We start from the raw sequence: 72089 nt of genomic DNA on the forward strand, positions 1-72089 counted from the left end.
CTCAGTCCCCAAACCGTGCGGTCACCCTTGACTTCTTTCTTTCACATCCCATATTTAATCCACCGTGAGGCCTGTTAGTTCCACCTTCAAAATGTGTTCCTCATCTGACCTCTTCTCATCACCCCCTCCTCAAACATCCTAAGTCTTGATGGAGACCAAGCCACACCCCCTTGCTCCTGGGCCATCACAATAGCCTCTGATCCTCTGCTTCCACTCTTGTCCTGCTACCTGCACTTCTCCATATAGCAGTCAGAGCGATCTTTGTAACTATCAGATCAGGCTTCCCCCTGCTTGAAACCACCCAGGGGCTTCCCTTACACATGGAGTGAAATGCAAACTCCACACAAAGGTCTAGCCCTTCACTGGCTCTGGACCCTGTTTATCCTTCTTTTTTTTTTTTTTAATTAATTAATTAATTTATTTTTGGCTGCATTGGGTCTTCGTTGCTGCGCGCGGACTTTCTTTAGTTGTGGCGAGCAGGGGCTACTCTTTGTTGCAGTGTGTGGGCTTCTCATTGCGTTGGCTTCTCTTGTTGTGGAGCATGGGTTCTAGGCGCACAGCCTTCAGTAGTTGTGGCATGCGGACCCAGTAGTTGTGGCTCGCGGGCTCCAGAGTGCAGGCTCAGTAGTTGTGGTGCACAGGCTTAGTTGCTCTGCGGCATGTGGGATCTTCCCGGACCAGGGCTCGAACCCCTGTCCCCTGCACTGGCAGGCGGATTCTTAACCACTGCGCCACCAGGGAAGTCCCCTGTTTATCCTTCTGACTTCAACTTCTATCTCAGCTCTATCCACACAGTCCTTCTTGGAATTCTTTGGACTCACAAGCTTGTTACTGCCTCACATTTGCCCTGCTGTCCTCTCTCTGGGATACTTTTCCTCCAGGCCTTTATGTGGCTTTGCTTTCTGGAGAGACTTAGAAGTCTTCTCTTGAGAGAAGCTGTGTTTGATCACTTAAATAAAATAGCCTCCATCATCGAAAACTCCTCACATGGATTTGTTTTTATCATTGTACTTGTAAATACCTATGTCAAGTATTACCTACCTTTAGATGAAAGCATGAGAAACCCTGGCTAGTTTAAGTACAAAAGGGATCTCTTAATAGACTTTGAGAGCTCAAGGAATAGTTGGGAAGGTTCAGTGACTCATAGCCACGAACAATGCATGAACCCCACCCACAGGTGAGAACTCTGCTGTCTCTGCTGCCACAGGTTACATCACCAAGGCTGCTAAGCTGGGCACTAGTTCTGCCTCACCCACCACCTCTGGTGTTCTGGAATCTCCATCTCACTGCAGATGCTGCCACCATCAGAGAGAATTTTCTGCAAGCCCCGTGTCCTTGAATCACCAACTCCTGACCCCAAGTATGACCCAGTGTGTCTGACTGCTCAAGCTTTGACCACAGGTCTTTGGCTTGTTCTACAACGGAGGCTGGTCAAACTGCTCTCTGGCATTTTTCATTTCTATGTAGTAGGCCATGGCCTCTGCATCCCCACAAGACTCCATCAGGTAGAGAGTCTCCAGACATAGGATGGAGGTTCAGGTTCTAGGCAGCTAAAAAGAATGAGAAATGTCCATTGCGCTAGTTGGCTCCTACTCTCTGTTTATTTGTCTATTGCTTATCTCCTCCTCTAGAATGGAAGCTCCACGAGGTCAGGGGCTTTGTCTTTTTCCGTCTGTTTCCCCAGAGCCCAGAATAGTGACTGCACAGAGATGCCCCCACCCCGTAACTATGTGTTGAGTGAGTATCAGATACCGTATTGACAGTGTTGCCAAACGTAGAGATTAAATAGTCTAGTTGGCGTTATCATTCTTCCTTTTGGTGGCTGATGCTCCTGGCCCCTCTTCAGGCCTTTCCCTCTCCCGCAGCTGCTAAAGCAAAAGCAAACCAGTCTAGCCAGATGAGGCCAGAAAGTGGACAGATGGTTCAAGGCCAGGTGCTCTGTACTGGGGACGGGAAGTCAGCAGCGACAAGAGCGGATCCCAGGGAATTTCAAGGAGGGAGGACAGGGTGAATCAGGGGTAAGGGCCAGAGCATAAGCAAGTGAGAGTTCTAGGATGATGAGAAAGCCCTATCCTGTCAGCAACTTCCTTGAAGAGAAGAGGGCAGAGTCCCAGAAATTAAGGCTCCTTTAGCTACCCTGTGCTTTCAGGCTCGAGGGAGCCTGAGGGAGGGTGGGGTGTGCCTGAGGGGGGCACAGTGAGTGCAGGGCCAGGAGCAGAAAGCCTGCTGGAAAAGTCCCCATTCCACCTCCGTGGGTTTCAGAAATGGCCCATTGTTTTCCAAGTCCAGGACCGCCGCTGGCATGTGACCTCGGGGATCTGAAGGGGTCTGAGTCTGTGTGTGCACGTGTGTGTGTGTGTGTGTGTGTGTGTGTGTGTGTGTGCGCCTGGTGGAGAAGAGTGAGGGGAAGGTACGAGGCATGTCAGGTGGGGTGGAGGGGAGGAGATGAGACTCCTGCACCGCCCAGGGGCAGCAAGGAGGTCTGCTTACCCTTCTGTGGGCTGTACTTCAATGCTCAGTGACTGCATCCTCCCTCTAAACCTTTGAACATTCTGAACCTGCATGTAATTGGGGGTGGGAACGGCTGGCTTGTTTGTCCTGCGGCAGCTCTGGGGGAGCTATGGGTGGAGCAGGTGTGTTGTAAGAGCACAGGGTCGCTTGCCTCGGCTGCAGTCTTACTGTCCTGGAGCAGGAGTCGGGATCATGGGGTTAATGTCCCATGGGACAATGGGACGTAGGCCTCCAGGGCATCAGGTTCCCTCTGTTTCCCACCCCCTTGCTCAGCCTCCTTCCTTCCTGCCTCTCCCTCCCCCTGCTAGAGTATGGGCATCGTGGTACCTCCCACCCCAACTAGCGCTTGGCCACCTGGACTTCTGGACTCCTGTAGGGCTGGGGGGCAGGACGGCTGGGCGGCTTTTAGGGAGTCTTTAAGAAGGAGGACGCATGGAACTCTGACCACTGGGTGGTGGGGGGAAGGTCAGATGCAAAATGTTTCTCTTCTAAAGAAAAAGAGCGAAAAATTGAGAGTGAAAAGCAGTGTCTGGGCTGGATTGCCTGCAGGAGAGGGCTGGGTGGAGGAAGGAGAGAGGAAGGGAGTGGAGAGTGGAGAAAGAGAAACAAGGGAGAGGACCTTTGTCGCCAAGAATTTGACTGAATATAATGTGGGGGAATGCTTATCGTATTCTATTTATAGATTCTAGAGAACATCTAAGAAGAGAGGCTGAGAGTTGGTTTAGCTGTGTTAAAAGATGACTAATTACAGTCATTTGGGGGAATGGTTGCTTAGCATTCTAGCTAATCACTTCACACGCTGTAAGATCCCTATCTTGAGTAACTGTCAGTGTATCTTTCGTTGTAAATTTTGTGCTATTGCGACACCTGCTTATGAAGATTCCCTCTGTTCTCATGCAGCAGAGCTGCCTACTCAGGACTAAAACAAAACAACCCAGAAGGAATGCTTTCTAAGAACAAAGGGGGAAAATGCTTATAAATATATCACATTATTGCCTTTTGTTATTCGGGGTGAAGTTTAATTGGTAGAAGAAGGTTGACAAAGCACTCAGAATTTTTTTTTGCAGTTTCCGATACTCCCATTCCTTATCCTCACCAGCACCTCTCTCTCTCTCTCTCTCTCACACACACACACACACACACACACACACACACACCCCACTCTGAACATGGGATCTATGATAGTTTCAGAAACACCATCCATTGTGGTGCTTTGCAGATGAACAGAAGTTTTTTCTCCCGTTTTACAAGAAAGAATACAAAACCCTAAGTGCCTGTTACTCATGATGCCTGGGTCACTCTGGAAATCTGCATCATATCAAGCCACATGGAGCTTGGATCAGAATGAAAGAAGGTCAGGTTAAATCCAAGCAGAAACATCTTGACGTTTAGCTTAGAAATGCACATAGTTCCCTGCATGAGATTCTGTTTTGCAAAATAACCTTCCAAAACGCAGTTTGTGGGTGTGTGTAAACGTGTAACCCTTGGAGCAGTTTGGGAACAAGCAGGTCAACATGGCCCCCACTCTCAGCCTCCATCATCTCTGCACGGTGGCGATAACCTGGGGCGGCTGACCAGGGCCTCTCCACCAAGGCTGGAATGCAGATGGGGAATTGCATACATAGAAAAAGGAAAACAGATCGAAATCGCTTATTTCCTATACAAATTCATCAACTTCTATCCAGTCAATGTTTGGCTTCGTCACCGGGGGATCAACCTTTCCAGGCCTGTTGTTCAGATGAAGACATTACCGAACACAAAAGGCACGTCAAGTCCTCCAGCACGGCAGCAGGCCCGAGATAAAAACCAGACTTTGGAGTCAGAGAGGGAACACGCTACACAGTTTTAAAATGTTACTTACTTCCTGGTAAAAAAAAAAAAAAAAGTTAGGAATCGGGAATCAGAAAATTAAATTTAAAGGCAAGATTTTAAAAATCAAGCATTTCTCTTTAAAAACGCTACTTCCACGTAAAATTGTGATTTGGCCCTTAATCCCCTCAATGACTGGGTTATTGGGTAAAAACAAAACGATGAATACTTAGAAGCCATTTAGTGCAATTCTCAGCTGCTATTTGAATTCTCTCTTTGTGCCCCAATATCTTGTCATCCTGCTTCTGCCTTAAAACTCTAAGTGGTAGCAAGCCCACCGCCTGTCGGGGCAGCGCATCTGTCTTGGAGCATGCTGATGAGAGGCCGAACATCCTGCTACTACATCACCCTGCTGTCCTAGCGTTGCCTTTGAAGACGCACAAGTCCAATCCCTCTTCCATGTGCAAGCTCTTCCTTTACCATCAGGAAACCTCAATCATGTGCCTTTTGCAACTGGCCTTATGTCCCAAGTCTACGGAATACTCCTGAGTCACGGCGTCAGGCTCCATCTCCATCCCTGCTGTCCTGGTTCCAGTTTGCAAATGCTCCTCTGCAGGGTGGTACTCGAAACAGAACCCAAGCCACGGTCTGGGGTTTGGCTGGGTTTAGTAGGTATCTGTCATATTTTCGACCACCTAGCAACTTTTTTTGAACACCCCCTCTTAGGAGCCTGCTTGTGCCCGAGGCAGGAGTCAGAACCTGCTCTCCAAGCCTCTCTTGCAGCTAAGGTTTGGGCATGTGACCCAGACTCCCCTGATCATATACAACCGTGATTTGAAAGCTTAGGGCATGAAGAAGGCCTGTGCTGAGGGCATCCTGATAAGGGTGGATGTGGTGACATCCAGCATTTCACAGACAGGGTGGTGAGGTCCTCTGGGGAAAAGACCTGAGCCCAGAATTGGAGGGAAAGCTTCTCTGGAAGGCAGAATAATGGTCTTCCAAAGACGTCCTTGTTCGAATCTTCAGAACCTGGGTATGAGTATGTGACCTCACGTGGCAGGTGTGATCACACTCAGGATCCTGAGCGGGAGGTTATCTTGGATTGTCTGCGTGGCTCTGATGTAATCCAGAGAGTCCTTATAAGAGGGAGGCAGGAGGGCCCGTGTCAGAGAAGGTGATGCGATGATGGAAGCTGAGGGAGAGAAACTGCCATGACAAAAGCAGAGAGATTCGACAATGTCACTCCACTGGCTTTGAGATGGAGGAAGGGGCCATGAACCAAGGAGTGAGGTGGCCTCCAGAGGTGGAAAAGGCCCCCCCAAAACCGACCCCCCCCCAGAGCTTCCAGAAGGGAATGCAGCCCTGATGGCACCTTGAGTTTAGCCCAGTAAGACCCATTATGGACTTCTGATTTTCAGAAGTGTAGGAAAATTGTGTTGTCTTAGACTATAAATGTGAGGTAGATTATTAGAGCAGCAATAGGAAACTAATACTTGGTACCTAAGTTCTTAAGCCCAGTGACGGCAGTAGCAAGGTCTCCACTAGAACAGTTTGATGCAATTCAGGCACTTCTCTTAGCTACAGTGCTTGTAAATCTGATTCTCAGCACACCCCACCTCCCTGCCCTGCCCCACCGCCTACCAAAAGACTCTGTAGCCTCTCTTATATCATTTAGCAAATTCATTTTCTTCTTAAACCAGATGGAATACATAGGTTCTGTGGCTTTCAGCAAAGAACCTGGTAACCTTGGCCACCCATCACTCTACATATATCCTTTCTATTTTATTTCTGAATTATCTTTCAACTCCATCTTTGCTGCTCTATCACTCCTGCCTTAGTTCAGGTCCTCACTATTCCTTACCGAGGCTATTTTCATGCCCTCTTAATTCGTTTCCCTGTCTCTGGTCTCGTCCCACTTCCACCCTTCCTCCACACTGCTATATTTTTATCTTTTTGAAACGTCATTGCCCTATTGAAAACACATTGATGGTGTCCTTTGGCCAGCAGAATATATGCCAAAGCCTTTACATGGCATGGAAAGACCCTCATCACCTTGCCTGAACCTGCTTACACAGTCATTAAGAGTAAAAGCTTTGGCATTAGGGACACCAGATGAGCCCTAGGACCTTGGGTAAGTCCCTTCACCATATAGAGTTTCATCTGTAAAGTAGCAATGATAACACCTTCCTCATTTATAAAATGGTGATTAAAAAATTCCAACCTCATAGCATTGTTAGGAAAATTAAATGAGATAATGAAAAAACATATACTTGGCCCAGTGCTTGCAATATAGTAGGTATCTGATTATGTATGTGTGTGCGTGTATGTTTCGTGAATTGCCAACTCCCCACCTTGTACCACCAAACACTCCTCATATCATCCCTGCCTTCTCGTGCTGATATTTTTTTTACCTCAAAGTCCTTCCCTCCTTCTCTTTTGCCTGACAAACTATTGCAAGATCAAGCTCAAATGTCACCTCCTTGTGGAAACTTCTCTCATTCCTTCAAGCAAGGTGGTCAGTACTGGTGCCTCTCTGGTGGTAATTATCTGACCTTATTACAATAATTTGCTTACAAAGTCACCTCCTCCATTGACGGTCTTTCTCACTTTGAGATTAACAAAGTCCATTGTGGTGTCCAGCATAAAGAAGCACCTCAGTAAATGTCAGCTGAAAGGATGAATGAAGTAATGGTGAAAAGGAGAAGGATGGAATGAACACCTACCCTTTCTGGGAAATAAAGTTTGGCTGAAAGCATGAAAGTCCAAACCTGAAACTTTACATGATTACGTAACAAACCTACATAGGTGTTCTAGGTAGGGTTTAAGGAAACTATTTTAAGAAAGTTCAAGGTTACATAATGGGTAAGTAAGAGTAATTATCAATATTTTACAAAGGATTTTTAGGCACACCAAAGAACTGTCTTACCTAAAAAAAAAAAACAAGGTTTTATTTAAATAGGAAGTTGTCCAGTTGCTATCAGCAACTATTTGCTTAATAATTCCAAGTGTGGGCAGGGCACAGCCTCAGAGATAGAGGTCACTGCCAAGTGGAGTTCTGTCTGAAATTAAGGCAAAGCCCCTCAGAGATAAGTGTCAGTGGGAGAGAGAACATTGGCTCTGCGTGCAACTCTTGACATTTTTGTGTAGAGTGAAGTGCATCTGCGTGACATTTGATTGTTTTTTCACAAAAGTCAGCAAGAAGTTTTAAATCATCTAATGCATCTGTATTTTCAATGTCAAATCACAAGTGGTAACTAAGATCTTTGAGAAAAGGGTTATTTTGTGAGTTACCTGGACTTCCAAACAAAATATACAAAAGCGGGGATAACCTATTACTCCTACGGGACCCTATGAATTGGCTATACAAATGTAATTTACAAGTCAGTGAGCCTGGAAGCCATGAGAGGCCATGTCTGCCTCCATAGACACATTTCCATAGGTGGAAATTGCAAATAGAAACATTGGTCAGCTCTCACCCTCACCCTCACCCTGCTGACATTAGCATCAGAACCACATTCAGAAGTGCAGAGACAACTTGAAACTTGGTTGGGGTCACTCAGACCAGGGAACATTTTTAAGAACAAAAGAACCAAAAGGTTATGACCTTGGTTGCATCTAAAGTAAAGACTTTGCTGTTTTAGATTATAAACTGGTTTGGATGAAAACCAGCTGATGTGTAGACAATCTGATGGGTTCAATAGGCTTTTCAACCCTTGTAATTATCTCTTCGCTAAAGTAAATGTTAGCATAACCATTGGCATTTGATAAGTCACTCTGTGCTACCCAAGAAAAAAGATAAACTTTTATCATTTTTTGAGTAGTTTATATACATTTCTTATCATAGAACACTATTCTATTTTGTTGATATGATGTATAGAAATATATTCATATGCATGTGCAGTTAAGTTCAAATAATTGCATGTGTATGCAAGTCTTTCTGGTTTTCAGTATGTACATAGTTTTTAAAACATGGCACTCCTTGGAGAACAAATGATGATTTCCCTTAAGAAGTCTGAAGGTCAGGCAGTGGGAATGGAGAGGGTGGGATGAAGAGGACCTACTGGGGAAAGAAACCAAATTAAAGATGAAGTGGTTCTGTAGGGACCACAGGCCTCTTGGGCTCTATTTTTGCTAAGACTGATTACACGTTGCCCTACCCCAGCATAATGCATAGTACCACTTCTCAGATTAATAAGAAGAATCTTTCTCAAAAGATAAGAAACATGCCATTTCTCAATAAGGAGACAACCTGTCAAAATTATGCATAAATACAACCATAACTAGAGAATCTCAGTCATTTACAGCCATTAATGTCTTCAGTCCTCTTTGAAAAAGCCCGAGGGAAGAGGCAAGTGGCAAGCAGTTCACACACAAAGACATGGGTGTACTAGGGACTCTGGCCAACTCTACAGGATCTAAAATAGTCATTTGACAACTCATCAAGGAATGGGTTCCAGGCCCTGAGGCAACCGTGCACATCAGAGGAATGGGTTCCCTCCCACCAGCTGGGGCCCCAGCTAATCCTGCGGTCTTCGAGCAGGCAGCTCTGCTTTGAGGGCAGCCAACTAATGCTTGACAAAAGCCAGCTGGAGGAGCAGCCCAGCCCAAGCCTATACGCACACATTGCTACTGAAAATGTCTTAAAGATTTTATAACATCTTATTTACTCTCCTTAGCAAGAGAAAATGTCAGTGCCCTCCTCCCCTTCAGAACAGGCAATCTCGACTTCCCTTTGGGGTTCTTCAAAGACCAATTAATAGAAATCCCCACTCCAGGTATTATTAACTTGTGTGTGAGTTGACCACTGAGACTGGTTTATTTCACACTCAACAAACATGAGTACTCACTGTGTGCGGCGGGGGGGGGCCCTGTGTTATGCCTGGGGGGGAAGTTCATAGAGGAGGAACAATGGTCATTAAAAAAAGAACAGCCCAAGAACTTCCCTGGTGGTGCAGTGGTTAAGAATCCGCCTGCCAATGCAGGGGACATGGGTTTGAGCCCTGGTCCAGGAAGATCTCACATGCCACGGAGCAACTAAGCCTGTACACCACGACTACTGAGCCTGTGCTCTGGAACCCGCGAGCCACAACTACTGAGCCCCCATGCCACAACTACTGAAGGCTGCGCGCCTAGAGCCCGTGCTCCACAACAAGAGAAGCCATCGCAATGAGAAGCCTGTGCGCCACAACGAAGAGTAGCCCCCGCTCTCCGCATCTAGAGAAAGCCCGTGCACAGCAACGAAGACCCAACGCAGCCAAAAATAAATTAAAAAAAAAAAAAAAAAAGAACAGCCCAGGGAGGGGTGATAAAAATAATGGAGGGGTAATAAAAATAAGATCAGCTCCAGTGTCTTGTATTCCTACTATGTGTCAGGCCCCATGGTATGCACTTTGCATAATTGTCTCTTTTGACCCTCAAAACAATCCTGCAAGGTGAGTATTTTTATTCCTATTCTACAGATTATGAAACTGAGGCTCAGAGAAATAAAAAGACTTGTGAAGCTCAGAATATTAAGGTTGTGAAGGGAATTGTTTCAGTGGTGAATGGAGAGTACTTGAAGGTTGTTGAGCAGTGAAATGACCTGATCAGAGACTAAAGAAGTAAATGGAATGGCAGTAGGATAAATCAAGAGGTAGGAAAACCAGCCAGGAGACTGGTTAGCATTTGGTGGAAAATGTGATGAAGGTTGACGTGCAAATCTAAATGATATGCATATACGTTTTTTTTTTAAAACAATCATCTGTAATAAAAACTATAAAGAAAAGCCAGAGAATCACCAGTGCAACAATTCAGGCCGATAGTTACTTCTGGGAAGGATGGACAGAAAGTGGGGAAGGATGTAATTATGGATGAAATCTCAGTAGGCCTAAATAGTATTTATTTTTATTTTATTTATTTTTCAACTTTACTGAGGTATGATTGACAAATAAAATTGTAATATATTAAAAAACCTACAGTCGGATGATTTGATATACATATACATGGTGAAAGGATTCCCACCATCAATAAGTTAATTAACACATCCATCACCTCATATATTTCCTGTTTTTTTTTTTTGGTGAAAACACAAGTTCTACTCAGCAAATTTTAATTATATAACGGCAGCCACAAAAGCTGGGGCACCAAGCGTGCATATGAGCTCCTTGCAGAGAGATGTTGGTGCCTGGTTTCTAGTTGGGATGAGCTAGAAGGAGAAGGTGGTGGAAGTGCCCATTGGCTCCCCTGGGGTCCATGGAGGATTGTAGCTAGCCCCTCGATGCCTGCAAATTAGAAGCTGGACCCTCGGGTAGCGGGTTGTAAAGTAGGCAGTCAATCCCCTTCCAGGGAAAGTCTGGGAGATGGGCATTTTTGCCTGTTCCCTCTGTGCTGAGCCCTGGGTGGATAGCCTCAGCCAGTGCTCATGAACCCATAGAGAATCTCTCCTTTGCTTCCTATAGTCCGATGGGGCTCATGGATGCAAGTCCAATTGGCTTGCAGAGCTAGGTGTTCTGGGATCCCATCTCAGGTGGGAGCCTTAAAAGTTGTGGCACTAGAGATGGAGTCCAAAGCCTCCGCTCCTCAGGGAGAAGCAGGGAATCCTCAACTCCCACCCCCAGTCGCACCCCTGATTGTATGGCACTGTACCGGGGTTGGGGTTTATGGTGAGTGTGTGTCCAGCCTTCCACACTTATTTCGATGCAGGCATTTTCTCAGTCACCTGGCGTGTAGGTGCCATTCAGCTGGCTTTTGGATTTCTCTCAGAGGAAATTGCTCCTTATTAGCTGTACATTTGGTGCATCTGCGGGAGGAGGAAAGCTTAGGCGCCTCCTGTGTCACCATTGTGGACCCCTCCCTTGCTTCATTCAATAGAGTATTGAAATGCTCTGTTTCTTGTGCTGTATTGTAGGCACACGGGTGGTCCTTATATTTTTCTTTGAAACCCTACATACCAGAGTTTCACAAACTCAGTTCAAAGTGCTTTTAGTGTCTCAGCGGATTTGTCAGTGTCCTGAGACAAAACCAAATACCTAACAGTTTTGTTTATTAAGTAGTTAGCTCCAACTAACTCCAAAGTAGTAGATTGTGTGGTGTCCCTAGAAAATTTAAGCTATCCTGTGGTGCTCCTGTGATTTCACTGTAGTCTCCTAGGTGCCTCAAGCTCACAGGCTGGGACCCACAGTATAACATCACGTATGCATATGTGTATGGTGGTGTGAGGTTTGGTTGGGGGTTTGAGGAAAGATTTGGGAGAGTTAAGATGAGAGACGTTGAAAATCAGTAAAAGGTGTTCAAAGGATCATCCCACATCCGTGAGGCCCACAAGGAGGGTCAACAGTCCACGTCTGGTGGCTCCACGGAGCTCAGCTCTGCAACTGTCTTCTGTCAGTGCTAATAGCTTAGGAAGGAGGGCAGAGAAGTCAGGGCTGGTGCAGCAGAGGCCAAGGTCATGAGGACCTCACAGAGACATCTGATGATCATCTGAAGGTAGCGAGGCCTGGCAGCAGGGGAGGGCTGGGGACCTGACAGGTGTGGGGAGGGCGATGTGAAGGCTGAGGAGGAAGGAGGGATGGGGGTCGAGGAGGCTGTGGGCAGATGAGCTCCCCAGGTGCTCTCAGATCCCTTCCCACTCTTCCCAGGCTCCCTCGGCCTCCAGCTTTCGGGCAGTTCACATCAGCAGAGGCACTGGTGGAATACTGCGGGGTGGAAGAAAGGGAGACTGAAGGTAATTTCTCACTCTCTTCCCCCCCTTCCTGTGGCATCGCTGGCAGTGGCTGCGCTTCCTCTTTGGTTCCAGGTCCTACAGGGAAGCCCCACCCTCCATGGTTCCAGCTCCCACTAAGCAGCCCCTGCCTGACGGCCCTGGTTTCTGGGCTGGTTAAGCTGCTTCCTTCTACTGTTCCTCCAGTCCTATCTCTATAACCTGTGAACCACTTCTCTGGTTGACATACTATCTAGAGTGGTTTCTGTCTTCCTCAGTGGACTTTCACTGATACGCTGGAATAGAATTATATGAGAACAAATACCTGTTCCCATCTCCTTCTTATTCCTTTGCCTCAAAACAAGTGAGGAACTATAGATAGTTTTAAAATTATCCAATGGAGCATAATAAAGGAGAGTGCAAGCATGGACATAAATCTCTACTGAATGGGGAAAAGGAGGGGCATCATGGCCTTGGGTTTATGGGGGGAGCCAGCACAAGCTTCCCTGCCACCTTTCTGAGATAGAGGCAGTGTGGACACAGAGCCAGGGCTGAGTCTGTGGTCATCTACAGGCCTCTCTGACCCTACAGTAGCTCCTCAAGCATAGGTCTTGGTATCTGAAATTTCTCCAGTTGTGTTTTTTAACTTTGAGTCAAGTTACTCTGCATCTCCAGGAAGTTTTTATTGAAATAGAATGAGTAATACAAGAAAGCCACTCAATTAGACCAGGATGGGCTGGAAAGGTTGGGGGAAGTTCTAGGGGATGGAGCCCTCATAGAAAGTTTGGGTTTGGTGAGGCAGAGAGGAAGGGAAACGGCCTTCTAGGGATGAGCCAAAAGGAGGTGGCCATAGGGACCAAAGAACAGAGAGGCACAGGTCTGCTGGGGAGAGACAGTGGCCACCTCCACCCGGCTGGTGCTTTGAGCAATGGCAGGGCAGAAGCTTGGACAGCTGGGCTGGAGCCTGGAGGACCTCAACTTCTGTCCTGTGGATGGAGAATTCACTCAGAAGCCAATGGGAAACAGTCAGAGATTTCTGAGCAGAGCCAGAGCATGTGGAAAGTGGTATGTTAGAAAAAGCCCAGCCCTGAGCCTGGTGGCGGTGTGGGGAATGGATAACAGGCAGGGAGAAATCTGAGACAGCAAGATGGATGAGGAGGCTGCCGCAGTAATCCAGGCGTGATGCGGTGAGGACCTGAACTGGAAGAGTGGCAGGGGCCCAGGGAAACAGAGGATGTGAGAGACATTAGGAAGGACTCTTCCACAGGATTAGGCTTAAATCGGATAGGATTCTATTAGATTAGGAGGGTTCTAGGAGATGGATGAGATTCAAAACAAGGTTGACTTGCTGGAAGTACTTCCAAAATGTCACTTTATTACTTATTCACAGATATTTATGACTTCTCCAGTGTTATTACCTAACTCATTTACAATCTGGAGACTCACACCCACTTTATCCATCATGCAGATTCACTCTTATTCTGTATGTCTTCACAGATAGATCAGCCTGACCCATCAAGAAAGTCTATATCATGATAACATGTAATTAATTTTTTAAACCAAGACTACAGAATCCCCAAACTCCCAAATAGAGGCTTGGTCAAGAATTACTAGAGGGCTTCCCTGGTGGTGCAGTGGTTAAGAATCCACCTGCCAATGCAGGGGACACGGGTTTGAGCCCTGGTCCGGGAAGATCCCACATGCTGTGGAGCAGCTAAGCCCATGCACCGCAACTACTGAACCTGTGCTCTAGAGCCCGTGAGCCACAACTACTGAAACCCGCATGCCTAGAGCCTGTGCTCCGCAACAAGAGAAGCCCGCGCACTGTAACAAAGAGTAGCCCCCGCTTGCTGCAACTAGAGAAAGCCCGCGCACAGCAACAAAGACCCAATGCAACCAAAAATAAATAAATTAAATAAATTAATTAAAAAAAAGAAAGAATTACTAGAGAAGCTCAGAACTGGGAACTAAACATGAACTTAGTTTGCCCAACTGGAGGACAGACTACACTGCTCTGCAGGCCATGTGACGGCTCCAAGCCCAGGTGCCTTATCCAGGAATCACTCCAGCGCAATCCAAGTTGTCCCTGAATTACAAAGGAGGATCGTATCTGCCAGAAAAGAAGGCCATCCTGTCAGTAAAGGCATGGTTATTCTGTACATAATTTGGTGGTAAATAGAGCCCTTCCTAGAATTTTCCTCTGAGGTTCAATCAAGGCATTTAGATTTCAAGTGTCAATTAAATAGATCATATTGTGCTTATAAATGTAAGGATGCATTGGGAAAGAGACAATATAAATGATAATGAAAGAGAACCATAGTTTGAACTAATCTGTGCAAAGCCTTGATGAAAGATTTTCTTGTGTGTCATATGTAAGTAATAATGCTATGATCACATGGTCACTGCTATTTTTCCCCAGAGAATAATTTCCCCACTAGGAATTATGACTATACCCTCCAAAGCAGAATTTCTATTTTAAGAATATAAAGCAGCTAAAGATCTATGAGCAGCACTTACTATTCAGCCTGGTGAGTTTCCTACAAGCCTTCACATTTATCCCCACAACAATGAAAACCCCCCTGGCAGACCCCTTCCATTCACAGACCTAGTTCTCAGCCACCTGCCTCGACCCATGATTTTCCCTCCTCCTGTCCTGCTTTTGAGTGTTCAGGTCGTCAGTTTCCTTCTGCCATTTCTGTCCTCCCTCCCACAGGACTCAATGCACGATGTCCCCTTCCAATGTTGACCTGGGTTCCACTGGTTGACATTCTGATGCCCCACTCTGGACATGCTTTCTATTTTTATGAGAATTTTAAATTTATTCAAAGTTAAAATAATAATACATCACCCTCCTCTTGATTTAAATGTACACTTCTGGCTAGGTCCTGGTATTGGGGCAATTTCTTTTTTTAAACAAATGTGTAGTGAGCAACTACTAAGTATCAGGCACTGGGCTAAATGCTGAGATAGCAAAGTGAAAGTCATGTCCCCATCCTCAGCGAGCCCTCAGGCTGGAAGAGACAGAAAATTATAACACACAAGCACACACTAGCTCCAAGAATCCCTGTTGATTTGGATAGGAATTTGCTGCTCTCAGTCCAATCCCAAAATAAAATACTTAAAACTTATCAGAAGGATTTGGCAGGAGTAGAATCAGTTGTTGTGTTTTGGGGATCATGGATGGTTTATATTCTTATTTAAAACTTCCTTTAATGGTAAAACAATATTTATACATAAATTCAAAAATAAATTTTGGATACTATCCACTCTGACCAGCAACCCCATTACCCACCTGCCACATCTGATGGAGATGTCTGACTGATGAGGTCAGACCTCCAAGCAAGTGCTGGGGACAACATCTGTCACCCCTCTGTGGACACCCCTGCCTGCACTCAACTGTAAGAGCCCCCAGAAGGGTCTCAAACATGGCGAGCGACAAAGGTTCTTTCTTCTGGTCTCCTCCACCTCCCTCTGTCTTTAGCTCACTCTCTGTCTTTGCACATTCGCTGCTTGTCTGCCCTTGGTAAGCCCAACAGTGTGTGAGCATCAGGGCAGATGCAAAGGAAATCAAGTCCCTGCCTTTCAGGGTTGCCCCAAAGTGAGATTCCGGGCGTAGCCACCGCTGTGAGAGGGTAGCAGAGGCAGAAGGGGTGGGCAGCGGGCATCACTGGCAGAATGTGGGTGGGTATAGAGCCTGGGCTTGGATGTCACCACTTCAGTGAACAGGGCCGGGCGGGACCCAGAACCTCACCTCCCACTCAGCTTAGGAGCCTTGGGAGGCCTTTGGAGGGGTTAACCGAGGTGCCTGTTATGTAACCAGGACCACTGCTTCTCAGGGAGTTCACAGCAGGACACCCACGTACTGTCAGGGTTTGTTCTGTGGCGACTTCCAAATTAGGAAGCTCAACTAGCCTGGAAAGCCAGGAATGCAGGAGGAGAAAAAGGCATGTTCCAAAGAGGGGGCTGAGCTAATCTTGCCCCACAGCCTGGAAAGGAAGCGACTCAGGTCCTCTCTCTGCCCACAGCTCCGATCACTCCCTCCTCCAGCTCAGAGGGGACTTTTATTTCCTAAAACTCATTTGGTTTAACTTCTGACAATGAGTGCACTTATCTTTATTGAAAGCATCGGTAAAGAACATTTGTAGCTTCCTGAATTCTCACTCCATTCATAGCCTGTGACAGAAGGTGATTCACTTTTAGGTCATCAATGCCAATAAGCCAATAACAATGGTTTGATTTTCCTTTGGTGCGAGGGACCCAGGCTCAGGCAATACTGGCCAATGATTATCATTTATGGTAGAATTTAAAATGGAATTTTGATTCATTAATCCATTTTTGGCTGTTTGGTCTTAAAACGTGCACCTATATATTTTCACATGGAGGCTCAAAGACAAACAGGTGCTGGTCTCTTGGTTGAAGTTTTATGGTGACCAGTAAGTTAGGAGGGGTGAGGAGCAGGAAAGCAGGGCGTGACGCTATCTGTCCCGAAGCCAGATGGGAAAAGGTGCGGTTTGCTGGATCACAGGCCCCCAGGCAAAATGTCTCATCTCTTCTGCCATCTCCCTGTCTTGCTTTGTGTCCTGGGTGAGCCCCTGCCTTGGCCCCCAAGCTCTGTGAGGGCCTTTGTGCGGGGCACAGTGTCTGTTCTCTGTATCCTTGGGTCCCTGAGAAATGATTGATTGCTCCCCAGAGATAAGAAGTACAACATCTCCGAAGAATCTGGGGAAACTTCCCTGGCCCCTGGCCCCACCCCGCCAGGCTGTTTTCCAGCACACACTTCCTCCCTTGATTGACCTGCTGCACACCCAGCCGCCGGACCCCTGTCCCATGTAATGCAGCTGCTCAGACCAGGACACAGGAAGACAAGCAGAGAGCAGGGGCAGTCAGTAGCCCAGCCCACGCCAAAAGGGAGTCAACCATACAATACTGTACCGAGTTAACAATACTGTAGTGTACATTGAAACCCTTGTAAGAGGGTAGATCTCATGTGTGTTCTTACCACAGTGAACTAAACATTTTAAAGAAAGGAGTCAGTCAATCAAGATGCCTTTGGTTGCTTTGGTTTCAGGAAGAGTAGAACAGATAGAGAAACTGAGGGGCAGAGGGGCAGCGACCTGCCTGAAGGTGCGCAGTGGGTGTTGGCAAGACCGAGCATCACCCCTGCCCCCCAGTAATGGCTGGAGGGAGACTTGGGGCGAGTAAAAAGCTGGCAGGGCTGATCTGGGGCATTTGTCCAAATTGTTTTCTGGGCCTTTTGTTAATTAATCGATTCAAAACTTCTTTCGTCTAATAAATATTTGCTTGTCATTTAAGTACCAGGCCCAAGGGTAAACAAACAAACAAAAACCCTCAAAACGGCATAGTACCTGGTGGAGTTTACTGTCTAGCTGGGAACAGAAGCGAGCATCAGGCGATTGGCCTACGTTGCGCTGAGGTGGGGCTCAGAGTGCTTTCAGAGAGGCACCCAGCCTCACGTGGCCTGGGGACAGGATGGGGGAGGACAGACATGGAAGGATGAGTAGGGGTCGGTCAGGCAACCTGTAGGTTTGGGGCAAGAAGATGCTGGTGGGGGTGTTCTGAGCCATCAGCAAGCTTGCGGCAACCCCCTGCCGGTAGGAGGAAGTAGAATGGATTCCGAGAGCTGGGTAAGCCTAGGGCCTGGGGCACAATGTGGCAGATGGGAAGAGAGACCTAAGGGATTGATCAGGAGGACTTCAAAGTCAGGCTGAGTCCGAGGGCCTTGGAAAATCATTATAGGTTTCAAGCCAGGAGCAATGTGATTGGACTCGTGCCTGGAAATGCCCCTTCTGGCTGCAGAATGGAGGCTGGGTTGGGGGAGGGTGGGAGTGGAGGTCGGCATACTGGCTAGAAGGGGTGTGCAGCATCTGGAGGAGAGCACGGGTGGGAGAAACTGGGCTACAGGCAGCTGCTCGTGCCTCTCACCTTGACTGCCTCTTGCTGGCGTCCAGCTGGCCTCCTGGGCGCTCTACAGCTAGGCCATCACTCCCACTGAGGGCAGTGGTCAAATCATGGTGAAGTGTTCTGTGACCTCCTCTGGAGTCCTGGAGCAGAGGAGGGGAGGCGAGAGAACAGGGCTGGGTGGAGAGAGGAGCAGAGCGGTCTCCCCTAGGGCTGTGCTCACCGGGCTTTGGCAGATGGCCCTGTGGGCTAGTGGGTGAGGCTCTTGTCACTTGTTTTCCATTTCCAGGCTGCCTTCCTAAATGTCGTTCTTATCTCAGGAAATGAGTTTGAAGTTTCGCAGACTCTTGGTGCCGGGGATGGCAGAACAGCCTTTGCTGTGTCTGAGAGGGCTGCTCTCTGATCCTGATGGCCCTGGTGGCTGTTGGGGTCTCCTCAGGCACTCCCTGGCCATGGCACCTTGGCCAAGTGGTTGATTGGCCTGGACCCTTTCCTCTTCCAGAGATAGTAGAGACTTGTCTATGAGTTATCCCCAGAGAGTCTACGTAGAGAGGTGGTCCAAGGGCTTGGGGACCTTAATGCTGCCTGATGGGGAGAGGATGGGAGAAATGAGAGGAAGGTGGTCAGTGAGGCCACTGTCAGTGCCGGCCTAGGGGAAGGAAGGCTTTGCTGACCATCCTGACCGTCTTCCAGTTGCAGCACCTGACCTATCTTCCATATCACTCTATTGGCTTAAGACATCTGTAAACAGAGTGAATAAAACATGGCAGTTTTTTGTCCAACAGGTTTGTTTTCCTGTTTCAGACTCTGGAGGAGGAAACACTTTTGCTCCCCTGGCTCTGCCACCCGCCCTCCCTGGACCCAAGGCGACTGTTTTGCCCTCCGAGGCTCCCGCCCTCAGAGAGGCTGCCGGCCATCCTACCCTGACGTACCCTGGCTGTGTCGCAGGAGCCACGTGCTGGATGCCGCAAGCCAGAGCTGCAACGCCTTTCCTGGCCCTTGGCTCCACTGCCCGGCTGTGAGCCAACACTTCCTTTTATAGAAGGTCCATTTACCGGCAAGACTTGACCAGAAAATGCCTCATTTGCATAATGAAGGCTCAGGTGCAAATGGTGGAAGTGGAGAAACAGCCTTGGGGTCCCAGGAGCCCCTGCTACCTTGTGTGTGGCATCTAAGTCTAACTCAGCCTTGGGAGCCCCATCACCGGGCCCTGCCCCTGCTCCAACAATAGGCATCACTCCTGCCAAGGAAAGCTGGCTCAGATCCTGGAGGGCAACACCCGTGGCTCCCACCTCCCGGGCAGGAGGCACAGGGCAGACAAGAGCTCTTTAATCTACAGCAAGCCCGTTGCATTCCTGGAGATTTGCCCTACCCCAGGCATAAGACTTGCACAGGGACTTAAGCAAGGATAAGACTGTAATCTAGTCCTGAACTGTGTGGCAGATTATCCCACGTTGAGCCAACATGGCCAGGTCTTCAAGGCCCTGCACCCATCTATTGTTTTGTCCTCTTTTTGTTCTATTTTGCTTCTAATTGGAGAAACTATGGCATAGAGCAGAGGTTAAGATGCCCAACATTAGAAGAGGGAGGGTTAGGCCTCAAACCCAGACCTAATATCCTGTATCATGTGACATGGTGAGAAGGAAGTTGGGGCAAATGAATTAAAGGGGCTCTGTGTGGCCCAGGACAGTGTCTGCCACAAAGTGCCTTAATCACTTCTTTATCCACTCATTTATTCAATAAATATGTCATATGCTTAAGTTTCTACAGACACTGGTAGTTAAAAAATGGATAAGTCACCATCCCTGTCCTTCATGAGTTCACATTTCCCCCTCTGTTACTGTTATAGACTTATTCTTCTACAAATTTTATTTAGAGGATTTGCAAAATCAACAAATGCTTCTTATCATTTAATATACTTGAGACTCTCCCAGGATCTTGTTAACAGGCTGACTCTGAGTCAGTAGGTCTGAGTGGACCTGAGGTTTTGCATCAGGATGTGATGCTGTTGGTCCTGGACCACTTTGAGTAGCTACGGTCTGTTCTTCAGAAGAAGTTTCTACTTTGGTCTCTCTAAGTCAAACCCACCACATACTCTCCTTCTGGCTGAAACTTTAGTCCAGCTGCAGCATATTGCAAGGATTCCATCCACTGGTAATATAGCATAGTGGCTAACTGTATTCTTCTGAATGTCAAGCCAACTCAACCTTGAGTCCTGGTTTTGCTTCACACATGGAATTTGGAGAATTTACTTACACTTGCTAAGCTTCAGGTTTTCCATTGGTGATGGGAATGATAATATTAGTACCTACCTTATGGATTGTTGTAGAAATTAAATGTGCAAATGCATGTATAGTTCTTAGTACAGTTCCTCATACATAGTAAGAACCCTGTAAATTCTTAAAAACAATAAAATGCCAATTTTTTTTGGCTGCCTGCAAGATGTGGCTCTTAAGCTGATGGGTCTATCCATAGCTAAGGAATGATTTGGATTCCTTGGAAGAGTTATAACATCATCTCCAAGGCCATAGGGTATTGCAATAGAGAAGGGTCCTTGATAATCCTGGTCCTGGTCACTGCAGTGGGCCAGAACATCTGCCTTGTACTATGGGTGTGGCTAGTGAATACTTCTGAAGGGACCTATACCAAGAGAAATGACACTGTTTAATGAATGACCTTCTGCTGTTGGTACTTCTGAGGAAATATTGGGGCCAGAGGGGGCCTCTTGGGACCCTAACCAGGAGTGAGTGGGGGACTTCCTGAGCCCTTTCTGTTGTTTCTAGGAGGGTGCTAGATGTCATTGCCTCTACTCTGACTGTTAGGATTGGCTGTGGCTTTCTGTCTGGGAAAAGTATTTAATTCTGGACCCTAACTAATGACAGCAACTGGACCTCACCACTGAATTTGCCTCAAGATGGTAGGATTGGGATCAGAGAGCATCCCAATGGAATCCATTCATTGTGCTGGGCCATGGTCAATAGGAAAAAGAGGAAAATTTCCCAAATTAGTGTATAGCTCCTTCCCAGTGCTGTTGATATGACTGCCTTCTACTATGTTTAAATGCAATTTCTTTTCTTTTCTTTTTTCACTACAGTGGCTGTTTCTATTTTTTTTCTTTTTATAAATTTATTTATTTATTTATATTGTATTTTTGGCTGCGTTGGGTCTTCGTTGCTGAGAATGGGCTTTCTCTAGCTGCGGCGAGTGGGGACTACTCTTCGTTGCGGTACGCGGGCTTCTCATTGCGATGGCTTCTCTTGTTGCGGAGCACAGGCTCTAGGCGCACAGGCTTCAGTAGTTGCAGCACGTGGGCTCAGTAGTTGTGGCACACGGGCTCTAGAGCGCAGGCTCAGTAGTTGTGGTGCACGGGCTTTGTTGCTCCGCAGCATGTGGGATCTTCCCGGACCAGGGCTGGAACCTGTGTCCCCTGAAGCGGCAGGTGGATTCTTAACCACTGCACCACCAGGGAAGTCCAGTGGCTGTTTCTGATGCTGCTAAATTATAGTTTGTGTATGTGCATATTTTTTCCCACATATGTAAGTGACAAACATGACACTAATCTAATATTTGGTGTATCTCCAAGCACATGGAGAGGATCAGAAAGGATCCATGATGCAGGGGAGTGGTGGATGTTAATTCATAGGTTTCTTCTGCCTTTGTCTCAGTAAGGAAATAGATTGCAATAGTAACACATTCTTGGGGTTTTATTTCATGGGGAAAGTAGAAAATTGCCTTGTGAGGATAGCTCCACTCAATGATTATTCACAGGGTTTCAGGTACTAAAATTCACCATTTCTGTGCTTTATATTAATGGCTTTGATAAGTTAAAAAAATTAAATATATTTCACTCTTCCTCTGCCAAAGCAAGTGAATAGCAGCAGGAAGGACTGAACTAAGAAGATAATTTATTTCAGAATAATAAATTATTTTAAATAATTTATTTTAAATAGGGGGAAAGAGCTTTCAAACTCATGGCTCAGAACCTCAAGAAACAAGATTTAACAAATTTAAGGAGCACAAATTTAAGGACACAGGATACACAAGAGAGGAAAAGCAGAGAGGGGCTCTGACCTCAGGGAGTGTCTTGGGGGTTAGGACATAGATAAGGAACAATTCGGCAAATATGTTAATTAAATAATTTCACATCCTGATTAGGACTGTAAAGGCAATAACAGGAAATGTGCTGAAGAATAACCCAGGGCACCACCTATTTTGGCTAGGGTGGTGAAGACAGACCTTCCTGAAAAAGCGACATTTAAGCTGAGACTGTAGGATGAGAAGGAACAAGGTCATGCTCTCTTTCTCTGGCAATTTAGTTAAAGTGAATGAAAAGGGTGGAATAGATAACTTACCCTTGGCCAAGCCAATTTCCCACCTACTTCTCAGTGCCAGGGAGCTAACATTTTTAAAGGCTTTGTGCAGGAGCTTTCTTAAGCCCAAGCCCTATGTGATGGGGTGACCCCATCTTCAGCGAAGGAAAGCAATTCTGGAGGTTAAGAAACTTGGCCAGGGTTGCACAGGGAGTGGAACAGCCTTGGTTGAGGAACAGCATGTCAGGAAAATACAAGTATTGACGGCTTTTATTTTTCCAAGCAACTGATAAAACCGTTTTTTTTGTTGTTGTTGTTGTTGTTTTGACGAGGGCCCGCCTTGCGTACACTAGCTGAGGACGGGAAATGTAAGACAGAGTTTTAAAGGTATCTCAGTGCATCTGAATACATTTAGCTTGACTCAGCAATTAGTAGTCAGATCTGAGTATTAAATTTTTGGTCTCATTTTCCAGCATCCTCTCTATTCCTAGGCCCTGTTGCGGGTAGAGCAAAGTTGGTAGGAAAGATCAAGAGGTCAGTTTTGGACAAATACGTTTGGCATGCCTATTGGGCAATCTATTAGAGATGGTGAGTGGGCAGTTTGACATATGAATTTAGGAGAGAGATACAAGCTAGAGGTATATACTTGGGAGTTGTCAGCCTATAAATGGCATTTAAAGTCTTGAGACTGGAAGAGGTCATCCATGGACTGAGTGTGGTAGAAAAGAGATGTCCAAACACTGAACTCTGGGGTACTCCAGAGTTTGGGGAGAAAATGAAGAATCATCAAAGGAGACTGAAAAATGCTGATGAGAAAGAAGGAAAACAAAGAAAATGTGGAGTCCTGAATACCAAGAGATAAAAGGATTTGCAGGAGAAGGGAATGATCTGCTACATCAAATTCTGCTACTACATCAAGTAAAATGCTGACTGAGAATTGAATCAGCAATGTGGATGTCATTGGTGATCTAGAAAAGAGTGGTTTTGGTGAAATGGTGAGGACAAGGGCTTGATTGCAACGGGCATAAGAAAGAAATGGAGAAGAAGAATTGGAGACAGAAACTTTGAGAAGTTTTCTCTAAAGAAAGCAGAGAAGTGGGGCAGCAGTTAAATGGGAAGAGGAATCAAAGATTTTTTTTAAGGTAGGAAAAATAACAGTATATGTATGCATATAGGAGTAATTCAAGAAAAAGCGAAAATTAGGGCAGGAGAGAGTGGAGAATTACTGGAGTGATGTCCTTGCATAGGTGAGAGGGAATGGGAGCTAGTGCCCAAGTGGAGGGACTGGCCTTTTGGCACAAATGGTTCTTCCACAGTAATAGGAGGAAAGGTAGAGGGTAGTTGCTAGTAGGTATGTAGATGTGGAGTGGAAGTTTGTGAAAGTTCTCTTATGTCTGCTTCAATTTTCAATGTAGAGTTACCTGGGTGCCAAAAATAGAAAATTAAAACCTGGGAGAGCAGGCTTGTGTGTTAGCTCTGTAGCCACCGTGAGGAGGGCATGGTAGTTGGGCAGGCACTGCCTGGGGTTGGATTTTAATAGCCGTGAAGGGAGATAGACAAGATTATGGGCTAGCATAAGGAGCTAAGATGACTGCATAAAGCCCAGACTCTTAAAAGACACCAGTGAAAGTTTGGAAAACATTCTGCCCAGTGGCCCTGGGAGATCATGGGGAAGCTTACCTAGTTCTGCCTAGGCTCTGAGTGAATAAAAGCACTCAGGGAAATGGAAACCCCTGGCTTGAGCTCCTGGAAAATTAGTGGTTCAAATATATGCAAGCCTCATGGGCCAGAGACCCGAAATCCAGAGCCAGTGATGCCTATGGGGCACCTGCAGAAGCAAATAAAAAGCAAATTGTCCCCTATTCCCCTTCACATCCCACTGGAGGGATGCTCTCACAATCAAGACTGCAGGCAAGTCTCACAGGAAAACAATTCCCACTAAGGATGAACTCACCGTAAAAGTTATAAAACACATGAGATAAAAAAAATCCAACATGAATGAGATTAAGAAGATCCAGCTAATAAAAGGATTGGAGACTCAAATACTTCAGATAATAGAACAATTGCCTAGAGACTTTAAAATAAATGAACTTAAATGAGTAAGAGCATATAATAAGAAATCAGAAGCGTAAGAAAAGAACAACACAATAAAAATAGAATTTCTAGAAGTAAAAAAATCATTAATACTAAAATATCAGTGAAGAAATAAAACAACAGATTAGAAACAGTTGAAGAGGGAATCAGAAAATTAGAAGATCTCTCTGAGGAGAATTAACATAGAGAAATAAAGAAACTGAAACTATGAAATTGATGTGAAAAGCATGGAGGAAAAACAGTCCAGCTTATGCCTAATAGGAGTTTCAGAAGAGGAAAAGGAAAGGGAATGAAAGGAAAGTTAATATTAAAAACAAACAAACAAACAAAAAGCCAATGACTGGGAATTTCCATAATTGATGACATGAGTCCTCAGAGATAGGAAGTACAATGTCCCAAAGAGTATAAATGCAGTCAAATTCACACGTAGATGCATCAGGGTGGAAATACGTCTAGAAGGCTAATAAGAGAAGATTCTGAAAGGAACCCAAGATAAGAGACAATTTATCTAAAAAGAAATATTTAGACTTAGACTTCTTAACAGCCACAACAGACAATGGAGTAATGCCAATGTCATCACTGGAGTAAGTGTCATTACTCCAGATGACAATGGAGCAATACATCAATGTGCTGAGCAAAAATTAAAATCATACTAGAATTCTTTTTTTTTTTAATTTATTTATTTCATCTTATTTATTTTTGGCTGGGTTAGGTCTTCGTTGCTGTGTGTGGGCTTTCTCTAGTTGCTGCCAGCAGGGGCTACTTTTCGTTGTGGTGCGCGGGCTTCTCATTGCGGTGGCTTCTCTTGTTGTGGAGCATGGGCTCTAGGCGCGTGGGCTTCAGTAGTTGTGGTGCACGGGCTTCATTGCTCCGCGGCATGTGGGATCTTCCCGGACCAGGGCTCGAACCTGTGTCCCCTGCATTGGCAGGCGGATTCTTAACCACTGCGTCACCAGGGAAGCCCCATACTAGAATTCTATAGCTAGCTAAATTATCACTCAAGAGTGCGGGTAAAATATGGACATTTTCGGATAAAAACTGAGTTTACTGTTTATAGAGTGTTGCTAAAACAACTACTAAAGGATATGCTCCAGAAAGAAGGTGTGGGGTCTATTTTATTATTTTTTTGTATATTTCTGTTTTTCTGATATGTTCCAAAAGTAAAATAAAAATTCCTTATCTATTTATGTATCTAAATAAATCGATCTAAAGCAGTTTAGCTTCTAGTTGCTGCCTTCATTGATCTCCAAAAATATTAAGTCCTAGACTTGGGTTAACTCTAAAGTTTTTTCTTACTTCACAGAAAGATTGGTCTTAATCAAAATGGCCTGAGAATTAAAAAAAAAAGAAAAGAAAGAAAGGAGGGAAGAGCAAAAGCAGAACCTGGGAATAGATCCCTAGAGAATTACTCTGGTCAGTTTATGAGTCTCAAAACTTTACAAAGATACGCTTCCAGAGGCAACCTCTGGCCGAAAACCAAAGACCATTACCAAAAAATTACTGAAATTCTCCACAAGCAGGTGAACCATCCATTTAGAAGGCAGCCAAACACTCAGGAGACCTTGTTAATGTAGATGAATTAGCTGAAAAGAATGCTAAGACTTTAGCTCACATATTTTATTTCTCTGACTAGATACTTCTCTGGGGGTAGAGGAAAGTGCCTTTATGGGATAGTAAAAGTTTGTAAACATATGAAATTAATGAGACATTCCTAAAGAAAATGTAAGAGAAAATTTTTTGTGTGGAAAATGGGAAGAGGGGCTATAAAAATGGTGAATGCTGGGAAACTGATGTTTAAAAAAAAAAAAAAGAAACCTGTAAGGGAAGTAAAGGTACCAACAAAGAGAACAGTACTACACTGGGAGATGAAATGTAGCCATAAAAATCTCTATTTGAGAAAGGAGGTTTCCGAGGAGAGTCTGTAATCCTATCATTTGGCATAGGTTGGAGCCCTCTTTTGGGCTGCCAGGAAAGATGCTTAAATCACAATGTTTATAGTTTCCTTCCATGGAACTTCAGGAAAATGGCCAAATATGCATTATTGAATATGGATTCAAATCTGATGGGCTGAGTCATGCACTATATTGGGACTCGAATTCTCAATTTGGCTCCTTCCTTAGGTTCTCAGGTCATCTTTCATCCAGGGAAGATGTACTGAGCCTGACTCCATGCCAGGCAGTGCACAAGGGGTCCAGCAGTCCTACTTCAGTTCTCTAGGTCATCATTCTCCTTGGCAATTATTTCACAACTGTTCTCTCTCCCCAACCTTCCGATACTTTGTCTATCCTCTCTCAGCTAATGATCTCTCTCCTCATCTCACTGAGAAAACAGGAGTACACAGAAGAGAACTTTGACAGTTTCTACCAATTGTATCTACACAACTATACTCAGCCTGCCCTCTAGTTACAATGAATTAACTGGCTGGGCTCCTAATTGGGGCTAAACCCTCTGTAGGGTCACTGGATCCCTTCTCCTCTCATCAACTCCAGCCATTCTCCTCTCCATCCAGCACTCTCTGTACCGGGATCATTTCCAGCATCATCCAAGCACTCCCTTGATTCCATGTGCAGCTCCATCTCCCATTTCTCTGCACTTCTTTTACTACTACTGCTACTACTATTACTACTACTACTACTGCTACTACTACTACTTACAACTACTACTACTATTACTATTACCACCAGTACTAAATCTTCTACAGAGTTATCTGTATTTATAGTTGTCACTTCCTCTTCTCCCATGCTTCCTTAAATTCTTCCAATCAGGATTTCATCTCCACAACTCTACTAAAACAGCTCTTGCCAAATTCACTGACAGCCCTCATGCTGCCAACTCCAATAATCATCTCAGATCTCATTATTTGACACAGTTGATCACTCCTTCCTTTTTGAAACAATTTCTTTGCTTAGCCCTCAGTTCACCACTTCTCTTGATTCTCCTTCCTATCTCAGTGAATGTACCTTCTCAGTGTCCTTTGCTTTAAAAGGCTCTTCTCATATTCCTGATCTCCAGTTGCTGGAATGCCCCAGGACTCAGTCCTTGGAGCGCTTCTCTAAGTACAGGCTCTTCCTAGGTTATCTTATACAGTCTCATGACTTTAAATACCATTTCTCCATTAATAATTTCCAAATTTGTATATCCAGCATGACCTCTCTCTTGAACCAGTTTCCCACTTGACATCTCCACTTGAATATCCAATATGAATGTCAAAATTTATACTTCTAAATACCAACTCTTCATTTCCACCCCACCCCCAATCTGCTTCTCCTTCTGTCCTCCCCACCACATTTAATGGTGGCTCCTTTCTATTAGTTGCTTAGGTCAAATATCTTGTGCTATTATGCAGTGAAAAAAGAGTAGACTGAGATTTAGGCAAGCTGGTTTCTAGGCTGAGGTCCACCACAAAAGCCATGTGCCATGGGCCTGTTGGCTGACTTCTCTGGGGAGAGGTTCCCTCCCCTCCCACTTTCTTCCTCTGTCAAATGAAGAGGTTCAGTAGTGTTACTGCAGGGAAATCAACCTGATGTTCTGAGTTAGCACCCCTTACAATTAACTCTGTTCCTTTCCATCTAATAAACATATGTCAAGCATCTACCATGTCCAAGATACTATGCTAGAGACAATGAGAAAAAAAAGGCACTCCTTACCCTCATATCATACTTCATAAGGAACAGAAGACCTTGCACATTAGAATTAAAATAAATATATATTTTTAAATTATGTAGTATAGTTTTGTACCCTACCCTCATCTTCAGATGAGGAAACTGAACTGATGTTCAGAAAAGTGAAGTGACTTATTCATGAATATACAGTTAATAGGTAGTGGAATTGGGACTTTACAAAAGGGTCTAATTCGATGACTCCAAAGACAAAATTCAGTTCATTTCCCCAACATTAACCACTTTAAAAAAATCAGAATATAGTTTCCAAAGCTTAAAACTTTTTAATTTTGATAACCTTTTAGAAGCAGTATGAGAGGTCTCATTGGGAGATGATCCTTATATTTTTGCAGCTTGATAGTCTATCTATACCAATATGCAAGAGTAGGCAGGATTTAAATGCCTAAAGATGAATAGCTTGTCCACCTGTGTACACAGTCCAGTGTTTGGACAGGATGAGCTATGATTAATTTAAATCAATAACTTAAAAACAATAGCACTCCACCCATTCTATAAGAAAGGATCATAAAATTCACAAAGGGCACCTGAAACAGTCCATAAAAACCGGCCTTGGTTAATGCCTGGGTCAGTACTATCCACCTTTAATTGACAAAAACTATGAGAGAGAAAGCCACAGGGGTCTCGACACACCCATCCTAACTATGAACTAATTTCTCCCTGACTATGAGGGAATCCTTTTCTGAGGAATTCAGTTCCTTGAACTTGACCTTGCTCAGTGTCTTTAGAGTGAAGTAGAAAATAACTGCCAGATTGAGAGAGAAATCTTTTATTTTTTGGCCAGACTCCGATCAGTGGAGAAATAAGATAATGATGCCTGGTGAGTGAGTACCAAGAGGAGACTTCCCTCATCTACAGCTGCTGGAAACGAGGAGCAGCCATGTGCAGCAGCAGTGCTGCTGGAGGCTTTGCAAGGCTATTCCCCGTGAATAAGTTCACTGCATTGTAAGGTTCGAATTTGTCTTAGTTAAAAGGGACCTGTGTCATCACCTTCTGACTCCTTTGCTTCATAAATATGTCCTCAAGCATAAAAAGCACTGCACCCAGCATTATCACATTGATCTGTAAGGTAGGGTAGGGGTCAGTGTTTCCATTTTAGATGAGAATTTGAGCTCAGAAGATGTTCAATGACTCACTCAAGGTCACGCACAGCTAGTCTGTCATGGAGAAGGAGCCTGAACCATGGTTCTATCCTCTGAGTTTGGTAACTGGCCATCGCTAATCTTGCAAAGCAGGATGTGAAGCTCATCAAGGTAAAGTAACTTCCCACGGTTGCCTAGGGAATTTGTACAAGGGCAGAGACTTGAGCACAGACCTCTGATAATTCAGCAATGCCAAGGGGAGTGGTCACTGCTCAGTGAATAGACACATGTCCCCCAGGGCAGGATCTTCCTTCCTTCCTTCCTGACCCCTAAGGGATTTGCCCATCTGCCTTTTTCTACTGCTACCCTCTGTTCTCCCACTTGGATTTCACTGAAGAAAATGCCAGAAGATCCTGACACGTACACAATCTTTTCCTCCGCCTGACCCTGAGAATCAGGAAACCCCTTCAGTTTTGTAGAGTTTTGTTTTATTTTCAAATTTAATAACCATGGGAAAAAAGAAGATAAATTAATGAGGTACCAAAACTTCCAGATACTAGAAAATTTAAAAATAATAGTGATCATTTTCCTAAAATAATAACTCTAAGTGCTTAGCATAGGACCCAACCTACTAGATGCTCAATCAATCAATAGATATCTACTCATTATTATAATAATTACTCTTGGCCATTCAGCGAATTAGAAGCAGAACCTGTCTTCACACTCCTTGCATAGCGCTCTATCACAGTTGTTTCACTGGGTTGTGATGCTTGAATTAAACAGCACAGGTAAGACAGAGGTTGTGAACTTGGGGGAGAGGAGTAAAAAGATGGGGCAAATTACAGTTAATCAGTTCCAAGGGCGGGTCATCTGGGGAGGGTTCCTGTGTGGGTGCAGGGAACGCAGGGCTCCGAAGGAAGGTGCACATTGTTTGGCTCCTTGGAATAAAAAGCCAAAAAAGTATGTATTTGGCTAGAGAGTTAAGAACTAATGAGAAAGAGGGGCAGAAACTATCCCCTGTGCTGCCTGTTCTGCCAGTAGGGTACAAACTTTTTTCCCTTTCGGTCCAGAGTGAAAGGAGGAGATGGTAAAGGAGGAAGATTTGGGGAATCCAGAAGAGTTTGGAGGCCTGGGGAAAGGGAAGGTGCCTTCCTTAGCTTTGGACCCCTTCTAGACTATATCTAATCACACACTGGCCAAGAAATCTCCAGACTCCCCCAGCATGCTCTCCTCCCTGCTCCACTGGCACGGCCCCTCCACCCATTCATTTATTCCCATCTCTGTCCCAGATGGCTGCAAAGCCCAGTGATTCCATGTTCCCCTCAGCTCCTCCCCAGCAAGCCTTTTCCAAGACTCCCCTCCTCAGAGGGACACCCCACCCTCCCCCATGCTGGCCATGTGGAGTCTGTCTTTTTCCTCCCATCTCTTTACACTTGTGTATTTGGTCTTTGACGCAGGGGCTGACCCCACATGTTATATTACCTTGTGCAGAGCACATTCTGCAGGCGAATGACTTACAGCACATGCTTGTCTTCTGTTCTTTCTATTAGGGGCGTGATTTAGAAGATGAATGTTTATAACATGACCCAAGGAATTTCATCCTCCTCTGGAAAATTGTGTAGGAGAGAATCCTAATGGACAAAGAGTAATGGCTTCTGGGCTCCAGCCAAATGTTTGGTCTTGTTTTAAAAAGCCTCTGCACTCACTTTTATTGTTTATGGTAAACTCTCCACTTCACCATGGTCGCTAGCTCTTCCCAAAGGGAGTGGTGATAAATAAGTGAGCATCTCATTTGCTTTCCCAGAGAAACAAATTGTAATTGCCGTGATGATGTGTTAATTCTGTATTAAGTGATTTCTTTACCAAGTACCTAAAAAGGCTGTGCAGCTTTCCTCTCCTGCATCGCACTGAGGATGGGAGTGGGGGAGAGAATCTGAAAGACAAATCAGATTGAAGCGCTGGGGACACTCAGCAGAAGAGTAAGTCTTTGTCAGTGGAAAACAACTCAGCAGCGTCTGCCTCCTGTAGGTCCTTGGGAGGTGATTGGCATGATGGAACAGTACAGGATTTGCTGTCAATCCTGGTTCAATCACTTGGGTAAGGGATGTAACCACTCTGAACCTCAGTTTCTTCTTCTGCGAATGGTGATAATAAGTACCGTTGAGGGCTGTTGCAAGGATTAAATAAAATAAAGCGTGTGTAAAGAGGATAATGGTAATAATAAATACTTCCTGCTGTGTTTTCCTCTGACAGATTTCTTGCATCATTCTGAGCCTGCGGAAGGAAGAGTGTGGATGCTGCCTCAGGAAAGAGAAGGCTATTATGTAGGAGTACCGCTTTAAGATGGGAAGGGGAACCGAAACTCCGCAAGGGAGTCTAAGAAGTAAAATAACTTTAAGGGAATCCCTGGGAAGACTGAGAAAATGTCAAGTCCTTTTAAAGAATTCCTGCTTAAACATGACATATCTTAAGTGGTAGACTGGAACAGGTAGTGTTAGCATAATGACTGGGGATAGGGCATAGATTTTCTCCAAAAATGAGGTTAACATGTGTGAATTCCTAGGTTTCTCAGGGCCTAGAGAAGATTGTACTGGCCCTAAGTGAAGCTGTCCCATAAGGAAAAAGAACCCCATATGATGACAATGGGGTAGACTCTATCTAGGTGTCGGGAAGAGAGAAGGTCATGGCTCTGGAGTGCCGGGAAGCTACGTAGTGGACATGTAATTAGTTGTTCCAGATCAGTGAACATGCTTCTCCATAGAGCCAGCAACACCCCAGACCACACCATTGAAGGGGGCCAGAGCCAGCAGCGAACAGACCATGAGTTTCATCAGCCATGGACTTTAGCCACAGATATCAGACAAGTGCCCAGGGTGCAGACCTAGCCAACCACAATGGGTCAGAGACCTAGTTGGTGGGCCCTTTTCCCCATCACCATGAGGACACAGCTCCCCTCTTTAGCCAGATGCCATCTTGGTTGAGGGAGGTGGGAAACCTAAGTGATAAAACATTTTTCCAAAGAGGCATAGGTACCCTAAAGCATCTATTAGAACTTTAAAAGACTGTTTCGAATCCAAAGACTCCTGTAAATAGAAAAGTTTCTGTCTCCTGTCTGCCCGCCCCCCATCCCAGGCTCCCTATGCCTGCCCCCAGTAGGATGGGGACTTAGGAGGATTAGTTGCAGAGGGATAAAGAGTTCTAACTGACTTGTACACTATTATATTTTAACCCTACTCTGCATTTAATAGCACCACAGATAGGAGACACTCAATGCATGTGCGTTCCCTTAAATGTAATGGAAAATATGAAATTGGGTGGAATCCCTCAAAATGAAAAGATACATTTCTTAACTAAAGTTACTTTCAAAGAAGCTCCTCCTTCCTGGTATATTAAGTGCAACTAACACAGATGAGGAAGAATGCTTGTATGTTTTTATTGGTCACAGGCTGGTTTTATTTATTATAACACTGAAAGAAAAGACAAATGAGAATATTTCCTTATGTTTCAGTTAGTGTCTTTTTTATATTGAACCTAGTGCAGATTTTTTCCTGCTGCTCCACAAGTGTGAGGGGAGTGAAGACATCATAGCAAGTCCCCTTTTCTAGCGTGATGACATTTTCACGTGATGTTCCTCATCCCTCTCCTTCCTAGTGCTCCAGAGTTTGGGTCACCCATCTTAGCCAATAAATTTTTGTTTCTGACCCCTTCCAATATTATTCCAGACTTCGCCTCGTTATTTTGTTATCCATCTTCATTTAATCAGGCCAAATGCCCTCTGTGAAAGATATTATTATCTCCATCTTGCAAAAGAAACAATGGACCAGCAGAGTTAAGATATTTCTAAATATTTATAGCACATAAAATAATGAGAGTTTGGTATGAGCCCCAAGTCCTTATTAAAATATGATTCTTGGAGGAGGCCTGACAGTTAGAAAATATAATCTGGGAGACCAAGGTAGATATCAGAGTGCCCTACCCTGGCCTCTCCCCTTATGGACCCCCAGGAATTTGGCTGAGAAGTGGAGAAAGGAAATATGTTTGCCCACCCGGCTCCTCTCCTTCAGAATTTCCCCAGAGAAGATCACCAACCAGGGGCAGTAAATAACCCATTTTTAGACATCCGACCGTCATCTCTGAGTAAGAAAAACACACAAGTTCCTTTTCAGAAAGTAGAATAGGTTCTTATTTTTCCTGTCATCAAAACAGAAGGTGAGGATTGGAGTTCTCAAGGAACTCCCCCCAAACCTGAAGCAAATCACAAACGGGCAACACTGCTTGGACGGTGTCTGTCAAATCCCCAGGGTTCCTCCAGATCTGATTCCATTTCCAGCTGCGTATGTAGGGGGAGGGGAAAGGCTTGACAAGGATAGTGATGCTTTATAGATACATTCCCTTTAGACCAGGACTGTTGAGAGTTTTAAACATAGTAGGGCTAAATTTAGCAATTAAAAACCTAATTTTGACCCTTCTTCAAATCCATTTCACCTAGAAATCCATTATGTAAGAGGAAACATGGAAGTGATCATATTCCCTACCACTCTGAAGTGACCAGGGAGTGGCTTAACTGATGATTTTTAACCTTTTTTTTTTTTCCCCCAAAGGAAATATTACAGAGAAGTCCAATACATACAACAGCTAAAGGCCAACAGCTCAGGGTGAAATAGAGGACTGACAGGAGCCTCACCCTCTGTTCTCCCTTTTTCTGTCCCTCCCAAACATCCCTGGGACATCCCTTTGGAACCCCACCAGCTCTACAGAGCGTAGTTTGAAAATCACTGCATATGAAAAAAATGTGAGTGAGAAAACCACACGTGAAGAATTATTACTCAGGACTCTCACAAGTGTCATGCTTGTACTTTGGGGAATTATGATTCATTAACCAAATAAGAAATCACCACCATTTCTTCCAGGGTACTTTATCCTAGGAACGCTGGGATACACACAGAATAGATTTATTCCATTGCCACAGTGGCCGTTTTAAATTTTAGCAAATAATGTGTTTTTGCTTTGATTCTACTTAAATATTCAAATTAGAATTTTATTATTGACCCAGGCACTGTGCTAGACTTAACAGGAGTCATTAAAATGTTCAAAACACAGATATATCTCAAGGAACTCCCAATGTAGACAGTATGAAATGACACAAATAAATATAAAGTGAAACAAATAAAAGGTGAGTAACAATTCAAAACAAATGAAGAGATATCGCAGGATAATATGTGATTAAAGGCCAAAGTCATTGTCCAGAAAATAATTATAATAGTACCAAGATTGCCTTCTATCTCAGTGGCATCCTAATGAACAGTATCTAGCAAAACAAAGGAGGTCCAGTTCTGCTCTCTTTAGCCCTGGTCACGTCTCCCCTGGAATGTGGACTTAATTCTGGGTGTCTCAGTTTCAGAGGAGCGTGATCCAAGGGTCACTGATTGATTTGATTGATCAGTGGTTGACCCTTTCATTGATCATGATCCAGTGATCATGAACATTGATTTCACATCAATGGGCTTTGATGTGAAATCATTTTCTGTGAACAAGTGTTGATAGAGTTGTAGCTGCTTTGCCTGGAGAAGGTGGAGCTTTAGCGTGACCCTTACTTCTCCAGGGAATTTTCGTTAAAAAGGATATGGCCCATCTCCCTACAACCCTTCTTCCCCTCCATCCTTCCTGTTCTCCTCTCCTGTAGGGCTGGCACCAGGGGGTGCCATTTACACAGACTGCAACGTAAAGGGTATCCTTTAGAGCTATGCAAGGCAGTAGCCCAGTCACTGCCATTATGAAAAGGGATTTGGTTTTTAACACGTGGCTCCAAAAGGTAGATAAAAATGTAAAGATCAGAAGACAAGGTTAGTGAAATGTTGCTTTAGGATAAGGACATTCTAACAGTGGAGAAGACAGAATGGACAGCTCTAGATGCAAGTATTTGGAAAGGGGTTGAGTAGAGGGGAGTCCATACTTCTAAGGTGGATAATAGTAAATTAATTGTGCTTCTGTGATGTGATTAGCCTTGAGGCATTTTATTTTATTTTTTTCACAAGTGCTCTCCTTCTTAATCATCACTGCAATACTCCCAAGTAGGAACTATAATTATCTTTATTTTATAGATGAAGAAACTGCAGCTTGGATAAACTGCTTTACTTTCCTAAGGTCACATAGAAAACCAATCAAAGCTAGCATCTGAGCTCAGGTCTCCCTGATTCTAGAATGCAAACTCTTAACCATTATGTCACATTGAACTCTCAAAAAGGAGGTACAAAATCCCATTGTTCTTAGTGTGCTCATCCGTTCAATTGCAGCTAACCTTGATCTACAAATAAAATTAGATCTTGACTTCGTACATCAAAGGGTAAAATCATTTCTGTGGAACAAAGGCAGGTGAGCAGGAAGTGCCTTGCTCTCACTACTCACTGATATCTCTATCTGGGACTCAGGGGTGAACCTGCACACCTGGGCTCCAGATGGGGGAAGCTGTCTTACACACAGCATAAGCCGCCAGATCCAATTCCATCACTCAGACACCCAATGCACAAAAGATGTGCAAAGGCTCGTGCTGGCTATTTTGTTTTTGTCACTTCCCAAATGCCCTCTCCAAAAAGAACACCTTAGGGAGGCAAGAAGTGGCCTTATGGGATATTGCAGAGTCGCTGGTGGGAGCTGGTGGGAGCGGGGCTCATCAGAGCACACTCAATGCCCACCGTCACTTTGGAAACACTGAGATAAAAGGGAGAGACAAAACCCTTCACTATGTGTGCATTCGACAGCTGCGGCTCTCCCATTGCTAGTGCTGTGTCTGCTGTGAAGACCACGGGGAGGCCCACACCAAGGCTCTGTTAGCGCTAAAACAGATGTTCCTTCAGCATGAACATCTTAGGTGGCCACTTTCATGGGGTGGAAAAGGATAATCTAAACCTTCCAGTTCTTGCCAAAATAACCATGTGTGGGTCTTTGTTCTGCAATCCTCTGGAACACACAGATAGATTTCCAAGCAGTGGGAACCTCCTGTCTTAGTCAGTCTTTGGACAAACTCTTGTTCTCTCCATTTCACCCCAGTTTCCTGAAACCCTGGCTGTAGGGCTCGCGTGGCTGGAGCCTGTGAGAGCCTCCTTTGTAAGGAGAGTTTTCACAGCCAAAGCCATCAAGGCAGGCAGTGACGGACACTGGGCCTCAAGTCAATTACAGCAGTGACAGGTATTACCTTGGCTTCCCGGGCTGAGAGGTTCCCCGCCTGCAGTTCTGTTTGTCTCTTTTGGCTCCTCTCCAGGGAGGATGGCAGTAGAATCACTGCCCATGGGCTGCAGTTGGCAGTGGCTGGCTGGGGAGAGGATGGCAGAGGACCAACCCATTGCCGACTCAAATGCTTGGGGAAACTTTTGGGCCTTGAGTTGACAGAGAAACAAGCTACGAAGCAAGGAAAAGAATTCTCCAAAGCAATCCAAACATGGAAGCCCAAAATTTATATTCAAATCTTTCCTCCATCTTCCTTCTCTGTGAATCTGGAACATTTGCAGCAGAGAGAGAAACTGGAAAGAGATGGATTTAGAAAAGAGAGAGAAGTAGGTTAGAGAGTTGTTCAGAGAGGCACTGTGACAAAGTGAAAAGAATATTACTCAGCCATAAAAAGAAACAAAACTGAGCTATTTGTAGGAGGTGGATGGACCTAGAGTCTGTCATACAGAGTGAAGTAAATCAGAAAGAGGAAAACAAATACCGTATGCTAACACATATATATGGAATCTTAAAAAAAAAAATGGTACTGATGAACCTAGTTGCAGGGCAGGAATAAAGAGGTAGACATAGAGAATGGACTTGAGGACAGGTTGTGGGAGGGGGAAGCTGGGGCAAAGTGAGAGTAGCATCAACATATATACACTACCGAATGTAAAACAGTTAGCTAGTGGGAAGCAGCAGCATAGCACAGGGAGATGAGCTCGGTGCTTTGCGATGACCTAGAGGGGTGGGATAGGGAGGGTGGGAGGGAGGCTCAGAGGGAGGGGACATGGGGACATGTGTGTGCATATGGCTGATTCACTTTGTTGTGCAACAGAAACTAACACAGTATTGTGAAGCAATTATACTCCAATAAAGGTCTATTAAAAAAAAAAAAGAAAAAAAGAAATGGACTTGGAACAGGAGCTCAGATTTGGGCCTTGTCTCTATGCCTGTGTGGCCCAAGGCAAGTCACCTTTCAGTTCCAAGACCTGGGTCTCTAAGGTCCCTTTCAGCTATAAAATTAAGACCTAAGAGTTCTTGGTTATATAAATAGAATTCTTCCAAGACCATAATTATTCCCATAATCAAGAACCATCTGTTAAGTCATCAGTGTGTGATTTTCTGAAGATAAGAGCAAGAAGACTTGATCCTTACAGGCTGGATAGCTGTGACATGGGCCAACAACTAAGTATGTGAGTGTCTAAAAATTCAACTAATATGAATTAATAATATAAATATTAAGAATTTAATAAACAAACAAACAAAAAGTTTATACCATGGGACAGTGTGTGACAGGGGAATTTTTCAACAGGGGAAAGCCCACTCCTGACTTTAGGATGGGGCCTTCTATTTCAATTGCTCCAGAGCCTAAGACACACGGGGACTCTCTGGCATGGAGCACATCCCAAGCGTCTGCATGGCAGAGCTGTGTTCCTTTGCCATTTGCAGCAAACATGAAGGAGTGATAGTTCAAAGAGAAGGAGCCCTTCTGGGGTTAACTACCAAAAAAGCTGAAGACCAAGGCTGCACACCTATGCTCACTGGAGTGAGTTTCATTTAATGGATGTCCTTGCTCACCTTGAAGAGACTGAGAATGTTTAAGTAACTTAACCAACACTCAGTAAGGAGGGGAATCAGGATTGAAACTCAGTCTGCCTGACTCCAGAGCAAACAGTTTTAACCACCAGTCTACACTGCCTGCTTCAGAATTCTGTAAACCTGAACAGCAGTGATTTCCAATCCTGACAAACGGTAATGATCAACATTAGTAATTCTCTAGGCAGACTGCGTATTAGCACTACCTGAAGAGCTTTGTAAAAACTACCCATGCCAGGCTCACCCCCAGAGTTTCCAGTATCCTTGGTTTGAGGAAAGGCCTGGTCATCAGTCGTTTTGTTTGTTCGTTTGTTTGTTTTTGTTTTTGGCTTCGTTGGGTCTTCGTTGCAGCACGTGGGCTTTCGCCAGTTGCGGTGAGTGGGGGCTTCTCTCAATGCAGTGGCTTCTCTTGTTGTGGAGCACGGGCTCTAGGTGCGCAGGCTTCAGTAGTTGTGGCGCGCAGGCTCAGTGGTTGTGGCTCGCGGGCTTTGTTGCTCCATGGCATATGGGATCTTCCCGGACAAGGGATCCAACCCATGCCCCCTGCATTGGCAAGTGGATTCTTAACCACTGCGCCACCAGGGAAGTCCCCATCAATCGTTTTTAAAAGCTCTCCCCAGGTGATTCTAAATGCAGTTGGGGTGTGAATCACTGATGTTCATAATGAAAAATATCAGACTCCAAATAAACTCAGGTTCAGGGCTGCCTTCACGGGATGTATCCATGGCAGATTTGAGCTGATTGTTTGAGTAGTGGCTTGTGGAAGTGGATACAAATCTTAGAATCCTTTAGGGATAGATGAAGCTCTGGTCCCATGAGGACTCTGATCTTGGTGAAAATTCCCCACATGCCACAGGCCTCCATTGGAGAAATCACCCAAAGAACACAACTAGGAATTCATTCTGTCCCCAAATGTTTACATGGATGTTTGTTTCAAGAAGATAAATTTAACCATTTAAGTTCCTATTAATGGCAGAACACTTTCTCCCTCCTCTCTGGTTTCCAGGAACAGAGATTTTCCCTAAATCCGCCTTTTCTTGCCTCACCACTAATGCCCCAGGGAGGCGGTGTGAGTTCCCGGTGGTGACTAAGGGAAGGGAATTCACGTGTGTTAGTCCAGGCCCTTCCTCCGTCCCTTCCCATTAGAAGCCAGCTTCCCCGGGAAAGCACACATTCCGCTTTGTTCTGCCTGGTTCTTCAGGGCCCCTCAGGGGAAGACAAGTTTTCTAAGACTGCCCACAGTGTGTGGCAATGCGTCTTAATTCAGGGCACAGAGCTAGCCCTGCCATACATCTTAGGTGTTCTCATTAACTAAGGTGATATTTTAACCATCGTCCACCTTATTCCTTGTCCATCTCTTAAATAATTCAGAATTTGGATGGGGGAAAGAGAGTTGTTACATATTGACTTCTTAAATAAGTTTCATCAGTTCCCTTTAAAATGTCATTTTCTCCTAGCTGAACAAAAGAAACATGAAACTACTATAAATTCTCTCCCTACCCATACTGTCTCACTGTCCTACTACAACCCTCATTATAATGCATTAGCTTTTTCTTGAAATAATAATAACCAAACCATTTGTAATCCATATGTTTCTACCCAAGACTGGCAATCAGAACTTCAGGATTAATTGCAAGAGCTGTAAAGAGGGTCTTGGACATTTGCCTCAAGAGCCTCCATGAATAGCACGAAGATGAGTAGTAAGCTCAGAGCTCCCCACTGCCATGCCAGGTTATGATGCCTTCTTTCCTAACTAGCAACCAAGAGAAAAGGCTTTTCAGATCTTCCGGAGGATGTATGACATGGAAAGCTCATTCTAGTAAAGGGAACCAGACCCCTGTCATCCGACACCAACAAGGTGCCCTTCCCTTGGCTTAAAGGGATCTGGGGGAGGATGAGCAGATAACCTTCAGCCTAAATAAGTAATATCATCACTGCTCTGGAATCTCTCTGAGGCATGCCCGGTTACAATGTGGAATTCCACAGGGCATGTGGCCCTCCTGGACTCCATCCAAAGGAATAAGTTATCCGAAGGACCTCATCCTAACATGTGCCCCTGGGGCAGTGTTCATCAGCAAGCTTCAGGGTAGCTAGTAAAATTCTGGTGCTAGTCAGTTGATCACAGCACGCTTGTTAATACAGTCAAGGCGCCATTAAGAAGCAACAACCCAGTTTGTCGCTTGCCCATTCCTTCATTGCCCAGTTAGCTTGTTCATAAGGCAGCTCTGGGTGTCTGACAAAATGAGCCTCTTGCTTGCGTGCCTGATCCAGAGGGCTTTCTTACGATTTGTTGTTTTCTATTACCAGCACTTCTGCTTCATGCCATGCTCTTGGCTAATTGAAGCTGTTCAAGGCATGAGGATTCTGCTAATGGACTCAGCTCTCCCACAGGGGTCAGATGCCAAGACAATTTCACAACAGTGAAAGGAAGAGCCCAGATGGCCAGGCTCAGATGGTAAAGGCCTTTAGAATCTGCCTTGAGGCTCTCAATGGCTTTAGATTGAAAATCATCTTGGCCCCATCCACCAGTGTAAGGCATTTAATGATAGCCTGAAAGCACAGAGCTTAAACAGAATGAAGAGCACAGGGCAGGACTTTGGACTCCAGAAGAACTGCCTTAGCACAGATAATTTTTTCTACGGCATTTGATGAGAACAAACGAAGTAAGAATTTTCCTTTTGTTCGTCCGTTAGGCCTCTGGCATTGTTTACTTTCTTTTCATCGTTCTCAAAGGCACTTAAAGCTTTGGCAGTGTTTCTGTTCTAAAATCTCATTGTTAGAAGTTTCTTTTTCAGCTGTTTCAAATCATATCTGGTAGAGTGAGTGCTTTGCCTGGGCTCATCGCTTTACCTCAGAAGAAATAAAGTTCACCCTTTAAATGACAATATTGATTGTCTACAGCTTTAAGTTTTCTACACTTAAGCTGCAGGCTTCATTTAAAGACCTGTTTTCCCTCATCACAAAGGAACGATGGTAGAACTCTTTACTCTGCTGGCGTCTGGGTAATGACCTAACACTGTATTTTGGACTATCGCTATGTTTTGTCAGATTTTCACTGTGTGTGGAGTAATTCTTTGTCAATGGTGATTTTGTCAACTGTGGTTTTGAGGCAATGAGGTTTTATACGTGTGCCTGAAACTTCTAAAATATATAAGCTTTTAACAATTGCAAAGTTGAATTCAGTCCTCTTTTAAAAGGAACCCAACATGCTGTTTTTCCTCCTCCTCTATCAGGGCGTGCGTGGGACAGAGCGGACTTTACATTGCTGCCCTTCCAGAACATGGACAGGATATCAACACAGAAAAATGAGCCCTTCAGCCCTGTGATGATTTGTGAAAAGCTCAGATTGATTTAGCAGGCATTTTCTTGACACCTGTGAAAAGTCAGCATGTAAGAGAGGGTAGCATGATAGTTATGAGGCCACGTTCTAGAGCTGGACTGCCTGATTGAATCCCAGCTGCACAGCTGTAGTGGGTTAAATGGTGGGCCCACTCCCAAAAAGATAAGAGCACCTCCTAACCCCAGGAACCTATGAATGTGGCCTTATTCGGAAAAAGGGTCTTTGCAGATGTAAATACATTGCGGATTTCTTGAGCTGAGATCATCCTGAATGAGCAGGGTGGGTCCTGTGTCCAGTGATAAGTGGCTTATAAGAGACAGAGGAGGAGACAAAGACACAGAAGAGGAAAAGGCCATGTGAAGACGGAGGCAGAGATTAGAATGATGCTGTCACAGGCCAAGGACCACCTGGAGCCACCAGAAGCTGGAAGAGGCAAGGAATGATTCTCTCTTAGAGACTTTGGAGGGAGTGTGGTCCTGCTGGCACCTTGACTTTGGACTTCTGGACCCCAGAACCATGAGAGAATAAATTTCTCTTATATTAAGCCACCCAGTTTGTGGTAATTTGTTACAGCAGCCCTAGGAAACAAATACATTACTTACCAGCTAAGTGACCTTGGACAAGTTATTTGACCTCCGTAAGTCAGACCCTTCAAAGGAAAACCCTCCTCGAAGGGTTGCCGTGGGGATAAAATGCCTTCACACAGGTGAGTGGCTTAGAACAGTGCCTGTACCTGGTGTGCTCAGACAAGTGATTTTTTTCTATCATGATAACAGGCAAATGCAAAGGAGCTGAGATTTCAACCCAGTAAGTGCTGGTCAAAAGAGTCACAATCTGAGAAACAGGAAAATCCTGGAAGAAACTACTTCAGCTGACCTCAGGGCCTCAGCAATAATTCCTAAACAGCTAAAGAATATGAAGCAGGAGGAGGGTTCCCTGCAAGAGCCATTATTTAAATGCTTCTAAATGTAACTGGTTTTAGAAAAGTGCAACTTCTGGAGGTTTATGTGCTGAGACTTTAAGAGCACACGTATTACACACCATGCATACTTTCCCTCAAACCTCCTGCCCTCCCTGAGTTTTGAGTTGCCTGCCTGGGTAGTTGTAAGGCCTTCACCCCAGGGGCGAGAGACTGTTCCCTTCTGCCTGGAGATGGGAACCACTGTGGGTCTGTATGGAGGGTTTGTTAGCGGGCTGTGGAGGGAATGCCTAGGAGACTGAACTTCCTTCCCTCAAATCCCCTTCCTACTCTCAGGATCACAGTTTGATTTTGCTGTGAATCCCGGTGTCTTAGTTCGAGCTGCTATAACAAAATACCTCAAACTGTGTGGCTTATAAACAACAGGAATTTATTTCTCACTGTTCTGGAGTCTGGGAAGTCCAAGATCAAGGCTCTGGCAGATTTAATGTCTGGGGAGAGCCCACTTCAGAGTCAGCAGTCTTTTCACCATAACCTCACGTGGCAGAAGGGGTGAGCTCACTCTCTGGGTCTCTTTTATAAGGGCGTTAATCCCAATCATGTAGGTTCTCCCCTCATGACCTAGTTACTTCCCAAAAGCCCCTCCTCCTAAGACCATCGCCTTGGGGGATAGGATTTCAACATATGAATTTGGGGGAGACATAACCATTCAGACCATAACACCCAGGAGGGCACAATTCTTCTTAGAGTGTCCGCTAAGAAGGACTCATAGATGTAAAACCCCCATGTCAGTGAAGACTCAGAAGGTTTTAGAGCTCAGGGGGTTCTATCAATCATTTTGACCAATGTTCCCATTTTATAGATGAGGAAAACGAGGCTTAGCCAGGCACAACAGCTGACCCCAGTGCACACAGGATCTGGTGGCAGAGCTAGCTCTGTTGGAGGTCCCTCACTCTAAGGGTGTTTGGGTGTTTGTTCTAGGAAGTAGACCTTGGTGGGAAAGACATGAGGGGCCAAAGCAAATGTTAGGACTTGTATACCTATCACTGCCAGCCCTAGGGCTTAGTCTGAGCATGACCATCAGAAACATGAATTTGGTTCTTTTAAGGAGTGGACCAATTCTCAGCTCTTCCAGCAACTTCCTGACTTTCTAAGGCCTCCAGAACACAAACTGGGAATGGGTACGTGAGTATGTGAAATACAGCTGTATTTCTGAGCATGTTTTCTAAAAACAACGACGACAACGATAATTCCCTTTCAGGATAATTGGGGAAATCAGAGTATTTAGGCTTATTATAGCGCCTGATGTGTAGTAGGTGGGACATATACATTGGCTATTGTTATTTTTATTATTACCAGTATGACTACTCACTACAGCTTTGCTTTGCTCAAACTCTCCATTATAAAAATGAAAGTAATAATAATGGTCTACCAGAATAGAAGTTACGAGCATGAATTCAGGAACCAGCAGGGTCCCAGTTCTATCCTTACAAGCTATAGGACCTTAGATACATTATTTGGTTTCCCTTTGCTTCAGTTTATTCATCAATAAAATCAGGATTACAATAGTATGTGCCTTATGGAGCTGCTGTAAGGATTAATCAAATTCATAAATGTAATGTTCTTAGAACAGTGCTTGGCAAGTAGCATGTGCTCAATACGGTGTTCACCACTGTATTACTTTTACTTCCCCCACAGAATTGTGATGAGAATCAAGCAAAACAATGTATTTAGAAGCATGCAGTATATTCAACTGGTAATTATCACAATCATCATTATCATTATCAAATGACCGGGTCTTTCTGCTGTCAGGATCTGCCCTTGTATTTGCTTGATAGTTACTGCTTACTGAGCATGTGCGTAGTAAGAAGTAGTATGCAAAGAGTGTATACATAGAACAACACTGAACTGGAAGCTAGGTTTTCAAGAGTCTTTTTAGGACAGCTTCTACCCTGCTGCTGGTAAATCATTTAGGGTGAGAATCCTGCTCTGGAGCGACAGTCTTTGGAAGACCCTAAGTGGAATGTTTGTTTGATCCCCAGGGTGTCCCCTGTTCTGAGAATGGCCAATGCATGGTTTGTTCTCCGATGGCCATGTCTGTGTAACGTGGCACTGTCCTGGCCTTAGCTGACCAGTCCTGTAGTGTGCCCTGCCTCAGTCTCCGGGATTTTTCAAACAGATCTGAGGAAATAGGATCAGTCTCTCTCTGGTGGTGGAATCTTCGGCAGCCACGTTCCCTGTCAATCTGCAGTAGGAGAGAATGGAACTAATGAGCAGAAAACACCCAGGTGAGCATGTGCGGCGGGCCCTAAGATCATTTGAAGCCACGGCACTCTGTTGCATCCCTGCCCTTCCCAAGGTAATGTCTATCCTTCCGATATACACCCCCTGTTTTACCTAAATGGAATTTCTGTTACTTGCAACCAAGAGAATCTTCCTCTCCCTTCTAGAACCAACCCAAGAATCTCCTGTTCTGCAAAAATTCTCCTGACCTCCTCCCCCATGAGGTCTAGTCTGGGCCACAGCATTTTGCACCTCCCACCCCAGGGTACTTTCTAGTCCCCCTGCAATACTAAGCTTCTTAAGGACAGTGTCTAGGTCTTATTTGTCCCAAATTTCCATCACCTGACCCAATGCTAGGGACCAATAATAGATTGGCTTTGTCTTTCAATGAATATGTAAATGACATAGAATGTAGGCACACAGGTCAGATTACCTCTATGATCTTTTCCAAACTGGAGATTCTATAATGTGATCCTAGATTATTTGTAAAGGGAGATTCTGAAGGGGTTCAATGGATGGTTCCAGAACTGCAGAAGTTGATAGTTTCAGTTTTATGTTATTTAAATTTTACTTCCATAGTTACGTCTTTCCTTGACAAAGGTATGTCTCTAGCACCACTCATGATTCGGAGTTGTGAAATACTGGCATCATTTTTAGGTTCACAAATGGAGTAAGAAGGGATGAGGAAGGGAGAGAGACTGCAAATGAGAGATGAAGAGCTAAGAGAAAACTCATGGTACGTATGTGTGAGACAGAAATCTCCAGAAAGAGAAGTAAACTGAATTATAAGTGTGAAAGTCAGAGGAAGAGGAGTTGGGGTCTGCAGGAACCTTGTCTGATCAGTCATCACAGTGAAACAACTAAACTGACAGAAGCTATAAGATGTTAGATTTCTCTGTTCCTGACATATAGATGGCCAACAAGCACATGAAAAAATGCTCAACATTGCTAATTATTAGAGAAATGCAAATCAAAAGTACAATGAGGTATCATCTCACTCTGATCAGAATGGCCATCATCAAAAAGTCTACAAATAATAAATGCTGGAGAAGGTGTGGAGAAAAAGGAACCCTCCTACACTGTTGGTATGGAATGTAAATTGGTGCAGCCACTACAGAGAATGGGATGGAGGTTCCTTAAAAAACTAAAACTAGAGTTGCCATATGATCCTGCAATCCCACTCCTGGGCATATATCCAGAGAAAACTCTAATTTGAAAAGATACATGCACCCCAATGTTCATTGCAGCCCTATTTACAATAGCCAGGACATGGAAGCAACCTAAATGTCCATCGACAGATGAATGGATAAAGAAGATGTGGTATATATATATATATATATATATATATATATATATATATATATATATATATATATATATATATATATATATATATATATATATATATATATATACACACACAATGGAATATTACTCAGCCATAAAAAAGGATGAAATAATGCCATTTGCAGCAACATGGATGGACCTGGAGATTATCATACTAAGTGAAGTAAGCCAGACAAAGACAAATATCATATGATATCGCTTATATGTAGAACCAAAAAACAAGAGATGCAAATGAACTTATTTACAAAACAGAAATAGACTCACAGACATAGAAAACAATCTTATGTTTACCAAAGGGGAAAAGGGTCGGGGATGGATAAATTAGGAGGTTGGGATTAACATATACACACTACTCTATATAAAATAGATAACCAACAAGGATGTTGTATAGCACAGGGAACTATACTCAATATTTTGTAATAACCTATAAGGGAAAAGAATCTGAAAAAGAATATATATATATATCTGAATCACTGTGCTGTACACCTGAAACTAGCACAACACTGTAAATCAACTACACTTCAATTTAAAAAAATTTGTTTTAATTGAAAAAAAAAAAGATTTCTCTGTTCCTGGCAACCTATAATGTTACTTTCATTTCCCAAAGTGTTTTCCAGGGAACAGTCTGGTGGTGGGAGAACCTGCTGCAAAGGTGGCACGGAAGACCAAGTCTACTTTCTTCATGAAGGGGGACATGGGGCTTTGGGCCATTTCTTTGAAGTCCCTCTAGAGGCTTCTAAAGGTTGGGTAGTGGCATCTGATCTTTAATCCCAGACATCAAATTTGTTGATTTTTGCCCTGGACAATCTGTTTCTCAACTTTTCACAGAACCTTTCCTTTGTGACAAGTAAGGAAAGAAATAATTGCATTTTTCTTTCTTTCTGTTTTGCCTTCCCATCCCAGTCACAGCATCAGAAAGGGGGAATTTACCTGTTGGATGGTGTGCTGAAAGATTAGACACAAAGTGCTGACCTTGGTGTCTGCAACACACCTCCTCCAGATTGGATGCCTTTGCTTTCACTCTCTGATAGGAAGTGAGCGACACTGAGTCTAGTCTTATGACCATTTAATGTCTGAGTCCAGCACACTGTTTGTACTACTTGCAGTCATCATGATAACGAGGAGCATGGGCTCTGGGATCTGACAGCCTGTATGAATTCCAGTGGAGCCTGTTCCTAGGCAAGTACCTGGACAGGTTATCTAACCTCTCAGACCCAGTCTCCAAGCCTCCAAGGTGGGATAATGATAGCTGCTAACTCGATGAGGCATTGTGAGGGTTAAATGAGATAAAACATGGAAAGCCTTCACCCAATTACTAAATACCCATGGGCATTTAGTAATTCCCATGAACATCAGTTATTATTACTATATTACTATATCTTTAATATAGTAATAATATTTCTAATAATAAAATAGGAGAAAGCTTGGCACTGGACAGAGAACTTGCAGCAGGAAGGAAGCTAAGTAGTCACACAGGCCTTTTCTTGAGTTCATCCCACCCCAAAGAATTTGGTGCTGCCATATACGGGACATGAAGTTCAGAAACGGCTGTTTCGGGACTTCCCTGGTGGTCCAGTGGGTAAGACTCCACGCTCCCAATGCAAGGGACCTGGGTTCGATCCCTGGTCGGGGAACTAGATCCCGCATGCATGCCGCAACTAAGAGTCCACATGTCCGCATGCTGCAACTAAGAGCCCGCATGCCACAACTAAAGATCCCACGTGCTGCAACTAAGACCTGGTGCAGCCAAAATAAATAAATACATAAATATTAAAAAAAAAAAAAAGAAAGAAAGAGATATCTGTTTCCAAACTGGTGAATTCCTTGAGGGCTTTTTCTCCATTGTGGTTCATCTGGTCATGCCCTTGGTTTTCAGTGGCCATGATTGTTCCAAACAGGCCACGAGCTGGAAGAACACTGCTCTATGGTAAGCCCAGTGCCACCCTGATTCAATCTTCTCCAATTCTACAAACCCCAGGTAGTATGTGAGACAACTGATGTAGGCTTCCCTGGCAAATGCTTGCGGGCATTGTAGAGACCCCCACTTCAAGGGGACGGCAGATTCTGGTCATTAGAATAACGGCTGTGGGAACTGAGCTACCTTCTGGACAAAATGGCAGCTCTCTCATTGAAAAAGTTGAGGAGACTGATTTTTTTCCCCTGCAACCACTATTTATTGTATGAGATTTCAGAAGATGATGAGAAAGAGCAAGTTTATAAGACTCCATGAGGTTGTATAAATAAAATGAAGTCATATCTGGGAAAGATGTACCAAAGTAAATTGAACCCAAAATATCTAACTTTGTAATTCATACTTGGCCAAAAGTCCCATTGAATTAAAGCACGGACTGCATAACTATGTACACAAAATGCCTTTAAAGTTCTTCCATAAATTTAGAGAAAAAGGAATAGTCTGTTTAGAGCTACTAAGGCAAAATTCCTTACTGTGGATTTATAGGCACTTGTACAAGTGGTCCCCAAACACCCTTTTTAATTTTTTTAAATTATAAATAAGAAAGAACAGATTCTACCCTCACAACTTCCACTTTGGAACTTGTAATCACCAGGCACAAAGAACAGAGTTCTTGGAAAAAAGGAAGGCTGAATTCCAGGCCTCTGAAGGGGAAGTTATAGTCTGACTGATTACATTGATTACATTTTAAATCTACCAATTTCTCCCTTGAAACCCACATATTATTTAACATCCTAGTTGCTTTATGTTAAATTTGTTGAAGAAAATCTCTCAATATTTTCAGGCCTTTATCATAATGGTTTTTATTTCTTAATTTTCCTTTTTGTTTTTTTCATTTCTTTTTAAAATTTATTGTATTTTTTATTAATTTTCCTTTTTGAAGAAGTGAGAGAACCAAGTTGAATAAGCAATACTATATAAGTCATCCATTTAATATAGAAGTTCTGGGAATTATAGCTAGCTTTGGTGCTCGCTTTCATTACATGTATTGAAATCAAGCAGTTTCTACATCTATGTAGACCGAGGCAGTTCTTAGGCCATGTCGAAAGGGGTAGTGTCTTGGCACTTACTGTAGGAGAGCCTACAGCTGCTGTGACCCACATTTGAGCAGTGACTCAGGGATGTGGCTGGCAAAGGAGGAGGAAGTGGCTATGAAGAGAGGCTGTTAACAAACATATAACCAAGTCATCCCTCCCCCAACACTTTCCATTACCGAGAATGATAATGTGGAAATAGCCGTGCAGGTGACGTGGATCTGTTTGCTACCTATGAGTATTCCTTTATTATAGCTCAACTACTGGACTCTGATTACATGACATGTAAATACATGGGATGAAGGAGGACTGGGGGGGCTTTACCCTCGATCCCACAGCCTTATGATAGATTGACTTGTCTACATATATCTACCAACTACATTGAGACCATCAGATTATATAAACATACCATATCATTGCATTTATAAAAAGTACTCACAATCACCATTCCATAATTTTTCCCAATAATCCTATGATATGGGTAGGGAACATCATTTTCATTTTACCAAAGAAGTACTAAATGTAGGAAAAGTGCTTGATTGTACTAGCAATATAAGAAGTACATATTAAAACAAGAAAGCATATTTTGACTATCAAACTAACAAAGCCATGTAGATCATCAAATTAGCAATATTTTAAGATAACGTTTATGCTGGCAAGGTTGCACTGAGATGGAAATTCTCTTTCTACTGGTGGAAGTACACACTGGTTAAACCTTTCTGAAGAGCACTTTGCAACATGTATCAGAACCTTTAAAAGTATTCAGGGAGTTCCCTGGTGGTCTAGTGGTTAGGATTCGGAGCCCTCACTGCTGAGGGCCTGGGTCCAATCCCTGGTCAGGAACTAAGTTCCCACAAGCTGCGTGGTGAGGCAAAAAAAAAAAAAAAAAAGTATTCAGACCTTTGGATGCAGTAATTTCAATTCTGAGAGTTCCTTCTAAGGAAGTAATAGGAAATGTGGACAAATATTGTAAACAAAGATGTTTCTCACAATATTCTTTATAAAGGTAAAAACCTGGAAATCATTGAAATACTTAACCACAGAAAATAGTCATGACACACCTACACAATGGAACACTATAAGGCCCCTGGAAGTGATATCTTTGAAGAACTTTTAATGCTGTGAGAAAATGTTCAGAATATAATGTTAAATGAAAAAGCAGGATGAAAGTCTTACATAATAGCATAATCATAATCATAGTTACATAAAAACATGTACGTAAATCCACTTAAACTAGACCGGAGGAAACAGGACTGTAGTTGTCAGAGGTTTCTGGGTTATGTATAATTTTGGATTTTAAAAATACTTTTCTGTATGTTCCCTATTTTTAGAAGGAGACTGTATTACTTTCACAGTCAGAAAAAAACCACAACAAAGTTCTTAAAAATAAAGTGTAAAAGAAGTATTCTCAGGGAGATTTGTTAACTTGACTGAGGTCACACAGCCTCAAAGCAGAGGGGCAAGCACCTAAACCCAGTTCCAGCTCTAATTCCAATGTCTCCTTCCCCATACCACAGCGTCTTTGTAAACAGTTAACTTGAGCAACAAGTTATTGATGTTTGACTTGTTAGAGAACAAACCATTTGTGGACTCATGCTAGAATCTCCACTACTACTACTACTTTGATTAGACTCAGGAATACAAGTATTCCTTTGTGGCAGTGCTCAACTTTCCGAGTCCTACAAGTGGCAGACATCTACATTGAGAAAACTCAAGTATGCTAAGCTCACTGCTCGATATCACCTGCATGAGATGTGAAACTCCCTTAATACAGAGAGCCGTGGAGATCCAATATAGAACATGACCTGGAAAGGTTATTCCAGTGATTTCCAAAATGAACTAAACAGTAAAATTACCAGGATGATTTTCCAAAAATACAGATCCAGGTCTCACCCTAGAGATTCTATTTTAGTAAGTCTGAGGTGGAGCCCTTGCCTCTGGACCAGGACTGTCTTTAAACCATTCTAGCCAGTGGTAGAAAGCTCCCTGCATGCACAGTGAGTCACAAGCGGTGATTCCGCTACTAAAGGTTAGAAAAACTCCCCCTCAAAACCAGGATTCACTTATAACTTGAGTGCACTGTTCACTGAGTCCTGTGATGACTTTGCCCACCTACTCAGTGGTTAATGGGGGAATCACCTTGTCGCCCATTGCTGCCTGTGTTGGTTTTCTATTACTGCTTAATAAATGACCACCCCCTCCCCCCCCCAAGAAAAACAAAAATAAAAACACAGAACTTAGTGTCTTCAAACAGCAAACAGTTTTTAGAGTTTCCGTTGATCAGGAATCTGGGCAGAGCTACACTGAGTGCTTCCAGGTCAAGGTCTTTCTGAGATTGCAGGCAAGGTGTTGGCCAGGGCTGTGGTTTCATCTGAATGCCAGAGGGAGGACAAAAGGGGAAGGGGTCTACTTCCAAGGTCACTTATATCCTTATTGGCAGGTCTCTGTACTTTTTCCTCCACCCTAACTCACAACATGGCTCCCACAGAAAGAATGATCAGAGAAAGAGAGAGAATGAGAGAAAGGGAGAGAGTTTGCACTCAAGCTGGAAGCCACAATCTTTTTATGATCTAGTCTCAGAATTGACATCCCATCACTTTTCTGTATTTGCTAGATGCAAGTTAACAACCAAGGAGAGGGAATTACACAGGGTGTGAATGCCAGGATTCAGAGGTCACTGGCGGCCACCTTGGAGGATACTTGCCACACTGCCCCAGACAAACAGCAGATTAAAATTCTGCACTAATCCACCTTCACCTCTATCCTTCAACTTCTACTTGGTGAGTAGGCAGAGGTGGGGCTGGAGTGAACTCTGTCTATTGATGGTAATTGAATCAGTAGGCCCAAAGCAGAAGGAAAACAAACCTTCAAGTTTAATGTAGGGCAGTGCCTGAATTTTCACACATACAGTATGAGCCATGGATGTCACCTTAGGTATCAACAGAGAGACCCAGTTAGTCAACAGGTTCACTCACTCAGTTTTTATCTTTAAAGGAGTGAACATTTCAAATGACCTTGGGAGCTATTATTTTCAACTCTGGCCCTAACTTGTGAAACAATACTCAATTCTCCTAGAAAACATACTTGAACTTCATGTTCTGACCTCAAATGCAACTTGCTCGGGGTTTGATATAATTGTATTTTCCATCCTCTTTGGAAGATAGACAACAAATATTGAGTAGAAATAAGTATATTTACTTATATTTTATACATATGTGTATATATACACATGTATATATATATTTTAATATATGTGTGCACATACACATACACACCCACACACACTTCATTGGGACCATCTAGGGTGCCTCAGCTTACCCCACTATCTCCAGCTCAGCCTTAATAGCAAAGCCTTCTAGTAATGTGGACAAAGGTAGGCATCCAGATACAACTGGTTTATCAACTAGACCTGCCATGTAAAGTTAATTTCAACTTGCCATCTAGTTGCCAGCTGACCACTGCTACACACATTTTCCGGCACCTCAACGTGCTATTGTCAGAGCCACAAATTAAAGCAGTAAATACAGCTGCGCCATGGCTGCTCTTAGGAGGGGTGAAATCACTGGTGAGGAGGGAGTCCCCATTGTCATTTCAGCTGCCAAGACATTTCACACTAACGAACTGTGAAGGGGAAGTTGCTAATGATATGAAATCCCTTTTTATGGCCAGGGCTGGGCCAAGGCCACCAGACGGACCATGTTTTTCCCATGCTGCTGGGCCACTCAGAGATGTTCTTAACAACCAACGCTGATCCCTCTGTTCGTGGGAGGTAGGAGAAGGACGGGCCGATCCGTAAGCCATGCCCAAGGACTCTGGGAACACTGGCATGATTCCATAAGCCCCTATCCCCTCCTACCCCAACACCTCGAAATATTAGAAGGGAGCTTAAGTTACCTAGGTTCAGAGGAAAATAGAAGAGGTAATACTTTTGGCAGATCACCTAGGAAAACTAAAAATAATTCCCAAGGTACCTGTTTGAGTTACGGAAAGTCCCATAAATATTGCTATCCCATTGGAGTCCATCTCCACCCCTAATTCAAGCCAGCTGATGGCCCAAAGACTTGCACAAAGGAATTGCCAAGGGAAGCACTTGTTGTACAGTGGAAAGAACCCTGCTTTGGAGTCAGAGAACCTGCTTCCATGTTTCACTTTTGTTATTTTCTTGCTGTGTGACCTTGTGTAAAACACTGGGACTTTCTGAATTTCATATTCTTATCTATTTATTATTAGCTACTTCATATGATTGTTGTGAAATTAAGTGAATATTAAAATAATGTCACTAGACATAGAAGGGAATATTAAAATAATGTCACTATTAAAAATGTCTTTTTTTTTACCATTCTGTCCCTGTGACAGAAATTCTGCCATCAGAAATATGATTCTATGGAATAAAGCTCTCTTCCGGTGCCCTCTTTTAAAAGCAAACGCCTTTGAAAAAAAGTAACACAGAATCTGTGAGTGATCAGTCAATTGACTGAATTTCCCCAGCAAATAGGTATTTTAAAGTACTGAAAAGATGAGGGTGCAAGAGAAAAGGGATTTGGGGGAGCACGAATACTATCTTCAAAGAACAGAAATGCAGGTGGGTATCTGGTCTCTGTGTGAAACAGAGGCTGGCTGGTGCAGGGACATTTCTGGAAAGGAGAAGGGGACCCTGGAGGTGAGGAGGCAGCTTGATTTCAGCCTTATATTTGAGTTACTTAAGTCTCTATCTCCCACTGAACTGTAAGTTCTTGTTTCCTGTTTACCGATGTTTCCCCGTGGCTTATTACAGCTCTTGGAATGTGATAGTTGCTAAATGAATGTTTGTAGACTAAAAGCTACATTTTGCAGACTTCACCATTTTCCCAGGGTTAGTCCTCAGTCAGTTGATTGACCCGGGCTTTGGGGCACTTCCCCTAGACACACTTCCCTTCCTGACCTCTGGCCTTTGCCTCTGATATTTCTGAGGTGGGTGCAAATCTCCACCCCTCCGAGGCATTCCAACCCTGCCAAAGGCTTCCTGAATGCACCTGAAGCCCTGGACAGAGGTCTGCATGGAGGAGCCCCTCCTACAAACTGGTCAATTCCTCATCATTTAAGACTCAGAATCTTAATGGGCACTGATTCCAGGGGTGATACACAGATGTAGGTGACATCTCTAAGGCAGGGGCACCTGGCCCAGCAGAACAAGCAACATTGTCATAGGGGCCAAGCAGCCAGCAGGCTCCTGGGTCAGGGGCTGGCCTGACCTGCTAAGTGCATGCTCAGGCCTCCTGGTATCTTTGGATTCCTATCTTTATCACTAGACCCTCTGCGATCAGTTTTGTGATTCTTCTGTATGAAACTAAATCAACATTACAGCTCTTGATTAGAGGTGATTAGAGAGCAGATACAGATTCAGGGAAAAAAATAAAATGTGTTTCCCCAGTAACCAGGAGGCTGAATTCAGGGGCTGAGAAAATCTGAAAGTTCAAATAGTGAAGCAGCAAATTGGCTTTCACCTGATTAAAATAGCAGCTCAAAATTCCCTTTCTATCCAGACATTCACAATAGATTTTTTGAAGTGTTCGCTGCCTGATCCTCAGAGGAGGTTGAAACCCACCCCCCCTGCGTTTTGCTGACACAAATACAAAGGCTCCTGATACCAGGCCTTTGGGGAACAGGGGAGGCAATGACCCCCAGATGGTGAAGTGGATGAGATTTCCCTTTGAAAAAACTTTCTCCTTGTTGGCGTTTCACCTGCTGATCCAGTATTAGCATTCTGCCCCCTTCCTTCTTCTCCAGAAAACTGTGAATGGGAAAACTATTCACTATTTATCCCTCCAAGGCAAGTTTGCATTTTTAAAAATTAATATTTAGTTGCAAATGAATCATAAATGGCCCAAGGTTTAGGAGTGCAGTGGAGAATTTTGTCCAATTAAGGGAGTCTCCCTGGAAACTCCCTCCTGTGCGAGGGCAGGATGGCTAAGGGAGATTCTGATGTTTTGAATGATTAAGAATGAGAATGGATGTCCTTTGGAAGAAATGCATGTTGAACTCAACGGAGGTAAACTTAGGCTGTGGGGGAAGCTTGATCTCAACACCAAAGCAACCCTGGGAGCCCGGGCTGCAGGAACCCAGCTAGAGGACTCCGCCCACTGAGCAGTGGCTGGGCATCTCTAACTGCAGGGGCCTTTAAATATCAACGGGCAGAAATGACCGAGCTGGAAAAATTCTTCAGTCTAGACATGGCAGGGAAACAGGCCAAAACGTGCTGTTGGAATTACAGGCGTTATCAGAAATATATTTCAGGAAGTTTTTTTCCACCAATGGAGATTATAACATGTTTTCCAGAAAGTGTCACTTGATTGGAAGGGGTTCCCAAACCAGTTTTTAAATCTCTTTCTACACTGGCTCTAGTTCCATTGAACACCTGAGTTTCCCTTAGCCTTTGGATAGAGTTCACGTGGGACACATCACACAATCAGGATCTCTGTGTCCTTAGCTCCTGTTATGGAAATAGGTGAGAGTGAAGCCCAGTGTGAAAATGATAAAAATAGCCCCATTTACTAAGCACAGAATGTATGCCAGGCACAGTGCTAAGTCCTATATATATATATATTTTCATTTTTAAACAGCTTTATTGACATGTATTATTGTACAATAGACTACACATATTCAATGCATACAATCTGATAAGTTTTATCATGTCTATAGCCATGAGACTATCACCACAATCAATAATGAACATATCCATCACCCCAAAAGTTTCTTGATGCCCCCTTGTCATCCCTTACTGCCTCTCTCTTGCCCACAGCCCCAGGCTCAGGTAACCAACCAGTTATCTGCTTTCTGTCACTACAGATTAGTTTGTATTTTCTAAAATTTTATATAATTGGAACTATCATACAATATGGCCTCTTTTTTGTCTGACTTCTTTATTCACCATAACTATTTTGAGATTGATCTGTGTTATTATAGATAATAATAGAGTTCATTCCTTTTCGTTGCTGAATAGTATTCCATTTGTATGGCGGCTCTACAATTTGTTTTTCCAGTCTTTTACTGACAAACACTTGGATCATTTCTAGTTTTAGAGCACATTGTGAGGCAGGTTTTACAACTGAGGTAGCTTGTTTCCATCAGTTCCTAGAGTGGAGTGTCAGAAAACCCACCTTCTAGAAGTCCAGTCTAACCCTCTACAAGAGATCTCCCTCTCTCCATTGAGTCCAGGGCTCCCAATGCTTGTTAAGTGTCCAGTCCAGGCCTGTCTCAGAGCAGAGAGGTGCTGATGGCTGAGTAGACAGTGCCCATGGCAGGCTGGGTGCAAAGCCCTGAAGCAGGGCAGACTTCCAGTGCTCTGCTTCCCCAGAAGCCTGGGCATGAGGGTGCCCGCTTGCCTCAAGCAGTTGGAATTCTTCAGGACCAGCCTGACTCCCTTCCAACGTTACAGTCAGTGAAGGTAGCTACCAGTCTGGTTGACCAAGTCCCTTCTCATTAAAGCTCTTCTGATTCCCCCACTCAACACCCAGCACGTGGAATTAGGCTGCTCCGGGGAGGTGGGCATGGAAGAGCTTTGGAGCCAGTCATCTCAGGGGCACGGGCAGTGGAGGAGTAACACCAGTGGAAGGTGAGGGCCGCAGGAGGCAGGGCTCCACTTTGGGACCCCTGCCCCAGGGATCCCTCCTCTGGCGGCCCCATGGGTGCTGATGTACAGAATGCTTTCACAGTAGTTTTCAAGGGAAGATGACCTTCCACATACTCAGCTTAGAGGACTTTGCACCCTCGGTCACCTGAGCCACAGTGATCAGCTCGTGGCTTCTAGTTTATCACACAGTCACACCTCAGAGTGAGCTAGCCCTGCACTAGGACACATTGCCTTGTCTGCAGCCCCACAGACCCAGAACCCTACCTTCCCCCCACCAAGTCTCAGTGCTGGGCCCGGCTCTGGTTCTACTACATCTTGAACTCAAGGTAACTATGCCAGTGGCCCAGGATTTACATCCATAAGTGACTTAAAAGTCTGTGCTCTTATCACCATGTAGCAGAGGAAGAAATAAATTTCTCTATAAATGGCCCTTGGGTAGCAAGTGGTCAGCTAGGCAGGAGAAATAGTTCTGCTAAAGTCAGTGTCCACAATGTGTGTGTCAGGAACATATTGTTGGGACCATATGTGTCAGGAAGAGCATATGGAAGAAAGCAGGTAGGTCATGGAAGGAAGGGCCTTGTCAGTTCCAAGCAGGTTATGTCACACTTCTCGCTTGGGGTTTTGCTACATGGAATTGAACCTTCCCGGAGACTTCTGTCACCTAGTTCAAGAGCTACAAAGAACTAGGCTGGCCACGGAAACCCTCCCCAACGCAGAGAAGTACGTGCTTAAGAACAGGAGTTCGGCATTAGATGCCTGGGCTACACAGTCTTGGGCAAATCACTGCTGTCCCTTTGTGTCTCGGTCTTCTCATCCGTAAAGAGTTTAACGCTGTGCTTATCGTGTAGCAACAGGTCTCACTCTCACTCTGTTGGGTGTGTTCTCCTGACTTAACACTTCAGACAGAAGAGATACTCCTGGCAACTTTCAGGGACACACAGAAGGTTGAAATGAGTCCCTTCTGTGGGTTTCTAGAGTTTTCCCAGAGGAGAAGAGCAATCAAAAGTCAGTACTGCTCCAATGAGATATTTGCATGTGGATAAAGGTTGTTTGCTTGAATCTCCAGGACAGATATGAAGCATTACTCTGGGCTTCTGGAAACTTTCTTCATAAAAATATTCATACTGTACCCAGAGTAAGGTCTTTCTTTGCCCACGTGAAAAGAGATTACTCTATTAATGTTGAGAATGATATAAAGCAAATCATATATAAAGTCCAGATTTATTTTTACTTGCTTCTGAGAATGAACTATTCCCCAGTTGTAGCCATGCCCCTGGGATATTAATATTAAACGTCCACACACCCTGACCCGCGTGCACATATACACACACACCACCTAAACTTACTATATAACACTTGAGATATTCTCCAGAGAAAGGAGAAAGGACCCAGATCTGAGATTTTAGGACAAGAATGCTCCCTTCACCTATTACAGATTAAATTGTCACTGCTCCCTCTTTACCCTTGCCCCAAAGTGCTATAAGACAGATCTATGTCTGTATTTTTTAATGATTTACCAAGTCACTCAAATCTCAGCCAGGGATGTGAATTGCTACACTTGATGATACCCACAGATCTAATTCAGATTAATTTTGCTGGTCTTTCTTCAACATTTTTTGGAAAGGAGAGGAGGGTTGTTATTTTCATTATGTTCCTGAGAGCAGATCACTTTCTGTGCTCTGTGCCAGCTTGGTTTACAGTAAGCTTCCTCTGGCAGCCTGTGTGGAAGTGAATTCAATTGGCTGTATGTAGGTGAGGCTGTATGTAGGTGAGTCTGTGTCTGTATACTCTATTTCCTTTTAACTTAGGGACCATTTCTCACCTCGCTCTGTAGCTTTGCAGCCAAAATGAGTACAGGGCTCCTATTGATTTTTGTGGCCTGGAGTTGGGTTGCTCTCAATGAAAATGAATCATACTCAGATCTGTCCCATGGAGAATGAAGCAAGACGAGAAATAAGCCATAAATTCAGGTGTATGCAAGTACAGGCTGCGGTTGGATTTTGTTCTTACTTTGAGCGCAGACCAAATGCTACAGTTGGGCTTAAACTGCTGTACAGGGCAGTTATTTGGAAATTTTACTATGAAGCATAGTTTCCATTATTCATCCTACTCCCATGAGTTCTACTAGCAAGAGGACCTACCGCTATGGATTGTACAAAGCTCAACTTACCTAGAGTACTAGCTCCTTGAAGCCAGGTAAATTTAAGGTGAGATAAAACATGAAAAAGGAGCAGTTTTCTACCCTACCCCGTGTGTTTACCATTGGCATATATGTGTTAGGGAAAGACAGAATGTTCTTATACTTGATTCAGCTCTACAAATGGTGTTATTATGTAACCTGATATGGTTTTATGTTGTAAAGTCAAAGAAAATCTCAACTTTGGTGAGGGATTTGAGCTGTATTTCTGTTGTTCCTGTTAGGCAAACACAACCGGGTGACTTCTTAACTCTCTTGTTGGAGTCTTGGACTTGGTACCCTTATTAAAGCCCACTAAATTGAATCATTGTGTTTCGGGGATGGGGTTTCACCTAATGGCATACTCACATTTGCGCAGAGGGTATTTCTTACCTAGAAGGAGAGAACCAGCCGTGCCAAACCCTGAGGCTGTGAGCATTTGGACCTTCTGATTAATTTCCTAAGAGATTAAATTCCACAAAACTTTTTAACTTCAGAATTTCATATGTTGAAAACAGCAGAGCCTGCAGAGGTCGCTCGTTTTAAATATTTTTCTTTTAATTATTTTTTCAATGATATAAAAAGACGGCTGGCTGATTGTTTGTTGTTTTTTAAGGAAACTTCTGTGAGGAGAGTTAAGGTAGAATTTCCTTTCTGAATTTTGTTTGCTTCCTTTCTTCCCACTTCTCTTTGCTCATCTTGCCAAAACTAACGTTTCTCTATGGCTTTGGTATGCTTTATCCTCTAGCAGGACTTTTGATCTTTAAAGGTTTAAAGTTTGGAATAAGCACTGGTGGCCTCAAGTTTACAAAAAACTGTAATTTTCTTTCTTTTTCTTTTTAATTAGTTAATTAATTTATTTATGTTTGGCTGCGTTGGGTCTTCGTTGCTGCGCGTGTGGGCTTTCTCTAGTTGTGATGAGCGGGGGGCTACTCTTGGTTGCGGTGCGCGGGCTTCTCATTGCGGTGGCTTCTCTTGTTGCGGAGCATGGGCTCTAGAGCACAGGCTCAGTAGTTGTGGTGCATGGGCTTATTTGCTCCGCAGCATGTGGGATCTTCCTCGACCAGGATTGAATCCGTGTCCCCTGCATTGGCAGGCAGATTCTTAACCACTGTGCCACCAGGGAAGTCCCCGTCTTAATTTTCTTAATGTCGTACTTTTTTGAACGTGCCATCGCTCCACAATGTGGCTTCCCTTACGTAAGATCCAATTAATCAATTCAAAAGTGTTGGGCAATTAACCAGTGAAGGTGGGAAAGTATAGCTAGGCTGAAATAAGCTGCCGAGAAGTCATGAATTCACCATGTATGACTCTAAGAACTCTGCTTAGCATGATTCACATAGACCTAGCTTAGGAATCCAGCTGGGGACCTGAAGCAGGGAAAGACTCTCCTCCTTAGTTCTAGTTGGTATTGGCCTAGCAACTTCTTAAAGAACCACTGTAATCTTTCCTTGTTCACAATCCCTTGTTCATTCTCCTTCAGAGAAAAAGGATGTCTCATCTGCAGGTTATTGTGCAGCATCTTAAGCACAAAACCAGTAAGACCAGTAAATCATTATAGTTAAAGAGTTTTATTAAAGATTGTTAGAAAGCTAATATAATGAAGTTCATCAATCATTAGGCCATAAGTTCCTTAAATGATAATGAGGTACTTAACCCCTCTGTGAGGCCAAAGGCCTCCCACCGCGGAGAGTTAGTCTCGAGCGATGTCCTCCATGCCCAGTACTCCCCAGGCTCTCATCTGACATTCACTGTAGCTAAGGTGTTGGTATCCTGCACCCACAGCTAGCCTGTGATGGTGTGTTCCCCTAATTGCTATAATTGCTCTCAAAAGATTGCCAAACATCATTCCTTTTTGATTCATATTGAAGGCAGCTAAATTACTCTAGAATATGGAGTCCAGGAACTCTTTTGTGGAGCAATGTAATGGAATCAGCCCACATGAGCATACACAATGAGAATTCAGATAAGCTGAAAATTGATGCAGAAAGGCAGAGACGGAAACAGAAGGGCAGCATGATACTCAGTTATTGTGTGAAAGGGAAGGGAAAGCCACCTCCCATAACCCCAAGTATAAGTCACAGATGGCCCTGACCCAGTAGGGCTTGGGAGAAAACAAATACAACCAGCCAAGAGAAACCAGAAGTAGCTGCAAATGCTTCTTGCAAAAGTTTTTAATGATACTCCCCCAAAACTAGTGAATCCACTCCTTCCTCTGTCTGGATTCAGAATCAGAGATCTCAGAGCTGGAGGCTCCAATTGTGACAAATCATCCATGCTTCCATCTATTTATCCATCTATCCATTCATCTGTTTGTCAATCCATCCAACCACTCATCCATCCATCCATCCATCCATCCAACCATCCATCCAGGCTTTGAATCTCTGTGTACTAGATAATATAGTCTCTGCTTCTGACTTTTGGTTGGGAACACACACACAATCACACACATACAGACACACACATGCACACAACACATGCACACGCACTCTTATTTTGCAATGAATGCTTAATAATGAATATCAACCTTCTCCATAAGTAAGTGCCAAGATAGTATTTTTATATCAGGAAAATATTTAATGACAAGGACAATATCACCACCCCCGCTAAGCATCCTACTTATAAACACCCTTACTTCTTAATTAACCTCCCCATTCTCCGGTAAATGAAGCCTCCCTTCCTAACAGAACCACCCACATCATTTTTTTTGGGTGTCTGCAATAATTTTTAGTAACTACCTAGTTATTCTATTCAAAATCACTCCCCTAAATCCAAGGGATAAATGCCGTACAGTTTTCCTCTGATACAACTCAGCTCCAACTCAAATCACAGTCAGGACCTCCACACCTTGGTGTTTGACAAAGAAACACCACCTTAGCCTCTGCCCATCCCAACCCATCATCCCTGAGAGAAGCAATTTCATAATTGCTAGGAGCAATTATGACTCCTAGCACATACCATTGTACTCCCTTGTTTGGAGGAAGTGGGATACTGAGGCCATTTCCACGTCCTATTTTGGGAAATGGGCAATCTTGATGACCTTCACCAAGAGAGGATGCGGAGCAGGGCAGCAGTACCCGGGGTAACGCGTTTGACAGGGTCTTCACGCTCATATCTCTCCTGCAGTCCTGAGATGGTGGGCAAATTACAGAGGATGGGGAAAAGGGAAATTTTATTATAAAGAAAACTTTGCTGAGAGCCTTACTATATGTTTGACCTCCTCTCCCATGGTCCAGGTGTCCCAAGTGTAGATGCCCACAGCCCCCTGTGTTTACGCCAATCACAGTACTTGCTCCATGTGGTCAGCTGACTAACGGCCCCCAAAATATCCATGTCCTAATCCCCCAGAACCTGTGAACAGTACCTTATATGTCAAAGGGTACTTTGTAGATGTGATCAAGTTAAGGATATTGAAATGGGGAGATTATTCTGGTGGGCCTAATGTCACCACAGTGATCCTTATAAGAGGGACACAGGAGAAGACAGAGTCAGAAGTCAGACAGAAGTAGATGTAACGATGAAAACAAGAGGTTGGAGTCATGAGCTAAGGAATGCAGGCAGCCTCCAGAAGCTAGAGAAGTTGAGGAAATATGGGGAAATGATTCTCCCCAGAGCCTCCAGAAGGAACCAGCCCTGTTGACACCTTGACTTTAGCCTAGTGAAACTGATTTGAGATTTCTGGCTTCCAGAACTGTAAGAGAATAAATTTGTGTTGGCTTAAGCCACAAAGTTTGGTGGTAATTTGTGACAGCAGCAACTAAAACTCCACCTACTGACATTTCTAATTATAAGTCCATCTCCCCAACTAAAGACCACAAGTTTATCTTTATCTCCCCAGCTCTGGGTACACTGTCAATTAGGTTCTTTCAGGATGCAAGATACAGAGACACATTCCAATGAACTCTAATGAACGGTATTCATCATAATGATACTTAAGAAAGAACAAAATTGGCAAAACTGTCCCAGCAGCTGCCCCGAGCCTCGAGGCTACTGGAACATCCTTTTACAAACAGTGCTGGTTTTGGTCATCAGGCAGCAAGGTCAGTAAGTCAGCACCAACATTAGTGGTCATCCTTTCAGAAATGTGAGTCTATTTTAGGGACTCACCTTCTCTTTCCCTTGCTGCCATGTTACCCACTTTATAATAGTAGATACAGTCAGGGCTCCAGGTTCTCATGAAAAAGAATCACGTTATGTTACTAGAAAGACTACAGATAGAGCCCAGCTGAGAGCCTCTGCAGAGAGATGAAATTCCACAGTGAGATGTGTTTAACTTCAGAAATTTGGGAGGAGAAATCTCAGTACAGAGTGGAAGCACCCTCACGTTTTCCCTGTGGAGGGGATCAAAACCATTCTCCTCCATCCCTTCCTAAGAGCCTGCAGTCACAGGAAGGAAAGCCCAGGCAATCCGAGAATGCCTGACACAGCCAACGCTGCCGTCACCAGAAGACTCTTAGGGCTGGGAGCCAAATTATTCCTGGAGCAGGAAAGGGCTCCCTTGAGAAAATGGGGAAAGTAGAGGCATGAAGAGGGTAAAGAGCTGAGGCCCAAAGGAAGGGAAGAGAAGGAAGTAAGAAAAGAGGTCATGTCCCCAAGAGACTCCCTCAGAAGCCCTCAGCAATGGCGTCTCACCTTCTGTGCAATGTGAGTGAAAGAGGGAGCTGGACCAGGTTAGATTTAGATTTAGATTTCCTCTGCTAAGCTGAGTATAGCTTTGAGAATAAGATAGAAACCCTCCGTGAAAATGGACTTAACTCTTCATCCAGATTCAGGATACTCTTCATCTGGGGAAGCAGGGAAAAGAAGGCTGGCATGGATCAATTTCTTCAAGGATGCTGAGATAGTGTAAGATGGGCTGAGGGAGCACGATTGGGAGGAAGAATCTGGGAAACAAGAGTCAATAGTTCCAAGTCACCAAATCAAAAATGCATTAAATATCTGGTTGGAGGAACAGGCCCAGATCAGACTGCCTCATGGCGTTGGCATTAGCTGTTACAAAGCAAACTGAATACAAAAGCATCATTTTGACTCTACAGAGTCAAAGAGTCCCAGAAAAGTTTCCAGGGAGCAAGAAATAGTAGGTGGAAATTAATTCTCCTAATGTGATACTTATAAAATATGATTATAGCTTCTTTGTTAACATTCTGCCTTTACTGACTTATTTTAATGAATGTAAAGTAATTTATAATAAATTTTATAGATTCACACATGACCTCAGCTTCCCTAATCGTATTTTTCATATAAGGTCACATGTTCCTCAACTGGAATTTCACAAATCTAATCTCTGCAGTTGGTCATGAACTAAATATAATATGATCAAATTGTACAGCACGGCCATTAGTTGACGATAAGTTTGAGATGTGGCAGATACTATAGGAGGATAATAATAACGGCCTTTATTTATTGATTGGTTACTACTTACTAGCCACCGTGCTCTACATTTCATCTCATTTAATCTTTCTAACAATATGGTGAGGTGGTGTTATCCTACTTTATATACTTTATAGGTATGGAATCTGAGGCAAAGAAAGTGTGAGGGATTTGCTTCAAGTTCTATAACTAATAAGTAGCAGAGAGGGGGATTCAAACCCCAAACTATCTGAATCCAAAGTTTGTATGTGCTGCCTGTCTATGGGGAAGCAGGGTGGCAGAGGGCTTGTGATGGCCCTGGAAGAATGAATGAAAATTGGATGTAGAAAGGAGAAAAGGAGAAATTCAAACTGAGGTTGCGACAGAGGAGTAAGGACACAGATGGAGAGCAGGGAAGACCTATCTGCTTGGGAATCAGGTTCGTATTGGGACCTAGAAAGATGTGAGGATGGAAAGTCCGATGGAGCCAAATGGGGAAGCCCTTGAAATTCCAGCTGAGGACTTTCCACATGATTCATCATGGGAGAGAGAGTTCTTGGGGGTTCCCTCAGTCTTAGTTTGAGTGATGCAACCCATTCATTTCATTTAACAATCCTTTAGGCCATTTTTAATGTGGCAACAATGATGGCAACATGATGTTTGCAGGAAGTAAGGAGGCATGGGTGTGGAGGGAGAGAGGGTAGGGAGGAGGTAGTCAAGAAGGTATGGTGGCTTGGTAGGAATATCTGCCAGGCTAAAGGAAAATATTTTGACAAACTTATTCCCTCATTTATACTGGTTCATCTAATCTGATTCTTCTGGGACAATGTCAGGCCCTCTATATACAGGAAAAAGAGAAAGGGGAAGGAAGTGAATTCTTTAACTTCTGCAGAAAACTTTAGCTTCAGTTCTCCTGGGGGGCAGATGGTGGCTGATATTGCAATCGAGCTGTGTGGTCTGCATCCTAAGCTTGGACCTTCTTAGCTGGTCATTGCAGCTGACTTCTGTTGACAAATCAGCTGTCCCACTCTTGGGGAGTGAGCCCCCTGAGTGGACCTGTTAACTGTGAGTCCTTTTTCAGACAAGCATTTGGTCAGGGGAGTGGGGACTGATGGATTTTATTAAGGGACTCTGTGCCAGACACTTTTATATATGTTATGTCGTTTGGTTCCCCCAGTAACCCTGTGAAGTGATTACTCCTCAACTACAGCTGTGGAAACAGGCCGAGAGATGGCACTGAGGGTCACGCAGCTAGAAAGCAGAGGAGAGGTTTGAGCCTGGTTCTTTCTAACTCCAAGCCAAGTGCTCTGTCTCCCCCATTACTGTGGACTGTAGGTTAAAAACAAACAAATTAAGCAGCGGAGCCAGGGAGGAGGAGGAGAAGGAGAAGGAGAAGGAAATACAATAAAGGAGTTAAAAAAAAAAATCTAAGAGGTTTGTCCTGTTGTTTGGATGCAAACTTAGGTTTGGACCTGCAATTTAGGATTCCAATGAACTGGTCACCATGGAACTGAGGGCTGCTGAAAGCACTGCTCTCCTCCAGCTTTTGAGTTTTCTAGAAGGAATCTCTCTCTCAATCTCTTTGCCAGAAAGTGAACCTGAAGGAGTCCTCATGATGAGATGAGCTGGATTGCTATAAGGATCGCAATCCTGGAAGATTTATGTCTGTGACTTCACTATGAAAACAAAACTGTTTTCCCCAACCTGTCAGGGGGCAACAGTCAGAAGAAGAAAGTAAGGTTTACTTTTGATGAAACATGTGGTTCATAACAGAGCCTCCCTTACCAATGGGGTGATTTGTAGGTAAAATATAAAGGATTAAAAAGAAAAAGAATAAAGAAAACATAACAGAATTCCAGTTACCCCACTCCAGGACAAGGAAACAAAGGGTCAGCTTTGGCAATAAAATATGATACATTGTTGTATATTTTTTCAGCATTAAGATGCATGTCATTCTGCACTTGGAAGTTGCTTTTGTATCAGTTCACATAGGGTGGATCTATTTTTCCCTGTTGTTATAAAAACATCTCAAGACATGCATGACAAGTCTTCAGAAAATGCCGTGATTCCTGAGCCACTGCGGATAATTGTACATTAATATGGACTGACTAGGACTAGTTTTGATATCAGTCTATGCGTGTCAGCATAATGGGGGGTCCAGCCCATATGTCAGGTGGGTGTAATGGCTTCAGGCAGCGTTAAGGCCCTATAGTGTGAAATCAATGGGATAATAGCGGTAGCAAAGCTGTAGACTGAAGAGTTAGGCAGTCTGGAGGTGGTAGTGCCCGGGGTAGTAGCCAAGACCCAGGCAAGAAGCAGACTTGGAGTTGAGGTCCAGTTTGGTTGGGACGAAGTAGGTACTCCATTTTCTAAAAATGGACTGCTTTGGGTCCCAGTGTGGTCTAAATTTAGTAACTGAAACCTTCACCTCTTTTTCAGCAGACAACTTTCTGCTCTAGAGATGGTTACCAAAAATCACTTACCTAACCTATTCCAACCCATTTTGGAAGCACACCTGAGTAACACACATGCTCAAGTTAGTGTGGTATGAAATAGATTGGCAGGGCCCCATGGAAGGGTAAAACAAACACCTAAGTCATAGCATATTTTTGCCCTTCCTTCCCTGAGCTTCTGCAACAATTCACAAGCATTTCCATTAGTCTTTATCATGCATTGTTTTAATTATTTGATTCTATTACTGTGAACTCTATATGGGTAGAGGCCAAGCACAGTGCCTGGTACATAGTAGAACATCAATAAAAAGTTGCTGCTGATGAATTTAAAAATAAAAATATGTTTATTGCAACTGGATAGAAAGCTACACCATTCAAATTTCAATCAGCTCCGTATATTCTCTTCTAGATAGACAGTGTTTTGCCATACCTTTTCCACATCCATTCAGTCCTGGCTAAATGCATGAATTCTGACTGTCCTGGCATTTTATCATTTTATGGTCATCCCTTCTGTGACAGGCATACTGCTAACAACTTCCTTCAAGAAAGAATTTGACATTCAGCTGTGCTAAGTGCAGTTAGCTATCTGCAGAGCCTTTGCTTTCTATCCACAACACTGGAGCTGATTTCACGCTCTGCTGCAGCCCCCGGGCAATGACTGAGCCTTTGGGAGGAGGAGCACTAGGGCATGGCCATTTCTGTCCAATGTGGGTCTCCCCTGATGGGCAGTATTTGTTCTGGAGTCGCTATTGGATTGGCCTGAGGCTTTTCTTGACCAGTTTTGCTTCTCTTCCCCTTTCCTTTCAGGTATCAGGTCTGTATCACAGTCTAACAAAGTTCCCTGCCCAAAGCTGTCTTCTTCCTCTTTATCTTTCACAGACTTTACCCCCCAATAAATCTCTTACCCCCCTGTCTCCCATCTCAGAGTCTGCTTTCCAGAGGACCTAAATTGACACACCTACACAATACCTCATCAGATTTATTTTCTTCCTTAAACACAGTGGAGAGATTTTATTAATTTGAATGTATAGTGTTTCCCCACCACAGCTGTAGCCCCATTGAAGTTCCCCTCCCCACCCCTAAGAAAATCATTTATTGTCACAACAAATAAGCCTATTCCAAATCGTGTTTGGGATCCTCATATTGTTCATAAAAAAATCTCCTGGGGCTGGCTAAACTTGAGAATGGGGTATTCTAAGACATCACCCACACATGAGCTCTTATGCAATACTTTGCAAACTTGGATCACAGCCTGAAAGAAACCTGAGTGTCCCTCTGAGGGTCCGAAAGGGACCTGAACATGTTGGGAGGTGATAATGAGAGCAATCGTGTTTGAATGGGTTTGTGAGGGCTCTTGGATGGGGCCCCTGAGACGTCTAGTGCTTTTCTTCCACTTGGCATTTTGCATTTTTGGCACAAGACTTTGTTAAAGCTTGGAATGAGGTTATCACAGCTGTTTATTTTGCCAGAAAACCAACTACTGCTTCAAGTCTAATGTTCCCTCATCTCTTGTTTACTTCTGCCTTGCCAGGGAGACTACTCTCATGTGGCTCCTGGTAGCCCCACTGGGAGCTGACAGTGAGACTGGTGGAAGTGGGGTAAAAGATGTAGCCAAGAAAATCAAACAACCTGAGTCCTATTATTTATCCACTTGCTGCTCACAATCTGGCATTCTTGCAGATACTATTGGAGCCGCGCTCCTCATTATGAGGCATATCAACTACACAGCAGACACATACTTCTCCTATTACATAATGCCTCAATACTGGACATTGAAAATATCGATTCCTTTGGCTGTGACTTTGTGTGCTCAACTACATGAAAAAAAGGAAAACATTAAAAAGCATCAATTCAGGCATGTTTTAATTTAATGCAGCAAGAAGATGGCTGGTGCACTGTTTCAAGGAACAGAATGTAAAATGTCAACACAGTTGACTCCCTCCTCCAGGAAGCCTTCCCTGACCTCTCCTTGGCTCCAGCCACTTCAATCATTCATCAACCCCATAGGCCCTTGGGTATGTGCCTGTATAACTCTAGTTGGTTTGTATAATTTTATGCCCTGTCTGGGAGTTGGAAGGAACTGGAGAAGACATATAGAACAATCTCTAACTGAAGCCAGGAAGCCCCTCTCATAAAGAGTAGACATGTCTTAAGCAGGCATGAAGTTCCAAAGTCAGCATGTAGGGTGAAGTCAAGTGTTGTCAGCATTACCTTTGAAAACCCCAAAATGAGAGGCACGTGGGAACTGAGGCAATGTGGGATGGAGGGAGGCAGACCCATGTCTTTGGTCTCACCCTTACCCCAGGGCAGCAACAACCATATAAATGGGATGGCATGGTGAATCACCTACACTATTTAATCATTTTCCATTTGTATTTTTATCAAAGTTATAAATGTCACATTTTATCAAATCAAACTATTCTACCAGATTTGTTACAGAAAAGATCAGTTCCCCCACCTACTCTTTCCTTTCCCCATCAGCAATGATTTTTTTTAAATTAATTAATTAATTAATTTATTTATTTTTGGCTGTGTTGGGTCTTCGTTTCTGTGCGAGGGCTTTCCCCAGTGGCGGCGAGCAGGGGCCACTCTTCATCACGGTGCGCGGGCCTCTCACTGTCGCGGCCTCCCTTGCTGCAGAGCACAAGCTCCAGACGCGCAGGCTCAGTAGTTGTGGCTCACAGGCCTAGTTGCTCCACGGCATGTGGGATCTTCCCAGACCAGGGCTCGAACCCGTGTCCCTTGCATTGGCAGGCAGATTCTCAACCATTGCGCCACCAGGGAAGCCCCCCATTAGCAATGATTTTCAACTCAAATGACTATGTCTCCATATTTAACTCTAAATAATACACTCATATTGCTACTTCTTCATCTTTCATTTTTAGGCATTATCTGCTGACTTCCTACCATGGAAGACAGAGAATTTAATTCTTTTTCATTTTCCTTCATCATCACATGCCCATCCAGTCCTCTCACCCTCTCATTGCAATTATGTTATAATTTTGCTTAGATCAACATTCAGTGTTTACATTTTTATGTCTATGTAAACGGTATTCACAGCTGAGCCATGTAGTAAACTTATTAGTTTCCTTTCTTGAACAACTTTTTATTTTCCCTGGAGCTAATAATTATCTTTTATTTTGTCTTTTTATTTGCTTAATTTTCTATGCACTTTCACTACTGCAACCAGTAGTAAACTCTCCACGAGTTGTCCAAATCTCCTGCCAGTATGTTCAAATACATCACAAGGGCGATCAATTTTATCTTGGAGAAATCTTCTGGAGCCTTCTGACCCATTCCTATATGGTCTAGTTACCCTTCCTAGCAGGGTCACAGCTGTCGTCCTGAGTCATATTTCCACATTATCCTGGAAATACCATTGGTCTTTCTCCCATGTTGTTCCCATGTTGTTCTCTTCCTGTATCCCATGGTTTCCTCTTCTTCAGCTCAATCTCCCATTAGGGTGAGTGTAACTTGCTGAAACTTCCTGAGAAAGGGTGAAGAAGTACATTTTAAAAAACCTTGAATGTCAAAAAGAGTCCTTATTCTATTCTCAAACTTTACTGATGGTTTGAGTGTAGAATTTTGGGTTGCAAATTATTGTCTTTCAGAATTATGAAGGCATGGCTCCTGTGTTCTAACACTGCAACTAAAAAGAATGATACCATTCTAAGTTGTTTCTTTGTGTGTTTTTTCTGTGAAAGCTTGTAGAATCTTGTCTTTGTCCTGAGCATTCTGAAATTTCACAATGATTTGCACTAATATGAGTCTATTTTTATTCACTGGGCTGGGCACTTGGTGGTCTTTTCAAAATGGAAACTCATATCTTCCAACTCAGGAAAATTTTCTCGAATTATTTCTTTAATGATTTTCTCCCTTCATTTTGCCTCTTCTGTTTTTTCTGGGACTCCTATTGTTTGCATATTGGGCTCCTTAGAATAGTTTTTCTTAACTTTCAAAAACTTTTCTCTTTTCTATCTCTTTGTCTTTTTGCTCTACTTGCTAGAAAATTTCAACTTTATCTTTCAACCCCTCTATTGAGTTTTTCATTTTTGCTATCATATTTTTAATTTCTAAGAGCTCTTTTTTTCCCCAGTGAATGTTCCTTTTTAATAAAGCATCCCGATCTTATTTCATGATTGAAGAATCTTATCTCCCTAAAACTACTGACATACTGTTGGGACATGCGCACGTGTGCACACGCGCACACACACACACACACACAAACACACATTCTCTTCTCCCTTACAAAGTCTCCACTTCCTCTAAATTGCCTTATTTTTAAAAATTGTTTTGCTTTCCATCTTCCATATGAGGTTTTCTTCATTTGTTTGATGATCCTTGGTTACCTTTACTATTTAAGGCACTAAAAAGCTGATTGGAAGCTTCAAAGCATGGTAGCTCTTATTAAATATTAGCTTCCTTATAGGGTGATCTGGCTGGAACCCCCAATGTCAGTATCTTGAGGCGTTTCCTCTTGACCTGGTCAGGTTTCCGAGAGAAGACATGTCTAACCTTCCACCTGGAGGGTGAAGGCCCATCATCCGGTATTCCAATTGCTGTTTCAGAAATTCTGTAGGATAAATCGAGTTCCCTTTTCACTTTTCCACAGTTGCCTGAGGATTCAGCTTTCTCAGGTTTACTGTCATGCCTCCAACATGTTGCTGTCATTGTTTCTTCTCCCATTTTCCACACCCTTGTGGTTTATGCGTATTTAAAAAAATCCAGGATTTGGAGAGGGAGTGAAAATAGATGTATGTACTCAATCCATTATCTTAACCAGAATCCATTATTTAATTGTCTTCTTTCTTCATTTTTAGCTTCACAAACAAAAATTTGGATTTATATAAGTTATATACTCATAGGTTCTGTCTTCCCAGGGATTATGATGATATTTGTTGAGTATCTTACAATTTATAAATATTTTCTCACTCTTGATCTCATTTGTTTTTCACTATGACCTAGTGAGGTAGAAACTATTACTCTTTATTTACTTATTTTAAGTATGAGAAAACTAAGATTTAAAGAGGTTGAGTCCTACACAAATTCCATCAGTTGGTAAGGAGCAGAGACAAGACTCAAAACCAGATTTCCTGACTCCAGGCTTTTTTCTGGTGAACGCTTTCTGTAATCAACCTGCAAAGAAGCCTGTCTCACCAGCGGACGGCTCTGCCAGGGGATTCCTCCTGATTAATAGCTGAAACCTGCCTCCTTTAACATCTTCCCACAGGTTCTGGTTCTGCTGTCTTCAGCTACATGGCGTAGATCTAATTTTACTTCCCCACATGAGGCCTTAATTCTTTGTATTCAGCTATCATTGGGATATGTATGAAGGGCAATGGAGTTGTAAAAGTTAAGGATCTCTGAGTCTAGGATGTTGGGTGAGTGTCAAAGCTGTCTTTGGTGATGGCAGGTAAGGTGTGAGTGAGATGCCAGAATTCTCAGAGAATGATGGTAGTAACTGACGGGAGGTCAGCAAATGACAGCAGCAAGGCAGAGCAGAGAGAACATGGTGCATCTGAATAGCTTAAAGCTCAAAGGAGGAAGAGATTTTGCCTATGGGTACATGGTAAATGTGCAAGGAGAAGATTGGAGAAAGTCCTCACTGCCTCCTACACAAAGAATTAGGTTTTAAGTTTTAACCCCCCTTCCCCCAAATTAGGTTGTGAACAATCCAGATAAGACAGGGAAGTGGAGGAAACAATGGGATGTAGGTCAAAGATGT

The sequence above is a fragment of the Balaenoptera musculus genome, chromosome 13 (genome assembly GCF_009873245.2).
Source record: "Balaenoptera musculus isolate JJ_BM4_2016_0621 chromosome 13, mBalMus1.pri.v3, whole genome shotgun sequence".
Lineage (NCBI taxonomy): Eukaryota > Metazoa > Chordata > Mammalia > Artiodactyla > Balaenopteridae > Balaenoptera > Balaenoptera musculus.